The sequence below is a fragment of the Panicum virgatum genome, chromosome 7K (genome assembly GCF_016808335.1).
Source record: "Panicum virgatum strain AP13 chromosome 7K, P.virgatum_v5, whole genome shotgun sequence".
In the NCBI taxonomy this organism is placed as follows: Eukaryota; Viridiplantae; Streptophyta; class Magnoliopsida; order Poales; family Poaceae; genus Panicum; species Panicum virgatum.
In genome coordinates this window covers 34,038,764-34,108,090 of record NC_053142.1, presented here as the reverse complement: position 1 = coordinate 34,108,090, position 69,327 = coordinate 34,038,764, and the positions used below count along the sequence as shown (strand labels likewise).

At 48.0% G+C, this 69,327-nt stretch overlaps 6 protein-coding genes and 1 pseudogene across 21 annotated transcripts in view; 1 reads left to right on the top strand and 6 right to left on the bottom strand.

The window, feature by feature from the left end:
- Positions 1-2,632: 2,632 nt before the first annotated feature.
- Positions 2,633-5,180, bottom strand: LOC120641149 (deoxymugineic acid synthase 1-D-like). Its single transcript, XM_039917148.1, has 4 exons — positions 4,631-5,180; positions 4,184-4,427; positions 3,319-3,486; positions 2,633-3,148 (listed from the first exon to the last, which is right to left on the bottom strand). The coding sequence occupies exons 1-4, from the start codon at positions 4,975-4,977 to the stop codon at positions 2,921-2,923; spliced, it is 987 nt and encodes a 328-aa protein (XP_039773082.1). The 5' UTR covers positions 4,978-5,180; the 3' UTR covers positions 2,633-2,920.
- Positions 5,181-16,745: 11,565 nt separating this feature from the next.
- LOC120640158 lies at positions 16,746-21,125 on the bottom strand (annotated as a pseudogene).
- Positions 21,126-27,543: 6,418 nt separating this feature from the next.
- On the bottom strand, positions 27,544-33,564 carry LOC120641147 (deoxymugineic acid synthase 1-D-like). 9 transcript variants are annotated; one of them, XM_039917143.1, is made up of 6 exons: positions 33,330-33,564; positions 32,313-32,726; positions 31,490-31,733; positions 29,244-29,420; positions 28,533-28,834; positions 27,544-27,857 (listed from the first exon to the last, which is right to left on the bottom strand). In XM_039917143.1, exons 2-5 carry the CDS (start codon positions 32,654-32,656, stop codon positions 28,607-28,609), a joined length of 993 nt encoding a protein of 330 aa, XP_039773077.1. In that variant the 5' UTR covers positions 32,657-32,726; positions 33,330-33,564; the 3' UTR covers positions 27,544-27,857; positions 28,533-28,606. The 9 variants fall into 9 exon arrangements, with proteins under 9 accessions (XP_039773077.1, XP_039773075.1, XP_039773073.1 ...); XM_039917141.1 differs by having other exon boundaries at positions 32,313-32,753; positions 33,330-33,558; XM_039917139.1 differs by lacking the exon at positions 33,330-33,564 and having other exon boundaries at positions 27,544-27,860; positions 32,313-33,307.
- A 737-nt stretch (positions 33,565-34,301) lies between these two features.
- On the top strand, positions 34,302-36,687 carry LOC120641146 (glutamate decarboxylase-like). Its single transcript, XM_039917137.1, has 5 exons — positions 34,302-34,434; positions 34,543-34,747; positions 34,828-35,485; positions 35,586-35,638; positions 36,093-36,687. Exons 1-5 carry the CDS (start codon positions 34,346-34,348, stop codon positions 36,525-36,527), a joined length of 1,440 nt encoding a protein of 479 aa, XP_039773071.1. The 5' UTR covers positions 34,302-34,345; the 3' UTR covers positions 36,528-36,687.
- A 4,603-nt stretch (positions 36,688-41,290) lies between these two features.
- Positions 41,291-45,702, bottom strand: LOC120641145 (putative lipoxygenase 5). The gene is made up of 7 exons (XM_039917136.1): positions 45,040-45,702; positions 44,098-44,622; positions 43,579-43,902; positions 43,333-43,418; positions 42,834-43,246; positions 42,480-42,746; positions 41,291-42,349 (listed from the first exon to the last, which is right to left on the bottom strand). Exons 1-7 carry the CDS (start codon positions 45,431-45,433, stop codon positions 41,596-41,598), a joined length of 2,763 nt encoding a protein of 920 aa, XP_039773070.1. The 5' UTR covers positions 45,434-45,702; the 3' UTR covers positions 41,291-41,595.
- Positions 45,703-64,950: 19,248 nt separating this feature from the next.
- LOC120641144 lies at positions 64,951-67,882 on the bottom strand. 8 transcript variants are annotated; one of them, XR_005662155.1, is made up of 4 exons: positions 67,389-67,882; positions 66,740-66,806; positions 66,229-66,287; positions 65,592-65,901 (listed from the first exon to the last, which is right to left on the bottom strand). XR_005662155.1 is itself a non-coding variant. In XM_039917134.1 (3 exons), exons 1-3 carry the CDS (start codon positions 66,310-66,312, stop codon positions 65,033-65,035), a joined length of 459 nt encoding a protein of 152 aa, XP_039773068.1. In that variant the 5' UTR covers positions 66,313-67,882; the 3' UTR covers positions 64,951-65,032. The 8 variants fall into 8 exon arrangements, 1 of the variants encoding a protein (XP_039773068.1); XM_039917134.1 differs by adding an exon at positions 64,951-65,310 and having other exon boundaries at positions 65,805-65,901; positions 66,229-67,882; XR_005662153.1 differs by having other exon boundaries at positions 66,198-66,287; positions 66,740-67,882.
- Positions 67,883-68,491: 609 nt separating this feature from the next.
- LOC120641141 (pentatricopeptide repeat-containing protein At1g09900-like) overlaps positions 68,492-69,327 on the bottom strand; it is a 2,206-nt gene continuing 1,370 nt past the window's right edge. The window contains exon 1 of the mRNA XM_039917132.1: positions 68,492-69,327. This exon is cut by the window's right edge and continues 1,370 nt beyond it. Within this exon, the coding sequence (XP_039773066.1) occupies positions 68,823-69,327 (505 nt within the window). The 3' untranslated portion in view covers positions 68,492-68,822.

The following is a 69,327-nucleotide window of genomic DNA, read 5'->3' as shown; positions in this document are numbered from 1 at the left end:
GAATGTTATAATGTTATTGCATCTTGAACGGGCATGGGAATACTGTACCATCGTTTGATTACTGCTGCAGCAGGACCTGAAAACTATCGGCAGCCTATATGAGTTGTATGAGAAACTGAGTGCTTAATATCACTCATTTCTGCTACATGTTTGAATTTTCCAACCAGGATGCAGACCTATGTTTTCCACATTGCATTCAACTGGGTATTGTACAAGTATATGTGAGGAATTATGATGATATTATTTTCCAGTAAAGAAAAAAAATGTTTGATGAAGGAGGTTGTACGCCAAGATCAGATATATCAAGTTCGTGTGTCTTGCTTTCCAAGGATGTTATGTTTTTGGTTGTACACTTATACTGAATAGTTAAAGAAAAATTGTTACATGTTTCTGCAGTTTATTATGTTTCTTTTTTTCCCCCTCGGATGCGCAGGTTCTGGGGTTCATGCTTGATACCAGCCATTTTGATCAGATAGTATGCCATTGCCAAAATGGTACCAGTAAATAAAGTGAACCATTTGATCTGTACGATATCGTTGTGTACGAAGGACAATTTGTCGTCAAAGTTAGTTCATGCCCTTTTGTTCCAATGAAGATGGAACATTGGAACCCTTTTGCTTAGCTGATGGATGAATGTTCATCTGCGTGCAGAGAAATTCAGAAACTAGTATTAGGAGAACGAACCCCTGCCAGTAACTTTATTTGGCGGCCAATATGTACGAAGGTCCGCATCACCTCTTTCTCCGGTGTTGAGGCTGTACTGCTACGCCTCTGAAATGCAAGGCGCTGGCGAGGCTGAAGGCGAAGGAGAAGTTCCAGACGAGCCCCGGACGGTGGACGGAGGAGTGACGCGACGGCGACGAGCTGAGCTCCAGGCGGCTCCAGCTACTCCGTTCAGGTCCAGGCAACTTGCGCTGTGCTTTTCCAATCCTGGAACACTCGGAACGCAACGGTCCGATGGCTGGCCGGCCGGTGACGGAGGATTATGATCCCGGCGAGCGCCTCCGCCGGAGGTGGCGGAGCCAGACGTCCCGTCCTCGGCGTTGCAGGGGTCGTCACTTCCTAGCTTCTTTCACTTCAGTACGGTAACGACTAACGAGCGGGCTGAGCTGATTGGGCCGGCTAAGGCCCAAGTAACACTCCCAGTCACGTTCGTTAGATCGAATCTCGACCGCCCATCTTGAATTCAACGGCCCGGATGACCTCGACCCTGGACGGTAAACCAAATACCGTCCACCCTGGACGGTAAATGGAGTGCCGGCCATCCCCAACCAGGCCCCCGCGCCCCGCGCCACGGCTGCCGCGCTCGCCGGCGGCCAGGATGGCGTCAATGCCGATGCGGGCGTGCTGGGCGTCAAGGAAAGACGCACGCACCAGACATTGGAGGCGGAACCACGGTGGAGCGACGCCGAGTGTGCGAGCGCGGCCGGGGCGTGCGCGTGAACAGCCGTCCCGCGCCGCCGCCGCGCTCACACGGCGGCGGCTGATGGCGAGGGCCTCACCGGAGACAGCATTCACCGCGCCGTGACTCTTATCCCGAGACCCTCACACCACTACCGACCGTCTATACCAGGCGCCCTTTGCCGCGGCTGCGGATCTTCCGTCCGCCGCCCGCGCCACCGGCGGTGGTGCCTGCATAAGACTGCGAGAGAGTACGGCACCCCGGCCGCGGCGAGGGCTCTTCCGTCCTGCACATATTTGTACCTCGACCCCGGCGGTCCGCTGAGCCTCGTGCTCCGTGCTCCCGGGCATCGACGCCGGGCGACGGCGCATCTGATGGTACTCTGAATCGCTCTCCCTTGTTCATTCTGAACCTAATCATTCTGAACCTTCCACTTCTACTCCTGTGTCTGTTCCTGAGAACATCTCGGGTTCGTTACAGCTAGCTTCTGGAGCTTCTTGGCAGCTGATAGGGCGTCTAAAAATTTGGTGCTGCTGCCTGAGCTTAAACTTGGTGACCTCACATTGAAATACTGAATAACTGAAATGTCGCTAGCTATCTGTAGATCAGGGTAGGATTGCTAGCTCTAAATGTAGAATTAAAGCATTTGATGAAGCTCACATCAGAATGTTATTGCATCTTGAACGGGCATGGGAATACTGTACCATCGTTTGATTAATGATTATTGCTGCAGCATTACCAGAAAACTATCGGCAGCCTATATGAGTTGTATGAGAAACTGAGTGCTTAATATCACTCATTGCTGCAACATGTTTGAATTTTCCAACCAGGATGCAGACCTATGTTTTCCACATTGCATTCAACTAGTGATTGGTGGACGTTGGTACCTGATAAAAAATCTGCTGCTTTCTTTTCAGTTCCTGGCATTGCGGTAAGATGTGTTGTCGCCTATAGGTAACTGAAATTGAAGTATTATTATGTCTTTCAGAAATTGAAGTATTATGCCAATTGAACCTCTTCATTGACAAATAAAACACCCTGAATTCTAACAATCCGAAATCAATATTCTTTACACTGTTGATGAGGTACCTTAAGATTGAAATGCCCATGTAATAAATACCGAGCCTGGGAGCTTGGAGTAGGATGGCTCAATTTATCCGGCACTTACCAGGGACAAAGAGGAGCGCCATCCCTCTATTTGTTCCATGGCTTGATTGTATATAGCTTTCATCCATGTAAATTATTTTAGCCTTTTTTCAGTCCTTGCATATACATAAACTCTTTTTCCTCTTTATAAAAGTAACAGATCATACTGGGTTTTCTCCCCAGTATTCAGTCAAATAATGTAGCAATGACCATAGCATCACTCATAGAAGACCAGAAATGAAAATTATACAAATCCCATGTGCATATCCGAAATGCAGGTGTGCTAACGAGAAATTCAAGTTGAGTGTATGGTTTCCAGAAACTCCCTGTGCGTCTCCTCATGCTCGTGCTGCTTACAGACGGAGATGCCGGTTATGTTTCGAGGACATCGACCTCGGCCATATCCACGCTGGAGACGCCTTCGGGGCAGAGGATTCCCGTCACTCTGGCCACTTTGTGCTGTGGCATCTGACTAATCTTCAGCCGGTCCTCGTCACTGAGCTCCCAGTCGAAGATCTCGGTGTTCTCCTTGAGCCTCTCCTGCTTCCAGCTCTTCACCACCATGCTCGCGCCTTGCTCGTAGATCCACCTCAGCGAAATCTGGAGGCAGAATGCATGGGTGTGGGATATTTGGGATGTCAGTCACGCTGCTAACAGATAATAACAATGCTCCGATCCAGTAGTGTCAGTACAAATGGAACCTTTCATGGTGAGAAATTAAGCGGATCGCTAAACTGGATCAAGAAGCATTGGGAGAAAACAGCCGATACCTGAGCCACCGATTTCCCTCTAGCCTGCGCAATCTCATGTAGAACCTTAGACTGTAGTACTGTAGATCCAAACTGGCCTCCCAAGGGAGAATAAGCAGTCACATGGATACCCTTGTCTTTGCAGAACTCGATTAGTTTCTGCTGCTGCCAATATGGATTTAGTTCGACCTGCAGATTGTAATCTCATTCATCAATATCTTTGATACTGACATGTGAGATAGTGTGGACACTTGAGAGTCGAGAGCAGAGCCAGATACGAAATACTCCCTCTGTTCGGAAATGATCTACATATTTTGACTAAAGAAAGTCATTCGAAGTAAAGTTTGACTTATTAATCACTCTTAGAATATAATGTCAATTACGAATAACTCAATGTCATCTCAAAACCTCTTTGAATACATATGTATTGACATAAATTTTATAAACTAATTATACATATAATTTAACTAATTATTAGTCAAAGTTTATAAAATTTGACTTTCTCTAGTCAAAATATGTAGATCATTTCCGAACGGAGGGAGTAAGCAACTAGGATTTCATCAAATTGGCTGCTCTAGCATATTGTAGCATTTTTGTTTTTGTTTCTAGTACTCCCTCAGCTCTACTGCACTTTGTTTTAGAGCTGAGGTTAATAATCTGACCATCGTACCCTCTAGTGAGTTATTTGAGGGTAAGACTAAAAATAAGCGAAAGTTGTCTTTGTCTAGTTGTGCAACAGCAGCAGATATTTTAAGATAATAAATACTAGAAGAACAAGTGTTTTCTTTGAACTATGCATGTACTATAATATTTTTCGGTTGTCGTATCTACAATGAAAAAGGAACTGCTGCCATGTGTGACTATTCATCACTCGATCCACACGAACCTGATTCACTGCTGGGGGGATCTTTGCGGTCGCAAGCAGCTCCTTGAGCTTCTTGGTCGTGAAATTGCTGATGCCGATCATCTTAGCAAGGCCCAGCCGATGGCATTCCTCCATTGCCCGCCAGACGCCGGCCAGGTCCAGTGGCACGATGTCCTCCCTCTTCATAGGGAAGTGGGGCTTGCTAGGCTTTACAGCCATGGGCCAGTGAACCAGGTACAGATCAACGTACTCCATCTGAAGGTTCCTGCAGATGAAGAGATCAAAAAGAAGCTTGAACTCCATGAGCCTGACACTAAAGCAAAGCAACAGTGATTATTTTGGTGCAATTGGAATTGATACTCTCAGCTCAGCTGTCGCGGAATTCTAACTAAAATTCTACTGGAGTAATTCAATAATCGAAGCGTATTAAGGAACAAAGGAGCAGCGAACTTGTTGGCAGAAAGCTACCTCAGGCTCTCCCTGAGCGAGGGGAGCACGAGGTCCGGGTGGCACTGCGTGCACCACACCTTGGTCGTGACGAACACCTCCGCCCGGGACGCCACGACCCCGCGCCGCGCCGCCTCGGCCACGGCCTCGCCGACGGCGCGCTCGGAGCCGTAGACCGCGGCGGCGTCGAGGTGGCGGTAGCCGAGCCCCAGCGCGGCGAGGGCCGCGGCGCGGACGTCGTCCTCCACGGGCGGGTACGAGAACGTGCCGAGCCCCAGCGCCGGCACCGGGCGCCCGCCGCCGGGGCCCGCCGGGAACGCCGGGATCCTGGGGGAGCGAGCGGCGGCGCTCCCTGGTGGCGACGCCATGGGCGGCGGCGGCCGCGCGCTCCACTCTTCTCTCCGCTTGAGCTGTCGAACGATGGCAGGCAGGAGTTGACTGCTGACTGCTGAGCGAACGAGCCGCGCCGCGCCGCCCCCGGCTTCCTACGCAAATAAGAAGAGCCTCGTGAACCGCGAGAGACATATTTAATCTGGCACGCCCTGTCGTGATCAATGGCTGAGCGGTCTATCTGTCGACGCTCTGAACAGTCTGTCACGCTAGTGTGGAAGTTTCATAAAAATTCCCCCCGGCGAGCGCGGCGCGGGCGGCGCGGCCAGCCGCGGCGGGCGCGGTGCGGCCAGTTCCGGCGGCATGGGCGGCGCGGCCGGCCTCGGCGCGGCGCGGCCAGGCTCACGGTCACGGTAGCTCGTGCCCGAGGAGGGCGTAGAGCGGGCCGTCGACCTCGGCGGCATCTCCTGCTCGCCCGCGGTGGGGGGTGGTGGAGCGGCCGGCCGGGAGCGGAGCTTGCATCGGCGCAGCTCCCGCTCCCCCTCCATATGCGCCATCACCGGCAACGGAAACGAGAGAGAGGAGGGGTGGAGGGAGATAATCGTGACATGCAGATCCCACTCCACATCATCCCATAGTAGCAGTTACATATCTTAGATAGATAGCTATAATTTGGACCTGCCCTAAAGCAATTAGCAAGTTTAGTAATTTGGATGTGCATTTTGAAAGTTCAGATACCGGTATGACATCTCGTGCCAAATTCGAGGACCGGCGGTGCATTTTACTCTTCTTTCAATCTAGAATTAACGGAGACGAAGGAAACTTGATGGGAATGGGATGCGCAGCGCATCAATTGTCCAGCGAAGTAAACTTTGATCAAAAGTAACCATTTTTTCACATTGCTAACAAGCTTTTCCCAAAAACAAATATAATAAGGATCACATTGCTAACAAGACAGCCAAACTGTTGCGCTCCAAGTCTGCAAGCAGCGGAGTAGCCGAACCAAACAAGGCCACAGCAACACGGTGAGTCTAGGCCACTGGCTTCCTGCTGCAGTCCCTTGCCACGCTTCTACGAGCTTCCCATGGTGAACAGCGGGAGCGGGTTCTGGCGCGGTGGGGATCGGACCCCGGCTTTATTTGGCCGCTGCCCGTGCGCGCGCACCCGGCCGGGCGGTCCCGGATGGCGACCGCGCACACGCTGGACGTGCACGGGACCCTGGCGTGCGACGGCTGCCACGCCGACCAGCCCAGCATTAGATGCCGGGCGCCGGCGGGACGCCGGGCGCGTGCGTGCGGCATGGCCCGCATGGCGGCTGCCGCGACCCCGCCGCGTCCGTTAAGCTTGGACGCGCTGGTGGCAAAAACAACGGCGTGCCCTCCTCCGGCTCCGGCGTGTACCCACCCAGACACCCAGGGGCCAGGGCCATCAACGCCGCGGTCCTAAAGAAATGGCCTTGGCGAAATTCGGCAGATCTGGAAGGCGAAGGCAGGCCGCGGCAGCCGATGGATCAATAGCACGTGGTGGCCTCGAGTTGATCGTCAAGAAAGAACGGTTGCGTGCAGAACGATGTGATCTGGGCCGGGGTTAAGAAAATTGCATCGCCCCGATGAAACTGGCCTCTTTGCCGGCAGGAATCGATGGAAGTTGGAGCACTGACGGCATCTGAGCATCCCTCTTTCTTTTCAATTCTGTTTGATCCGCACTGGTCTTAAATCAAAATGTACAATAGCGTATGCGTATGGATTCAGACATAGGTAGGTTAGGAACATTTACTCTTGGCAAAAAAAAAGATCATTTACTGCAATACTGATTCTGTAGATATAAAAGCACATAAAAGAACATGTCGAACAGAGCAATGCATAGCTTGTTAGTTCGGAATAAGAATCCATCATGCACATAGAATTTTTCCCAACCTTTTCCAGCCATGCACTTCGAGAAAGCATCATGAAAATCTGAGTCATTAGAATAAAGCATTTTTATTGATTCCAAACCAAGAACTTTTGCATCAAGTTGAGTAACTAAGGCACATCTTCTTGACAAAGCATCTGCTACAATATTATCTTTGCCTCTCTTATGCTTTACAACATGTGGAAATGTTTCAATGAACTCAATCCATTTCGCATGCCGACGGTTTAATTTACCTTGACTTTTGAGATATTTTAAAGCTTCATGATCAGAGTGTATGACAAATTCTTTAGGAAATAAGTAATGCAGCCATGTTTCGAATCCTCAAACTAAGGCATAAAGCTCTTTGTCATAAATAGAGTAGTTCAGATGTGGTCCATTTAGTTTTTCAGAAAAGTAAGCAATGGGTTTACCTTCTTGAATTAGCACACCCCCAATGCCAATACCACTTGCATCACACTCAATCTCAAAAGTCTTATCAAAATCTGGTAACTGTAGGAGTGGTGCCTCACAAAGTTTTCTTTTTAGCTCCTGGAAGGCTTTGTCTTGTTCATCTCCCCACAAGAATGGAACATCCTTCTTTGTCAAGTTGTTTAGTGGTGCAGCAATTGTGCTAAAATCTTTGACAAACCTTCGATAGAAACCTGCAAACCCGTGGAAACTTCGAACTTGGCTCACATTTTTTGGTACAGGCCAGTCCTTTATTACTTTGATCTTCTCTTCATCAACCTGAATGCCCTCTGCAGTCACAACAAAACCAAGGAAAACAACACGATCTGTGCAAAAAGTGCACTTAGAAATATTGCCATATAACTTTTCAGCTCTCAAAACAGTAAGGACTTGGCGGATGTGATCAATATGTTCATCAAAAGATTTACTATAGATCAAGATATCATCAAAATATACAACTACAAATTTTCCAATGAATTCCCTCAAAACATGATTCATTAAACGCATAAAAGTTGAAGGAGCATTTGTCAAACCAAAGGGCATCACAAGCCATTCATACAAACCAAATTTTGTCTTAAAAGTTGTCTTCCATTCATCTCCAATTTTCATGCGAATTTGGTGATACCCACTGCATAAATCAATTTTGGAAAAAATAATGGAGCCACACAATTCATCTAACATATCATCAAGACGAGGAATAGGATGACAGTATCGAATAGTTATAGCATTAATAGCACGACAATCAACACACATGCACTAAGAACCATTATTTTAGGGACCAAAAGAACTGGAACAGCACACGGCGAAAGAGATTCTCGTACGTACCCTTTGTCCAAAAGCTCTTTTACCTGTCGTTGAATTTCTTTTGTCTCATCAGGATTAGTGCGGTAGGCTGGGCGATTTGGAAGAGAAGCGCCAGGTACCAAATCAATTTGGTGCTCAATGCCACGTATTGGAGGAAGACCAGCTGGCACCTCATCAGGAAACACATCCTCAAAGTCCTGCAATAAATCAAGAACAGCAGTAGGCAATGTCGAGGGTAAACTACAAAGTGTCATTGTGCAAAAGTACAAAGAAAGGGGCTGTGGTGTTTCTCGTTTCTCGCAAATCACCCATGGTCACTAATAAACACTCATTATTTTCTGGTACTCTTTTATTTGTTGTGGGCTGTATGGAGTGGGATGGTTTAGAATTCTCTCCCTTACTATTGTTGTGTGTCTCACTCATTTTTCTTTTCTCACTCTCCTCTCTTTTCATGCGAGCAACATCAGAAGCATGTATATCTTCAGGAGTTAATGGGACAAGGACCACCTTCTTCTCTTTGTGAATAAATGAGTACTTGTTTGAGCGACCAAAGTGCACAGAATCGACATCAAATTGCCATGGACGACCCAAAAGTAAGTGGCATGCTTGCATTGGAACAATGTCACAATCCACATCATCATGATAGTCTCCAATAGAGAATGATAACCTGACCATGGAGGATACCTTCACCGTTCCAGAATTATTCAACCATTGCATATGGTACGGATGTGGGTGTCGACGTGTTTGTAGACCAAGCTTTTCAACAAGCATGGCACTAACAATATTGTTACAGCTCCCACCATCAATTATGAACCGGCAAACCTGTCCTTTGACTTTGCACCATGATTGAAACAAGTTATGGCGCTGCCCTTGTTCAGCTGCAACGAATTGTGTTGAAAGAATGTGGCGTACCACCAAAGAATGATGTAGTGAACTAAAATTAGATGATAAATATTCAGGTTGCAGCGAGTGATAATTGAGTTCTGTGGCATTTGACTTATGATATGTCAATGGAAATAATGGCAGTTTAGGACCAGATTCTGGAGCACAAATGACTTCAGGGACTACTTGATATGGTGCAGCATCTAGAGTAGTGCCCTGTTGGCTACTAAAATTGTGACAGGGAGCAGCCAATAAGGTGGTAAAAGTACTCTTGGAAGGATCAGTAGCAGGTTCACTGAAACTATTTTCTTGTGGAGAAATATGAGTGTCCAAATCATCAAAATCAGCAAGCAGGTCATCAAAATCAGCACAAGTAATTTCCTCCGTCAAGCGAGAAATAATAGGATGCATCATGTACTGCTCACCAACGCAATGAATAGGCTTAAGTGCTAAACAATTTAAGCCTAACTCTCATTCCCCATCTTCCGCTTCATACTCAAAAGTTTCCAAATTATCTTCATGTAAAAATGTGTCATGGTAGCCATCCTCCTCCTCCTCACTTTGTGAGTCATAAGAACCATCTGCAAGGGTGAGAATAACACGCCGATTGGGACATTCAGCCTGCTTATGCCCATGGCCACCACACTTAAAACATTCAATTTTACTTGTCTTCTTCTTGGTTGGAGTAGTGGAGGAGCTTGATTGACTTGAGCCAACAGCTTTACCTTTGACCTCAGTTTGTTTTGTTGAAACTGAATGAGGAGTAAAAGGTGCACGAGTGGAAGGTGTGCGTGACCCTAAACCTTGCTGTTGTTGGTTGCGCCATGGAGTATTACTATTACTAGTGGAAAATGAGACACGACTCTTATCATAAGAATCAGTCAACTGTCGTTTAGCCCTTTTAGCAAAATGCACCAATTCCGTGAGATTGGTGTAGCTGGTCATGTCCACTTTGTTAGCAATTGGCTTATTTAATCCAACCAAGAAACGAGCCATGGTGAATTCTTCATCCTTAGTTATCCCTGTACGAAGGAGGCACATTTCAATTTCTTGAAAATACTCATCAATGCTTTGATCACCTTGCACAAGGCATTTCAGCTGCAAATGTAAGTCACGAGAATAATATGCAGGAACAAAACGACGTCTCATTTCCCTCTTCATGTCTTCCCAAGTGATATGATCATGTCCCACACGATGGAATTCTGCACATACTTGATTCCACCATGTGATGGCATAACCTTTGAATTCAATTGCTGTCAATTTTGCTTTCTTCTCAGCTGGGTATCCATATAAATCAAATATCTGATCCACCTTGGTCTCCCACTCATAATAAGCATCAGCATTTTCCTTACTGGTAAATGCATGTATGTTCACTTTAACTTTGCCCAAACCATCATCATTGTGGTGGCGGTCAGGAGCTCCACGACGCCGATCACGGTGGCCAACATTACCAGCAAATTGGTGGTTACCAAAAGCACCAAAATGACCAAAGGGAGCACCTCCACTATCATCATCATGACCACCACGGTTACCATAGTGCCCTGCTCGATGGTCATCTTGATAATCAAAATCAGCATCACCGTCAAAATCCGTAGCGCCAATAATAGGAACACGACGTGCACGACCAAAAAAACTATGGCCGCATATTAGGTACACCAAAATTGCCAAAACCAGCACCACGACCACCACCAGCACCACGTCCGCGGCCACCGCCTCCTACAGCGGCACGACGTGCAGCCTCAGCCTCCAAGGCAGCAGGATCATCGTCCTCTACATGTTCTCCATCATCATGTTGATCCTCCCTATTAGGTGCATGGCGTAGGTTATGTTGGAGTGCTTGTAGCTGTTGTGTCAATTGGTTCATTTGTTTACGCATATCCTGAAACTCTGCAGCAGAAATAGGACCACCTTGGTCGCCCATGTTAGTGTAGTAAAAGAAAAAAATGTTTATATGTGGAACACTTCCTCACCACTTACTGAACAAATTCTTTATCTCCCTAAAAAAGTGAAAACCGTGGCAGCAAGTAGTAATGGAAGAACGATTGTCCCAGAGACGACGGTGTACAGCTCACTGATGCTTTGAGTGTGGCTTGGTGGGGTGAATTTTAGTAGACTGCAAGCAGAATGTAGTGATGCAAAATCGAATAATAATCCAACAGAGCACAAGTCTAAGTTGCTGATTAAGAAGAGAAGAAAAAAATGGAGAGGAAAGTAGAAGGGAGAAGGAAAAGAAAAGAAGGAAACAACTTTTACTAACTGAAATGCAGCTCAATCGTCTTTCTCTTGCCAAAACTCATATGTATTTTTTTATTATTTTTTTACTGAGATGCTGCTGCTCTTTCTGTCAAGTGCTTTTTTTTCTCCTTTTGTTTAGTGCCACTTGGAAACATAGCACATAACTTCAAAAGCTAGAGTGGCATAGATCAACAAAATGAAACCTCATGCAGTTTTATATGTGCAGGGGAAAGAAATCAAGGGAGGGATGGGTGGGGATTTTTTTATATGTTTAGTGTGTTTAAAAGAGACTAAACTTCGGACTAAATGAAGAGAAGGAAGAAGAGAAAAAAAATTCGAGCAGAGGATGATCAAAAAGTGTGTACCAAGAAAAATCAGCAACTAAACAAGACTCACAGGATTCAAAACTCGAGAATGCAAACTACTGATCAGCTGCAAAGAAAAGGCTATAGGTATTTTTTTTGGAAGCTTTTTGTGGACTATGGGGGGAAAATCTATCTTACCAAAAAGAATGATCCTACTGAGTAAACGTAGGCTCTGATACCAGATGATGTGCACACGTGTACAGATTACACGAGAGCAACTTTTGTGGCCCGATCTTCTTGAAGGATCCTCACACTAACTTGATAAATATCGCTGCGTGACCTGACGATGAGGCTGCGCACTGCGAGATCTTGCACACGCGACGAACAACCGAGACAATCGCCCTTCCACGTACCGACGGTGCCAGACCACGCAATCACGCCGTATAGACGTGAAGGCACGAACTGGGTGAACCGCAGTTCGGCGTTCTACAACTCCCTCAGGAATCGAAAGAACAAGTTTGTAAGCCTCTCAAGACTCACGTTGGAAGAACTCAAAGAGTTTGTATTTCTGAATAAGCAGCCAAAAGATCCCCTTGTCATCTATTACATGGATATATATAGAACTAGTGGAGTTTTCAGTTTAGATAAAATAAATGGGAACACGCAGTGGGAAGTTGTAGCACTCATCCTATTAATAGCCTGGCCTAATGGAACTCTTTAGATGGTTGATATTCTTCTGCATGCTTGTACGTGTGTGGACAGCAACCTGGTTGCTGACTGCCTTCTTAACTCACAAATTTATTTGCTTTGTACATCCACGAAATGATATGCATGGTAGCTGAATGGTTCTCCTTCTCTCTTTATTCTCACTAGCACAGCACGTCCAAGCATCCAGATCCTGCAATTAAAATATAGCACACAATATAATATTTTTAGATACAAAATAGTATTTGATATTTAGGGATAGCTTTCACCTATCATTATTCTTCCAAGATTCACACGTCAGCCTGTTCCCAACAAACAGCAAGCTGATCACCACACTATTGGAGGATTAAAACCATCCTCGTCCCATGCCCTTACACATATGCCATCGTTCCTAAGAATATTCAAACAACAACTTGGAAGCATTGAGTGATCTGAAATATTGTCATTAATTAGAATAAGGTTAGCATTCACCTGAGAATGAATTTCCTTCTCTAATTGTTTAGCCCGCTTTCGTGTAACTGGACCGACAATATTAGTTGCGTCCTTATTCTTAATAATATTATTGTCGATGCTAGGGATGTCCTCATCAAATATGGATAGCATTGGAGTTCTGTTTGACATACTCAGCATAGGGCTTGTTTGAAGATATACTTAGGCATTATTGAACCCCTTTTTGAGGAGTCTTTAGACATACGTCCTTATAATGGTTCTTGTGTAATTCTACAAGGCATTGCTAATGGATGAATGATAGATCCTCTGCGCATTCTCTTAAGGCACTCTCCATATCACCATAGAATGTTGCGGCTGTTTCGAAACATGAAAGCTCATTCTGTCGGGTACCATGATCAGGGGCGCCCTGATCATGGACTAAGACGCCCACAAAAACGCAAAACACAGCCAAACACTCGGCCCAAGTCCTCTTCAGGTACGAAAGGCCCAAATATGTACTCGGCCCACGACCCAACACTACGGTGCGGCCCGTCCGAGGCCTCACCATCCGTAGTGCAAATCCGCCTCGCTGGAGGGTGCTCCGCCGAGGCCCCTCACAGCGAAGGCAATCTCCGCCTCGCTCGAGGGTGCTCCGCCAAGGCCCCTCGCAGCGAAGGCAATCTCCGCCTCGCTCGAGAACCCCTTTGCCAAGCCCTCCGCGGGGCCTCGGTGCGGGGCAAACTCCGCCTCGCTCGAGACCCCCCTTCAGCGGACTATGGTAGCGGCCCAACCACCCGACGGGACGGGGCACATTTATTCACCAACCACTCCATGGCATGGGGCGGGAGTCAGGTGGAGTCAGGCGGCGTCAGCCGGCGTTGCCACCACACCGCACAGCGGATGTGACCGATGTCCCGTCTGCTTGTTCCGGTCCCTGTGCCGCTATTCCCGACACGGTGCAGTCCTGTGGCACCCTGTGCGGATTTGCCTGACACCGCCTCACCACCTTGCCGCCTACCCTTTGTACTTTCCCCTCCGCAGGACCCTCGGCAAGCATGGGCAGTCACCCGCGAATGAGGTACAGCCCTTGACTGGGATGAAGCAGCCCTCGGACGGCACCCTCGACGCCCCATCTCGTCAACACGGAGCACTGCGCACCACCACAGCGACCACCACGCCGCCGACTGGAGCCACATGGCAAGGACACGCCCCCGGCATGGTCAGAGGGATTCACAAGGACGACGATCGCGCCCGGCGCCATGCCCTACAATGACCAGCTACAGGAACGACCGACTGTACTCCCCCGATTTGGGAAGAGAGGGACAACCCCACTGATATCTCATGCATGTAACCTCTCTCCTTGAGTCTATAAAAGGAGGGAGGAGCACATGTACCCGGGATGGATCGATACGAGCCGAGAACGCTCAGCTGCACACACGCACACTCGCCTCCCGATATTGGCATTCACCTCAATCAGTTCTAGCTCACCCAGGGACTTGGGAGCCTCTCCCCCTCTCCCGCACAAGCTTGTACCCCCTACTACAAGCACCTCGGTGCAAGATAATACAGTGCTCCCCTCTCTGCTGGACGTACGGCCTCATTGGCCGGAACCAGGATAAATCTGGTGTCATTGTGTTATCTCTTGCATCAACCATCTAGGGGCAGGAACACGCAGCATCATTACTAGTTGGTGCTAGACCGCAGGGTCCGGACACCGACACATTCCAAAGCTCATTGGTCATTTCAAATGCCCTGTTCTCGAAAAGATCGGATGCAAAATTTAAAGCATCTGCCACCATCAAACTTTTGGAATATACAAAATCATATATTTTTTTAGCTTGAGCTAACTTCTCCAACTAACAAAGCTGTGCACCTAAGTTTGACTTCACTGGCAGCTGACCAATTAAAATATGAATTCTACTATTTACACAAACAAGAAAGATACATTTACCTCTTATCACACACTTCATGGATTACATATGCTGGCAATCCAAAAAATATTAAAACCCATCAGTTTCAGAAAGCTGACGGAAATTCGTACTATCTGAAAGGATACCATCTACTGTGTTAGTAGCATGCAAGAAGCACACGATATGCCTCTGATTCTGAACATTTTTGGCATGTTGTATCATAGTACAAATTGGCTATGATACAGGTTTCACTATACAAAGTTGTTATATCCTAATAAAATTGTAATGCTAGCATCCAATATATTTCAAAGCAACTCAAGGATAAAAGAATATGAAAATGACAGAGCTAATGGACAAGCCTATTTTGTTGCAATCGGCTCATAGAGAAAACAATTTGACTATTGTGCAAAAAGAAATTAACATAAAGATGATTGGCAATTCAAAAACTTATCAAATTCCTTGTTACTCCTAGACTCAACATGCCCAAATTCCTGCAAAGAAAAACAAGAACTTTCAAGATTTAGACATATATAGCCAGGATTAGAAGACCGTTTGAAATGCAAAGAACAACAGAAGCTCCTCAAAGTGAATACGTGAATCAGGACCATATAATCAAAGTGGTATAAATTTATCTAATTCAGGATTAAGTGAATAAGTGATGTCATATATCAAAATATTTCTTTAGCAATCTCTTATGCCTAATTCTTGCCGCAAACTTGCAGTGTCTCCTTTCTAGCTTTCTTGGTTCTTGACAATCTCTTCATTTCCAATGCTCTGCAGTACACATGTGAAAATATCTGATCAATTCATGCGCATATTTCGATTTGCCAAGTGGAACAAGCATTGGGGTGTCTACGGCTCATGAGTTCCTTCGTGAACATTTCATCTGACACATGGAATGCACCATACCACTGATTTTATTGCGTCAAGATTTTGCAGGAACAATCTCTCCAACAAATTAGAATTAAAATGGCCAAGTATGTTGAATGGGACGGGAATAATTAAACTTACTGCAATTCACATCCATGATGCACCACGTGTATAGCAGTCCGGCGGCGTGCACGTACAGAAGCCTGCTTCCCCTTCCATGGTATTGGTAGCCGCCTTTCCACAGCACTTGTGTCCTAGGCAATCCTAGCCGATGACACCAGAGATACATGCCGGCAACAGCGTCACCCACGACTTGGGCCGGGGCACCAAATTGCAATACGAATTGCTAAATTACCTTATTAGCTTGTTGCTTGCAGTTAAGAAAATTGTATTGAAGTGTTCGGCTGCTTGCTGGATGGTGCATTGTGCTCTGCCGTGCGCCCCTGCTCTAGTCTACCGGCAAAGGCTGCAGCCCCCGTGGCTTCCTCCCTAGCCGAGTCGATGGCCCCGCGTCGCTGGTCGCATGATGTGCGTGGCCTCGACCTGCCGCCCTAGAGGTAGTCAAACCGAGGCTGGGGTCGCAGCTACCACGGCATCCACATCCTCCGCGGGCGTGCTATCCACCGCCGGCACGATCTTGTCGTCCTTCGAGAGATGGTGCCGCCGGCCTCCATGAGAAGATGTTGGCTGCAGCCGCTGTTTGCAAGACGAGAGATCAAATGAAAGCTGGTGGCAACCTGCTCCCAATTATGATGGATTGATATGATTGGTTGATTGCCAATTGTTGACTAAAATAGAGCCCAGGGAGAGCGGGTTAGCACAGGAAGAAAAGGAAACCAGCAAGGGAAGGATAGAAAGTCGGCACAGTTAAGCTATTAGGAAACATTATCATGGTATTCAATTCTTGCAAAAAAAAAATCCTACGTCCATGATCAACGCTGCGAGTATCTATGTAAAATAAAGGGAAGTAATAAACGTATGATGGGTGGGTATGGTAAAGATTTGGATGAAAAAAGTATTAGCTTTTGGGTGGAAACATTTTCCTTCAATCAAAAAATGAGACTCCATCCCTTTTCGTCAAACCTTTTGGCCGAACAAGTGGGGCCTCTATAAGAGATATGGTGAGCCTAATCTTGATGAGAAAAGATTTCAATTCTTTCAACTTTTATAGTATAGATAGATAGAAAATCCCGTGTATTTTTTTTGAGCGAACCATGGCGAGAAGGAGAGTATGAAATAGTGGCCAACTCCCTGTCCCGCTGTCCCTGAGGAGTCGAGGCATTTTTATTTCGGTTGCTAAAACGACAGTACACAGAAACTAACTGATGCCGCTCAAAAAAAAAAAGAAACTAACTGATGCGCCACAAGTACTGAAACGAGGTCACGGAAATAGAGAAACGAAACGGTAGCGGCGTGGCGCTGGACTCATACGACCACGCATGGAAGTTGAAAGCTACGAGCTCCCCATGGCGAAGTTGAAGTTGCCGCAGTTGATGCGCATTCGCCGGAGCAGCCCGCTGATCCCGACCGTCCCCTTCTCCAAGTCGAACAGCACCAGGTTATCCTCCATCGGGTGGGTTCCGACGATGACCGCCGGCGAGTTGGCCACCGTCGCCCCGACCCCCATGTTTTGGAACGCGAAGCACAGCGTCCGCTCGTCCACCTGCACCAGCGAGCTGGCGCCGGGCAGCGTCCAGTTGCGGCCGCCGTCGAGCATCAGGTCGACGTTCGCCACGCCGGGGCCGAGCCGGGTGGACCCGAACGCCGACGCCTCGTAGCACAGGTCGTAGGGCGGCATGGGCTTCCGGCGCGGGATGCCGCTGGTGGCCGCGTCGAACGCGTTGATCAGCGGGCTGAAGATGTCGGAGCGCAGCGTGGTGAGCCGCGTCACGGTGCTGAGCACGACGCCGCCCGTGCCCTGGCGGCGGTCGAGGTCGAAGGCGCCCGCCGGCACGGGCACCCGCGCCTGGTTGACGGCGATGCCGTGGACGCGGATGTAGTAGGCGCCGTTGTTCTTAGGGTTCACGAGCAGCGGGAGCGCGTTCTGGCGGAGGCCCTCGGCGAGCTCCACGGGTGGGCTGGCCTGGAGCTCGAACGGGCTGCCGCCGAAGATGGCCGCGTCGAGGAGGCACAGCGCGAACTACCTCGCCACCTTGAGCCTGGACGCGACCTGGGACGGCAGCGACAGCGGCTGCCTCGACAGCCCCGCGACGCCGGCGGCGCCCGCGGGGAGCGACGCCAGGAGCCCGTTGGGCGCGCAGGCCGCGTACGCCGGGAAGCACACCGGGAACGGCGGGTTCCGGCCGTCCGTGGCGTTGGCGGACAGGGGCGTCCTGGTGAGGTCGCCGCTGCCGCGCTGCCCGCGGTGACGGAACCGCCAAACTAAAATTCTAAATGAAGCGTAATAGCCGTCATTTAAACACATCGGGCATATTAGTTTAATGATTTAATTTGACGGTTCTTTCTCAGCCCATGTTCCGATCGAAACATCACCGATAGTCTCACGCGAAGATGAGCGCAGATGATACAAATACTACACATATTTGAAAATACAACACTATACATAAGACTCTACCTTAAGTTTTACAAACCAAATTTGAATACATACATAGTTTATAAACTTTACAATACCGAAATTAAGGTTCGAAAAGAGGAAAGGGTCTACAACTACCAAAAGAGAACCCCGAGGAGATCACTAACTATGCGTCTGGCTCCACAACCTCCCATCCACTGCGTCCCGGCGGATGAACTTAACGTAGCAGGGACAGAAGTCAACGTCCGGGTGTCCTAAAATAATTATGGCAATAAACCCTGAGTATACTAATACTCAGCAAGGCTTACCCGACCAGGGGTATACATAGCCCCTATCTAGACATGCACGGCTTTCTGACCAGCGGGTTGTTTTGCAGAAAAGCATCTATAGTTGAATCCTTACTTTCAATATTTTAACCACATGTTCTATATAGAAAGACTCTCATCTAATGTTGGTCTATCTAAAACAATCATGTTGGAGCATTACAATAATGATTCAAAAATAGTTCCATCATTTATCACTAATATTTCTAATTTATTTCTACGAGGCGACAAAGAGACCAAGGCCCTCATAACCGCGAGACACGGCGAATCGATCCGATTTAACCTTGCAAGGTAGACCTACCAAACACAGCACGTATTAGCCCCGTCGGACCACACGCACCAACATTTCCCCTCCCCGCCTCGAACTACAAGACCGCCCCACCATCATATGGTCAGCCGAGCTCAACGTGATACCACCAAAAGTAAAACACGTGCATCCCCGTTTCTCCGCGACTACTCGACCACCCCAGGAGGTGAGTTGAAGTCATGTACTTTCGAAGCAAGGCAGTACACGGTTTTACCGGTTTCGACTAACTCCTACTCCCGTCATGCGGCTAGTACAATTCAATCCCCGGTCAGCACTGCCGACAACAGACGGTCCTTAATCGACACAGACGGGGCTAAGACACACAGGAACCCTGTCCTGCTGCCATACCTATACATTGTCATCATCTCCCCGTCCGGTCTCACATTATCCATTTATCTCAAATCATACTCAAATATTCATGTACTGAAATAGCCATATATCATATATCTCGCGAGTAACCGGAAATTACTCGACTTCTAATCATCTTATATCTTGCGAGTGGCAGGAGAGCACTCGTCTTCTACCGGAAACCATTAAGCATAGCACTTCTATCGTCATATACATACTAGTATAAGTCAAGGAGACTTAGGGATTATGCAACTAGGGTTTGAAACAATTCCTAAACCTAATGCACAAATAATAGAGACATATAAAGGTGTCATAATTTGAAATAATCGGATGTGCACCGGGGCTTGCCTTCGGGCTGTTGCTCAGAGCTAGGGTTAGGCGGGCCTTGGGCCGGGTTCTCACGCCTCTCCTCCTGGGCTTGCTCCGGCTGCTCCTGCGGTGCCGCAATCACCTCAAACACGATGTCCTCAACGGCGGATGCTACACGAATGCATATGAAATAATTGAGTGCAGCTCAATGATGTAACTACTACACTTCAAATTGAAATGCCCTGTGGACTGTCCACACCCAAGTGGCGGACCGTCCGCGGTTCAACTCTGCAGACCCACCAGAACCAACTACCTCTATGGACAAATTTCAAATCTATACGGCGGACTGTCCGCTCTCAAACAGCGGACCGTCCGCAGTTTAACTCCGCAAAACCACAAGAGGCAACGACGTCTCTGGACAAATTTTAAACTCAACTGCGGACCGTCCGGCCCTCCTTGGCGGACCGTCCACAGTTCACTCTGTCAATCCACCAAAGACGATAAGGTCTCTGGACAAATTTTTAGACTCTACTACGGACTGTCCGCTCTCCAATAGCGGACCGTCCGCAGTTCAACTCTGCGAACCCCACCAGAGACAACTTCGTCTCTGGACAAACTTCGAACTCCATGTCGGATTGTCCGCTCTCCAATAGCGGACCGTCCGCAGTACAATTCTGCGAAACCACCAGAGACAACATCATCTCTGGACAACTTCTAACCTGACCTGCGGACTGTCCGGCCCTCCTAGGCGGACCGTCCGCGATTCATATCTCTTGACACCGCGCGCCGCCACCAGTGAGGCCGGCGCGGTGCCGCGGCACGCCTTTCCTGCCGACGGTGGCCTGACCGACGGCGAGGCTAGTACTACACCATCGACTAGAAGAGGCACACACGGGCATGGGTGACGCACGCGAAGAAATCAAGCCTAACCTAGTCGGTGACGTGCGGCCCGTGGCGGTCAAAACGACATCGTCGTGAATGTGCGTGGAAACAAAAAGAACGTGGAGGAACGAGGGGAGCACGAGCATGGGTGGCTCACTTACAGTCGATTTGAGCTCTTGGACGAAAGAACGGTGCCCGGACGATGGAGTTCCACGGTGAGGTCGAGTTTGAGCGAAACTCGAACTGACGGCCGGGGAATCCAAGATTCCCGGCGAGGTGGGGGTTGTGGTGGTGGTTGGAAGGGTTGAGGAGGGAGCTAGGTAGTTGGTTGAGCTTTGGGTGTGGTGGATTTGAAATCCATGGAGGGGAGCTCACGAAATCGGCCGGCGAACGGGAGTGCTCACGCGCCGTCCATGGCGTCGGGACAGAGGGAGAGAGAGAACGAGGGCTTGGGCGTGGGGTGGGTGGAGGGCGGTGTGCAACTTCAATGCGGCGTACGGGGAGGTCCGGGAGAGCTCGACGGTCGGCACGTGGCGGCGACCGACGATACTCGCTCACGGAGCAGGTGAAACAGAGCCGTCGCGGACCGTCCGCCGTCCCAAGCGGACTTTCCGCGAGGCAGGGTGTTACAGCCGCTGGGCGGGTTGTACGAGTACGCGGTGCAGGCGCAGCAGGGGTCGGGGGACCCCGGCTGGCTGGGTGGTTCCGGTTTGCGACGGTGCACACGCTGGACTCGCAGGGGACGGTGCGGTGGCCGGGTTGGCACGGGACCAGACCAGCGGGCCGGCGAGGTCGAGGACCAGCGGCGCGCCGCCCTTGACGGGGATGGTGTAGAGCGAGGTGGCGCCGTCCTTGGAGATCGGGGTCACTATCGGCTTGGACGGCGGGCGGCCATCGCCGCCGGCGAATGTCCCCGGAGGCGAGAGCAGGAGCAGCGAGAGGACGAGCAGCGGGAGCACGGGCGAGCTGCTGCCGTGCGGCGACATGACAGTGTAGTAGTGGAACACTTGGGCCCCGTTTAGTTCCCAAAAATTTTCACCCAAAAATTTTCACCTCCCATTTGAACACATGTATGAAGCACTAAATGTAATTAAATAACAAAATTAATTACACAGTTTGGATGTACACGACGAGACGAATCTTTTGAGCCTAATTAGTGCATGATTAGCCATAAGTACTACAGTAACCCACATGTGTTAATGATGTGGTCAAAGGCCTCAAAAGATTCATCTCGTGGTTTTCAAGTGAGTTCTGAAATTAGTTTTTTAATTAGTGTCCGAAAAGCCCTCTCGACATCTAGTCAAAGTGCTGACGTGACATTCAAAAAATTTTGGGAGAAGAACTAAACGCGCCCTCGGTGAAGTGAATGGCTGAATCGACCGACGCGCCGGTGCCCCCTTTTATAGCACAGCGGCGGTGACTAGTAGCCTCGTGGACTGGACACTGGAGTTGACCATGTTCAATGCGTGCGCACGCCATGGCGCCTGCCTGCCGGCTGCCAGGATCCCGTGTTCGTGAAGCTTCGAGGGCGCTGTCGCGAAGCAACGGCGGCGTGCCCACCAGGGGGCCGGGCCGTCGATCGTGAAGCTCCGGCGACGCGTGGGCGAGGCCGGTGGCCTCGAAAAAATGGGCGTCGCGCCTCGCGAAAGAAACCGAGGTCTAGTCTGCGGTTTTTTATGGGCGAGGCCGGTGGCCTCGAAGAAATGGGCGTCGCGCCTCGCGAAAGAAACCGAGGTCTCGTCTGCGGTGACCATAAGGGTGTGTTTAGTTTGTGAAAAAGTTTGGATTTTAATACTGTAGCATATTCTGTTATTACTTGACAAATAATATTTAATTATAAATTAATTAGACTTAAAAAATTCATCACGTGCTAATTAATTAGACTGTGTAATTAGTTATTTTTCAGCTGCATTTAATGTTTCATGTATGTGTCCAAAAATTTAATATGGATACTGTAGAAAATTTGTTGAGAAACAGAACCTAAACTCCGAGGCCCCCGAGGGTCCTAAAGAAATGGCACCGGCAGATCTTGCAGCACACCGCGGCAAAGCACGTGGTGGCCTGGAACCAAGAAAGGTTGCATGAAAAACGATGAGATATATGGGGCGGGGTTAGAAAATTTTGCATCGCCGACGCCGAGGCAGTGGGCGCCGCTAGCGGAACCGCAATGATCGATGGAAGCTGGAGTACCGACGGCCACCACCTGGTGGCAGTGCCTGCGTGGCGGGCCTATGATATCAGCGAAACAGCGTGCATGGTTACTGTTTTCAGTCGTCGCACCCAGAGATTGTTGCAAGTACCAAGTTTCCTGCATTGTGATCAAGCCATTAAACAGGGAGCAATTACACACTTTCAAGGGTTCTTTGGGGCATGTACAACAGGTTGTTAATTGCCGTAGACATACAATGAAATTTTGCAAAATCCACCCTCGCAAGCTGCAGTTAGAGCGGGGTCGTCGATTAGTTCATCTACGACCTGTTCTCGTGCTCCAAGGCATATCAACGAGGCCGCCGCTCGTTGTACGACCCGATGCACGGAGACGGCGACGCCAAAGGATTTGCTGCATGCAGTGGGGGGGGGGGTTCCTTTGGTGCCCAAGGTTCATGCCTTCCCCACGGGACGGCCCAGAGTCCGAACATCGGCGGCGCACAGAACAAAGAAGGGCGATGATGGTAAGTGGCTATGGTGGAAGAGAGCTCGGAGTGGTTCAAATGGACTCGTGGCTTGCTAGTGGGGGTGTGGCTTCAAGGAATTGATGGGACTCGGCTTGAGGACGACGAATTTCGATGAGGGATGAAGCTCAGGCAAAAGGGGAGGAATGGCGCAAGGAGGAAGATGAACAGTGGTGGTGCGATCGGCTGTGGCTGGGATCGATCCAAACGGGCTCGTGGGTGGCTGGGGACGTTTTAGTTTCAAGTAATTGGGCGGCGTCGCCCTGTCAACGTCCAATTTGGCCGGAGAAGAGGCTCCGCGGATGAAGAAGAGGATGAACAGTACAAGCTAGTAAGCAATGGATGCTTAGTAATACTTGTGTGTTCATAATTTTGTAAAATCTATAATAAAATAAATATAGGTCCAAATGATCTCAAATTTATTTTGTTGGATCTGTCTTGTGATGCTTTACATTTAAAAAATATGAATACCCATGCTGCTGTTCTGTGTTTTTATCTATAGATTTATTTGTACTAGAGTGTTTAAATGCATATTAATGTATATTAAACCAACAAAATATGAAACAAATTTTGTTAGACTCCTTTTTAGATTTACATTTCAAAACTGTAACCTTTACTCTTACGAAGTGTTTATTTTCTGCTTTTTTAAATGTTTTTCATTTACTACTTGAAAATTGAGAAATGTCTAGTAAATTACAGAAAAATAATAAAATGGCAAAACCCACTTTTTTATCTTTTTTATTTGTGTAGAATATGAGAAAAATAAGTTTGCTATGTTTTCTGTTAGTTTATATGCCTTTTATGATTTAATGTGTTATAGGTGGCTTAAAATTTACTACAAAGAGCCATGCAAATTAATGTTTATATACATTTTATGATTTACTCTATTATATATATAAGATACATGCGAATTATTTGAATGTAATGTGCATTCTCTCATCTATGCAACAAAATGACTACAAAGATCAATTATGCACTAGATCACCATGAGTTTGTATATTAAAAATAAATTAATCACTCTGTAGATAGCCAAACAGACAGCAACCAAACAGAAAGCTCATTGTATAAGCTGTCTATTTAGTTGTCTGTTTGTGATAAAAAAAACAGCAGCTATTTGCACTGTTGTACTTGCCCTTAATTTGGGAGGCTCCAGCTCCAACTCCCTCGGAAACTACGGGTGGAGCCCTACCAAATGCTCCAGGAGGTGGAGCGGCTCCGCCTCAAAGCTGTGAGAGCCACGGGAACGGCTTTGTCTGTGAGGTGGAGTAGGCGGAGCAAGAAAATAAGCCCCGCCTACTCCTGCTCCGGCTCCACCATTCCTGCAAGAAGCCGGAGTCCTCCCAAAGGTGCTCTCAGTGTTTTTATATGAAACAGGAGGGATAATATCCTACTACTTATATATTAACTTGTCGATCAACCTGTGCTCCTGCACGGGCTAATTAGAGTTAATATAAAAATAAGGCTTATAGCTAATATTATAACTATTTATCTCATAGTCTCTTTCATCTATTAAATATTCTACCACATACTCTAAAATATATATTTATCTCTATTTAATTGCAGTAGATTTATTTTGCATCACACATCTATGTATGTTTGATACATATTTAATTGAATTATTTATTTATGAACTGGTATTATTATCTCTTCCGTCATACATGAATACATGGTGACACATATCACGAGTAGTATTTTTTATATAAATAATAACATAAATAATATATTAATAATGATAGAAATAGTAATTTAAAATTTTATATTGGTGCACTTTTGTATTTTATTATAATATATAATTTATATTTGGATTTAGGGGTTACTTTAACTTTTAATAATGATATAATTGGATTATATACAAATTTAGAGGGTTATTTGTATTATTTTTATAATGGCAGGAGTGGATAATATATTAGAAAATATAACAGATCTAATTTCCATTATAATTAGGGTTCTCGAATTGATGCCATCAGAAGCAGTAGTGGCACAATGATTGTTCAGCGGGTTGGTGTGGGTCTGCTCGACGCCGTCGAGCTCCTTTTATAGTATATCAGCGCGCCGGCGACTGGGCGCGGCGATCGGAGTGGATGAAGTTAATTAACCTGGTTAACCGCGCACGCGCCTGGCCAACTTGAGCTCGAAGTTTGAAGCCAGCTTGTGGATCGCATTGATCAAGGCCATGTGATTTCTTCATTTGGTATGTTCCCAAGCTTCTAGCAAGTAGCAATGGCGGTTCCTATAAAAAAAAAGTAGCAATGGCGGTGTACGAGCGCGGCATGATCGACGCGCGTGCCCGCCTAGGGCGAGGTGGCTACCCATGGCGAAGCATGTGGCGTCCTCAAGTCGGGGGGAGAGAGGTTGTATGGAGAACGATGTGATCTGGGGTTACAAAATTGCACCGGCGAGGCCGATGGCGTGCGCAGTGTACCCAAGCCGGCGGCAGCGGGCACAGTCGGGTCGTCCTTCGAGTTGATCGATGGAAGCTGGAGCGCCGAGCCACCGACGCTCCGATGGGAGTACGGGATGCGTAGCGAGCAGCGAAAGCCAGCTCAGAATTCTGCGGTGTACAATCCATCTCACTTTTTTATTTGAGGTAATACAACAGCGCTCTCAAACTTTCCTGTGTCACTTAGATTCATGAACTCGCAAAATCAAAATATAACACTCTAAACTTGTTAAGTTGTGTTACTTAGATTTATACCCCTTAAAAATACGCCTAATGACATGAATATGTAAAAAAAACCTCCAAATTTGTCATTCTCTCCGGTCCCGACAGCCTCCTAGCACCGGCGGGCCACCCGCCTCCACCTGCGCGCCGTCAGGCCCGGTGGCTGGCCGCCTCCATGCGCCTCCGGTCACGGCGGCAGGGTAGGGCTCCGGCCCCGGCCTCGCTCAGCCACCCAGCGGCAGCCCCATAGCAGGGCAGACGATGGGGCGACGGCGCTCCCGGTGGACTCCTGCTGTGACAGTCCCGGTGGATTGCCGCGGCAGCGCGCGTGGCGCCGCGGGACCGATCCTGCACGTTGCCGCGCGAACCCCGCCTTTTCCCGAATGCGCACCGCTGCGCGAGCCCCTCCACACACCTCGCGTGTCACGGCCCGTGGGCCGACTGGCTCGCGCGGGTTAGTACAGACTGGAAATAAAAAGGGAGTTGAACCAACTTAAATAGTCGATCCTTGAGAAGCTAGTAACTCCGATTCGAACTTTTTGCGCGAAGCGAGGACGAAAGCGCAAGAGAGTTATTTAGCAGGTGTGGTTTACTCAACGTGTAGAGTAGATCTTAGTCGTTATCCCGAGTCGGATCGTTACAAGGGTATTCGAGCCATACTCTCGCGGTTTCACGCCACGTACGGGCAGAAGTACGCGTACATGAGCACTTTGTGCGCGTGGGAATACAGATGCCACCAGCATGTAGACGGACACACATGGGCTGCTGGCAGTGAACTCACGGACGTGGCACATGAGATTGTTAGCACTAGATGTATGAGACGTGACCAAAAGAGGAGATCCTGCTCTTTTGTCTTGTATGGGTAAGGTGGTTCGACGAGGACGTCGAATCCTAACGGGGGAGATTGTCACGGCCTGTGGGCCGACTGGTTCGCGCGGGTTACTGTAGCGCGAGCTAGCACGGTACCTCCTTTAATCCCAGACTGAAACGGAAAAGGAGTTGAACCAGCTTAAAGTTGAACCAGCTTAAATAGCCTAACTCCGATTCAAACTTTTTGCGCGAAGCGAGGACGAAAGCGTAAAAAAATTATTTAGCAGGTGTGGCTTACGATTCAAACTTTTTGCGCGAAGCGAGGACGAAAGCGTAAAAAAATTATTTAGCAGGTGTGGCTTACTCAACGTGTAGTAAATCTTAGCCGTTATCCCGAGCCCCGGGTCGTTACATCGCGCTTGTCGTGCTCCCGCGCGCTTGTGGCTCGCACATGCCGCTCGCCGAGTGCTGCCGCCGGGGAGGAGCAGTTGCGGTGCGAGGAGGCCATCCTCTCTGCGCTCCGCTCGCCGCAAGTCCTCCCCTGCGGCTCTGCCTCCGCTTCCGCGCCGTCGCCGACGCCGGGGCCATCCGCTGCGCTCCCCGACATTTGCTGGTTACCGCGGGGGCCTCGGCGCCGCTACGTGGGAGGTGCGCGCGTAGAAGGTGAGGTTGTCTGGCACGGGAGCCCGCGAGGTCGGCGCTCCAGCATTCATGGCGCGCAAGGAGGAGCAAGGTCCCGCTGCCGCCGTTTGAGACCGGAGAGAGAGAGAGGAAGATGACAAATTTGGAGGGCTTTTTTTTATATATTTATGCCATTAGACGTTCTATCAAAGGACCTAAGTTGCACAACTTAATAAGTTAAGAGTGCCAGATTTCGATTTTGTGAGCTCATGAACCTAAATGACAACTCGGGACAAGTTCAAGAGCCGCTGGTGTATTTAATTTTTTTTAATTTGATCATTTATTTTATTAAAAAATTTGTGTAAAATATCATTTCTTTTGTTGTAGCTTGCTTTACCAATACAACTTCTTCAAGAATGACTTAAATCTGATTATATTTGCACAATTTTTTGGATAAGACAAGTGATCAAATTCGGTGTTAAAAAGTCAAATAACTTATAATTTTAAACAGAGGGAGTACATTGCAAGTCATTCACCCGGTTGGGGTGTGTGTGTGGGGGGGGGGGGGGGGGAGTTCCATGTTTCTGATGGGGTTCATCAAGAACACAGGATTCATAAATGAAGGATACAGAAAAGGCGCAACGAAATGGAGAGAAAATATCTCTTCATCACTTCTTTTCAACTTTGTTAGCTCAATCTGCGCTCAGGTTCATAAATCAAAATGTACAAACGAGTCTCCTGTATGTTCAGTTTTGCTCCAGACTCTTGAGTCTTGAACACCAAAAATGCTGCCATTCAAATTGGTGCAGCCAGCTCTTTACGCCTTTGACCACCATAACAAGTTCTGCTGTGGAAGATTGCTCTGCCACCCTTATACTGTTATACGGTCAGTAACCCGTGGGCACCAAACCACGCCAATAGCTCCTTGCGCCTTTTCACCGTGAACTAGATACCTGCTATAGATGTGTTCGGTCAAAAAAATAAAGTAAATAAAAATAGTACAGAAGAAAGGCAACACATTTTCATGAGGCTCAGAAAACTCATGTGTTAAAGGTGAAAACAGTGAAACAAAGTGTGCATTTTCCATAACGATTTTGGCAAACAATAGACTCCTAAAAATCCAAATTATCAGTTATTAGTTTTGAGAAGATTTAGAGTCACTTTTTTTTCTATCGTATGTTGTAGGCCTTTGAAATGTTCAGCTCATTGAGTGTTATGTTTGGTTCTAACGTCTAACTACACCATAATTGCTAGGGAAAATACTGTATGGTGTGGGCCACGAAATTCAATCGAAAATATACAATGAGCTGAACATTTCAAAATCCAAGGGCAACAGCAACCTCCCTAGTTAGAACCAAACAAAACAAGTGCTCACTGGAAAAGAGCAATCTGATGAGATCAAGTCAACAAAAGAAAAGGCTACACCATCAAGCAGTCTTAGATTTAATGATAACCTATAAAACATATTCAATATATATGTGCTAGGAAAATGTTTTAGCATTTTAATCTTATCACAAGTTAAGGCAGAACAGAGTCAGGTAACCTGCAAGAAGAGAAAGGTCATGGGAACAAAGGATTAGCCTACACCAACTTGCTTGGGACTACATGTGAAACAAAAGAAGCCTCACCTGCTTCTGACATATCAAACCCTCTGCACACTATATTCTTCGCCCGCGGCAAATAGAAGGTCACAGGCTCACTGCTACATTTCAAGAACATCAACATCTGAGATGTCCACACTGGAGATGCCTTCAGGGCATAGGAGATTCTGCACTGTGATCAACTTGCGCTGTGGTATCTGATCAATCTTCAACCGGTCTTCATCACTCAATTCCCAATCGAAGATTTCAATGTTCTCCTTAAGCCTCTCTCTTTTCAAGCTTTTCACCACCATGCTTGCGCCTTGCTCGTAGATCCATCTCAGTGAAATCTGGAGGGAACTGGAAATCAGTTGAGCTGCTAAAATCACATGATGTTAGCAGAACTGCAAGCATGCGACAGGTTGCCCGTATTTAATTCAGATTTCTGTCACATTCCGTTCAGAGCACATATCAGATTGTGCTGTTGTGAGATATGTTCCGACCATATATCAGAAGTCTTCTATGCTTGACCAAATACATATTTTTCTTGAGCTTGAGCATGTTAGGTGCTCTGCCAAACTGCACAAAAACTTTTTAGCCAAGAACTACTATGCAATCCTCGTACATCAACAGTACTACAACTAATTCGTACGTGGGAGGCTGGGCTCTTTCGAAGATCTAAAGTTTGGATGGGAAATCAAATAATCAATTGAATTGCAATAGTATGATTAAGATGCATCGAGAGAATACAGTCCATACCTGAGCCACTGACTTCCCTCTAGCCTTTCCAATCTCTTCCAGAACGTCAGATTGTCGTACTGGATTCATTTTAGGTATTCTTTGGCCTCCCAGGGGAGAATAAGCAACCACCTGAATACTCTTATCTTTGCAGAACTCAATTAGTTTTTTCTGCTGCCAAGTCGGATTTAATTCAACCTGCAGAGATTATCATGTACATGACTCGGCTGATGTAACACTGAGATGATATGGTAGACTTGAGGCCGTAATAGATAAAACCTTATAGAACAAGCATTCATCAACTTGGCTCAAAGTTCAGTATAGTGAGTTCGGAACTGGAGAAGTCAGGGAATTCATCCCCTTTATCTATATATAAATTCATCCACTTGGCTGGCATGGTCTTGTGGAGTACCTTGACTTACGGGATAGCATTGCTGCCCTTGAGCTCAATACCACTGTCGACACTCACCATTGGAAATTTGAAGCTTCAGGTATCTACTCTACAAGATCAGCCTATAAAAATTTTTGTACTGGCTCCAGCACCTTCGAACCTTGGAAGCGGCTTTGGAAAGCTTGGGCACCTAGCGAATGCAAGACTTTTGTTTGGTTGGCAATTCGAAATCGCTGCTGGACAGCAGACAGGTTGCAGAAAAAGGGCCTCCCTCATCCGGAGCGCTGTCCTCTTTGTGACCAAAATGATGAGAATATTCAACACATTCTTACATCTTGTGTATTTGCACGTCAATTCTGGTTTGGTGTCCTGCAGTCCTTGAATCTAACCCACCTGACACCCAGCAGCAGCAGTGTCTCCTTTGCTGATTGGTGGAGAAGATCTTGGAAGAAAGTACAGAAACAACATAGGAAGGGGTTCAACTCCCTTTGTATTCTCGGAGCTTGGATCCTATGGAAACATAGGAATGCTTGTGTTTTTGATGGGCTGTCTCCAAATCTGCAGCAGGCTCTCCAGGCTTTCAGGGATGAATCACTCCTATGGAGGTTCTCTGGGGCCAAGGGTCTTGCTGCCTTGTACCCAGGAAGGATAGTAGAACAAGTGTAGGCTGATAAGTGAGTTGTGGTCAGGTCCTAGTGTCACCCTTTTATGTAATAGCTCTTTGATGTTTCTGCAGCCCTCTCTCTGGTCCAAGGAGATGAGCTGGACTCTGTAATTTGGACCAACCCCCCTTTTTCTCTTAATACAAAGATACGCAGCTCTCCTGCGTGTTCGAGAAAAAAAATCTATATATAAATGTCTGATGTTTCCAGGGGTTGTAGAAAATAGAATTGTTGAAAGTTAAATTGCCCTTAAAAATTAGGGTGTTCCTGTGGAAAGTTTATAAGGATGGGATTCAATCAGCTGACCCATTGTTGAAGATCTGACCGGTGTAAGATGTGTGGCTTGGCTGAAACAACGATCAAATAATGTTAAAACACCCCTTGGCAATGTTTGTGTGGAGTACTTGGAGACATTTCTTCCAATGGCAAGTTGGCAACATGTCCCTGTTAGCTTAGAGATATGCCAAATGCTACTGGATCAAGTTCAAAATAAATAGCTAAAATAGAACCTTATCTGATACTTGAATGTGTACCTCAGACCTTATGTTAGCTAGGAATGATTTAGTCTTTCAAAATATTGTAGTCTATTCCACAGAGACTGTGATCTTCCAAATGGTGTCCTTTATGCAGCAATGGAAGCAGTTAAACAAGAAGGATGATCAGCGATAAGTGGACAACGTGCCAGAAGACTTGAAGGGTCGGCTTGTGAGGCTACGTCAACAGACATCTGCAGCTCTACCAATTAATCTCAGATAACTGACGTGCTTAAAAATAGTCGAGAGTTATAATAGGAGATTATACAAAAACATCATATTCTGTTTCTGTTGTCATAGTTTGGAGGGATTCTAGAGTGAATTTTTTTTTCCACCTTCGTCAGGGAAGTAGAAACTCATTATCTGATGGCATCATGATGGGGTTTATTAGCCTCCTCTGTCCAAGGACCAAATAAGCTCTAGGTCAGGAGTTGGCTGATTTTTTGCTCACTTTTTGTATAGCTCGTAAACCGCAGTGGATGACCTTTGCTTCCTATAAAGCTGGGCCAAAATCCCTTGGTCTCAAAGAAAGTAACAGTTTGAATTTTCTATTACATGAAATAGATCGGTAGTCATAAAAGAAAAGAATACAAAAGTCTTGGGAAAAAAAGGCTGGTAGATAACAGCAGAAAGTTTGGAAGGTTATTGCCATCAGTGGTTATTCAGTTGATTAACACAAACCTGATTTACTGCTGGGGATATTTTTGCAATGGCAAGCAGCTCCTGCAGCTTCTTTGTTGTGAAATTGCTGACACCAATCATTTTAGCAATGCCAAGCCGATGGCATTCCTCCATAGCCTTCCATACACCACTCAGGTCCATCGGCACAATGTCCTCCCTTTTCATTGGGAAGTGGGGCTTGCTAGGCTTTACAGCCATGGGCCAATGAATCAGGTACAAATCAACATATTCCATTTGAAGGTTCCTGCAGATGGAGAGGTAAGTATCTTGCCTACCACCATAGGAAATTATTTCAATAGTTAGGGTAATGCCAGCTACTGCAGAATTGGCTAAATACGATAACCTACCTACTGCCAACTCAAATACAACTTGTAAAGGTATAATTTCTGTACTAGTTTATGTTGTGAGATTTATGCACTAACATTTTAATTTGCATATTAGCTTTTGGTTTGGACTTTGGACTGTAAGTACATATTATTTTGATTTCAAACAGGATGTAACTGTTCAATCTATTTAAAAAAATACAGAATAACCTTAAATCCAGTAACTTGATTGGATCTAAATCAGGGTTGAATTCAACTTCTAGCTGTGAACTGTTTCCAGATTCTAAATTCAAAAATATTTAGAGCTATGGTTTTAATGGTTAGCTGCAAGCCTGAAACACAGCTAACAATGCACCGCATATAAATTCGCAACGCTAATATCTCTTATTATAACCTAAGTGAGGAATTGGTTGAAAGAACCGAGTATTTGGGTATTTGACTGCAAAGCTTACTATTAGATTCCAAATAAGTGGGAAGCATAATCAAGCTCAAAAACTTACTGCAAGCTCTCCTTGAGGGACGGGAGCACGAGCTCGGGGTGGCACTGCGTGCACCACACCTTGCTTGTCACAAACAGCTCCTCCCTAGATGCCACAATCCCACGCTGCACCGCCTCAGCCATGGCTTTGCCAACAACCCGCTCAGAGGCATAGAGTGCCGCAGTGTCGATATGGCGGTAGCCTAGCTCCAGCGCAGTGAGAACAGCAGCCCTAACTTCTTCCTCCATGAATGGGTGTGATGCCGTGCCAAGCCCCACTGCCGGCATTGGTTGCCCAATAGGGCCCACCAAGAACTCTGGAATCTTGGAGTAGCGGGTGCAGCTCCTTCCTGCCGGTGATGCCATGCCCCGCTGTTTGCGTGGTCCTCTGTGCTTGTGTGGTGAGGCAGGGGTGGTATAGATAGCATGCGCAGGACTGAAATTCAGGATATGCATATGGATCCTACATAAAACTGCCTTGTTCAAACCAAATTTATACATAAATAGAACAGAACCAAAGCGAAAAACGACGAGGAACCGATGATAATATCCAAATGGTGAATGATTTACCGATCATCAATGATAGCCCACAATTACTATGTACTAGTCATGATATGCATGTCAAACTATGCAAATTTAGCGAAATGACCATAACTTTGCAATAACTACGAAAACCAGAAATAGAATGAATTTTCACCCTTCAAATGTGTGACATTTTTATGTTGCATTACTAAGGAATGTAAATACCCCCTACCAAGCCAAGTGTGAATAAACAATGGTTGGAGACTTGGAATCTTTCGACACGAATAGGATGACGAGGCAATTCCTATGGGGCAGGTCGTGTGCTTCAGTACTACCGTATTCTATAAGAGATAAGAAGAACTAAAAAAAATAGGAGCGATGTTCAGCGCACATATTGGTATTAAATCGAACTCGCCTCGATTGTGCGTCTAGCGCAGCTGCAATTATGCATCGGACTATAAAGGCAGAACTTATCAGTTGGTGCCTTGGTGGGTCATTGGAATTGTGGAATGTGTACCTGCTCAGTCCTCCCCTCGACCCGCGGTGCTGCTTGGTGCTGCTGCCGCAGCTGCTTGGTGGTGCCGCACTGCCACGATCCTGCCGCCGCTGCTTTCCGGTGCCCCGTGCCCGCCTTCCCACTCCCCGCCGCGCGCAGGTGTCTCGCCGGCCGCCACTGTTACTCGCTTGCTAGGGTTGCCCTTGCTCACGGCTCACCTGGTGCGTTGGCAATGCTCGTTCGGAACTTCAGATTAGAGAGGGGAGAGAGACGGAGAGAAGCTGAAAGCGATTTGCTGGCCCAGTACCCGGTAAGGCCCATCCATCACTCTGTTGTATCCAGCTGTGCTTTCAGTCTGTCAGCCTCAGCCCAGCCCATCCATCACTTTTATTGCAGGCTGTAGAACTTTTTTTTTTGCTACTAATCTCAGGCTGTAGAATTACTGCATATAGTCAGTTAGTATACTTATATGAGTGAACGGTATCTCCCTATATATCTATCTGTTGACACGGTTTTCATGAGTATACTTACTAGTTACTTGGAATAATTTTTCATGTTTTTGTAATTAGTTCGTCATGTAGTGGTGATCATGATCCTGGTATAACCTCTGCTGGCACACAAGCATGCATCAGATAACTCGACCATCATAGATGACTGGCGACCATGGTATGCCGGTTGGTGGCGAAGTTGCTGGGCTAGGAGCACGGTTCACCATCAGTGGCAGAGGGCATTTTTGTTGACAGGTACAAAATTTCTACACCGTGCCTGGTCGAATGGAGCGCGACGAAGCAGATCGATCGGGGGCGAGCCGAGACCCACCAGCTCCCGAGTCCAGCGCCGAAAACCCTGCGCCCCTGCCGGGCATTCGAGCGGACGGCGTGCGCCCCCCGCAAGAACCATGGCGCCCCGCCCACGTCGCGCCGATGCCCCCCACCCCAATCCACGCCCCCTTTATAAAACCCGCTCCTCTCACGGGCTCCGCTCTGTCCTCTAATACGCTCCCACCCCTCGTCCCGGATTAATCTCGGTAGGGAGAAATGGCGCTGTCCACGGCGAAGACGAGCCACGGCGAGTCCCTGCACTGCTCCACCTTCGCGTCGCGCTACGTGCGCACCGCGCTCCCGAGGTAAAACAACGCGGCGGCGGCGGCGCCGCCGCTTAGTTTACGGCCGGTGTCGCCGCCGCCGTCCCCTGGTTTTCTGCTGATCGGCCGGCCGGCGGCGCGTGCGCGCAGGTTCAAGATCCCGGAGCAGTCGATCCCGAAGGAGGCGGCGTACCAAATCATCAACGACGAGCTGATGCTGGACGGGAACCCGCGGCTGAACCTGGCGTCCTTCGTCACCACGTGGATGGAGCCCGAGTGCGACAAGCTCATCCAGGAATCCATCAACAAGAACTACGTCGACATGGACGAGTACCCCGTCACCACCGAGCTCCAGGTATGGATCGATCTCTTTGGCCTGCTGCTGGGGTCCGGGTGGACACATCTCTGATTGGCTTGGCGCGGGGATCGGAACAGAACCGGTGCGTCAACATGATCGCGCACCTCTTCAACGCCCCGATCGGCGACGACGAGACAGCCGTCGGGGTGGGCACCGTCGGCTCCTCGGAGGCCATCATGCTGGCCGGGCTGGCGTTCAAGAGGAAGTGGCAGAACAAGATGAAGGAGGCCGGCAAGCCCAACATCGTCACCGGAGCGAACGTGCAGGTGTGCTGGGAGAAGTTCGCCAGGTACTTCGAGGTGGAGCTCAAGGAGGTGAAGCTCCGGGAAGGGTACTACGTGATGGACCCCGAGAAGGCCGCGGAGATGGTCGACGAGAACACCATCTGCGTCGCCGCCATCCTCGGCTCCACGCTCAACGGCGAGTTCGAGGACGTCAAGATGCTCAACGACCTGCTCACGGCCAAGAACGCCGAGACAGGGTGGGACACGCCCATCCACGTGGACGCGGCCAGCGGCGGCTTCATCGCGCCCTTCATCTACCCGGAGCTGGAGTGGGACTTCCGGCTGCCGCTGGTGAAGAGCATCAACGTCAGCGGCCACAAGTACGGCCTCGTCTACGCCGGCGTCGGATGGGTCATCTGGAGGAGCAAGGAGGACCTCCCCGACGAGCTCATCTTCCACATCAACTACCTCGGCGCCGACCAGCCCACCTTCACGCTCAACTTCTCCAAAGGTCGGTTCCCTCTCTGTTCTGTTGATCATTCTGCTCGATCAGTTTCAGACTTTCAGTGAGCATGCAACACTCGGTTCATCCGTCTCTTCTCTTTGGACAGGTTCCAGCCAGATTATTGCCCAGTATTACCAGCTCATCCGTCTCGGATTCGAGGTACGTAATTGTTGCAATTTAGTACATCCGACCACGCGACCAACATGCCCCGAGGCTTGTGTTGTTGCCTGTGTTCCCAAGCAACAGCAACACGCAGAAACGTGTGTTGTTTGTATCTGCAAGCAAAACACACACACAATCCATGCATTTTCAGTTTCAGTTGGCTGTTGAGTCGGTTGGCACACTGTCCGGTCCGGCATTCTTCATGCCATCGAATGTTCTTCTTCAATTCATCACCAGCGGCCACTTGATGTCATTGGAAAAAAAAAACAGAGAGGCAATAATCGTAGCTTACGCAAACATACAGATTAAAAAGTTCCATTAGTATGTTTGCCGCGATCCATGCCTTGCAAAATCAGGACACTCTCTACATATGGACCAGTAGTAAGTTTTTATGATCTGCAGAATAACTGATGATCTGCTTTATTTTGGTCTCGCCAATGGCGTGTCGCAGGGTTACAAGGACGTGATGCAGAACTGCCGCGACAACGCGGCGGTGCTCCGGGAGGGCATCCAGAGCATGGGCTACTTCGACGTGGTGTCCAAGGACTCGGGCGTGCCGCTGGTGGCCTTCTCCCTCCGGGACGCCTCCCGGTACACGGTGTTCGAGGTGGCCGAGAGCCTCCGCCGCTTCGGCTGGATCGTGCCGGCCTACACCATGCCCGCCGACGCCGAGCACGTCGCCGTGATGCGCGTCGTCATCCGCGAGGACTTCAGCCGCGGCCTCGCCGAGCGGCTCATCGCCGACCTCGGCAAGACCATGGCCGACATGGACGCGCACGCCGGCGGCAAGCCGCACAAGAAGTCGGCGCACGAGATCGAGAAGGAGGTCACCACCTTCTGGCGGAGGCTCGTCGCCAACAAGAAGAAGAGCAGCATGGTCTGCTGATGCGCCGCCGGCAACAATAACGGACGTTGGTCTTGACCCCGGGCTGCTCTTCCTTGATCTTCTCCTCCAATTTTTCTCCTTTTTTTTTGTAAGTGCGTTTGAAATTGTAACAACCCATGTAATAATTACGCTTAATTAGTCGATTTAATTTGACGGTTCTGTCACAGCTGATATCAGAGGTTAAATGCACCAGGGAGGGTACTAGCATGATTATTTTTGGTATTTTCAAAACTAAAAATGAGTTTAAGCAACATACGCTTCTTTGCGCTTAAGGAATTAGGGTAGATTAGCTCGTAAGCCCTATATAGTGTAAGATGTATCAGGTGGTTCTATATGATATTAATTAACTTCCAGCACATTTTATTTATGTCAAAACTTACTTTCTTGCACAACTTTTATTTAATATTGTAACGACGCACCTACGCTAAGGTAAGCAAGGTAAGCATTCTTGATAGTCCCTTATAATAGCCCACGTGTTTCATACGTGCGCGGGTCCCGTATGATGAGTATATGAGGAGGTGATAAGGCTTCATTCAAATGAGCCTGTCGTTATCTGCCGCCTGATATGAAGCGCGGACTTCCCGCCGTGTGATTGCAATCACGGCCATCTCGTAAGACAATATTACGATATGTAAATCTGTCATGCGATTGGCCATGACCGTGTACCTTAGGATACGTTTACTCTTGGGTGTCCCGTAAGGCGATTTTGTACGAGAAGTGAATACATTGCCTCGGTAACGTATGCAGCGCTGTCAATGCAGCGTTGAACGCATGGGCGTCATCTCTATAGTGGATGGTGATGTATGTGCGAATATTTGGAACTGCATATGTGTTACCCATGTGGCGTAGGACACATGTGGGCCGTTCGTGTGTGCTGGCACGAAGGGTCCAGTCGTGGATATATATATATATATATATAGTGATTTTGCTGCAGGTACACTAACAAATGATTGTGTGAGTTAGGACGAGTACAAAACAACTAGATGTATAATAGGGAGAGTATGTATGTATGCCACCGAATATTCACGTATATTGCCATATAATTATGTTGGCAAATTTTGGTGAGGACGTATAGGTCGTGCATGCATGCATTATATCGTGCATACTATTATGTTTTGAGTGTTTGTTAGCATTCCCGTAGAAATTTCTTCGTATCATGCACATCTCACTTTCGATAATTTCAGACCTTATGTGGTTAGGGAAGCAGAAAAATAAATGCGTGTGTTTGAATAAAACCTATCTACTGGTTCAAACAATAGACGAGCGAAGTGAGTCTAGTAGTATGGTCGGTGTTTCTCGTTTCTAAGGTTAGAATCTTTTGACCGATTTTGTTCTCCTTGATAGTTAAAGTAGGAATGTTAACGTTAAATGAAATCATCGGCTGGTTTTCTTTGTATACCTTTCATCTCGTAATCAGCCAATCTTATCCTATTCGTGACTCAATCACCCTTCCAGTCAATCCAAATATTGATGTTTTCTACTATGGATTAATGTTCAGTTCAAAATCATATATCCTCATCTCTAGGTCATTCATTCAAATGCCCGATCATAATCCATTCTAGCCATCTTTGATGACTAAAGATATTTTGCTGTTCTTCTGCATTGACATTCATTATTTTAAATCATTTTGATTCCTACCCTTCAAATGGATCCGCTTGCATTCCTGCTCAATCAATGTGAATAAATTAAAATTTGATCACCTGCATTATAATCATTTTGCATGAATAGGATTGCAATATTATTGCATGGCATAATCACCCAATACCATGGTGTGGAGTTTGACATAGTGGAACCCGGGTGACAGGCTAACTAACGTTATGTGTCCCGTATGTCTACGGAGAACTCTTGATGTTTGAAATATGGAAAACCTCTCTTTGAAATTTGTGCTATTTGGGTTGATTTCTATGATTTTTCTTACGTAGTGGTGACTATCACTCGAACTATAGTGCCGCAACGGGACCTAGGGCCTCGTGTGGACTGCAGCCATATGACTGTGTCACTGGGTGCACGCTGGTTCTTAAGTACGTGTGGATATGAACTGCTACGACTATCTTTTCATGCAACCCTTAAAAATAGTTTCTCTCTACTCCGTCCGTTTTAAGGGGTAGGCCCTAGACAAATAACGACGCGAACGGGTTGTTTAGGTTTGAGTTTTTGGAGTATTAGTACACTAACTGGTATGGCATCATCTGCATCTTGCATCATGCAGTTCAATTAATAAACAATATTGAGCAAGAACGTTCTTGGAAAAAACTTGCCTTGATGCCCTTTCTTTTCCGTTTCCCTGAGCTCCTGGAAATTGACCTTGTATAACCATGATTCCTGTTTCCAACCCAAGTCAGAAAATCCTTGAGTTCTTCTTCCCAATGTTTCCTTGACCCCGTTTGGATGTTTAGCACAGAGTTTGAGTAAGTGTACAAGAATTCCCGACCAACTCTCGTTAGTCATAACAATTCTTAGAAGTCCATTCTTGACCCTTTTCCATTCCTTTAAATCTCGGGACGAGATTTCTTTAAGATGATAGAATTGTAACAACCCATGTAATAATTATGCTTAATTAATCGATTTAATTTGGCGGTTCTGCCAAAGAAATGAATTCGAGCTTTGATTTGGTTCGGTTGGATTTGTGCGCGCCAGCCGCCAATTCACGAGTGAACTTGTTAATCCAAAAGGATGTAGGCATATGGACACATGTCGAGTTGAAGTGCAATCAATAATGGACAAGGATTTGTAATCTAAAAAAATTGGACAAGGATTTAGTACCAGCAAACCAAAAAGGACTTAGTGCAATAATGGGCCGTGGGCCCTACAGAGCCCAATGGATTTCACGATCGCGCTCGCGAGCCGCGAATCGACAAGGGCAAACGTGTAAATTTCAAGACCGCTAGGGTTTGCAGCCCCGCCGCCGGCAGCTCTATATATAAGCAACACCTGACAGCCATTGCCAGCGTTCCCCGCCCGGCCGCCGCCGCCATTATTCTTCTTCTCCGCCTGCTTCGATTTCCGATCGATTTTCGTTGCCTGGTTCTCCCTCTGTTTCTTTTCTGTTCTGCGACGTTTTCTTTGGTGATTTGGTTCCGCGTTGGACGATGATGATTTGCTCTCATATACCATCAAACTCTGAACAATCATACGCCATGTTGATTGCACAAAGCTTTCTTGAGTCTGATGCGCAACCTTTTCCCCTTTTCTCACCCTTCGAGTCTTCGATCTGGATTCTATAGTTTGCTGCACTTTGCATTTCTGAGTTAGTTATTCTTTTGAAGCAAAATTTCTGAGTTAGTTTCGAGGCAATAAATTAGAGTCTCTGATGCGCTTCTTTCAGTAGCGTTTTCAGCGCTGTACGTTGCCGAGACTGATCGGGCTAAGATTCTGGCACTAGCCATCCCCTTGTATGGCCTGTGCATTCAACTTGTCCGTACAGTTCTTCGATCTTTAGATTTGCCCTTTTTATTCGAAAAAACTCTTATCCATTTTGTCATCTCTTTTATGTTATTGTCGTCTATTACTGCTCGATTTTCTGCAGAACATTTGCCTAAATGATGACTGAACGAAAATCTAAATGATTCTTAGTGAATTACCAAGGAGGCAATAAATTAGAGTCTCTGATGCGCTTCTACCAGTAGCGTCTTCAGCGCTGTACGTTGCCGAGACCGATCGGGCTAAGATTCTGGCACTCTCCATCCCTTATGGCCGGTGCATTCAACTTGCCCATACAGTTTACAGAGATTGCTCTTTTCAGTTCAGACTTGTTTAAAGATCTACTGCCAATAAGCAGACCTATTCTTAATAGATGAGCCTAAGAATTTTCGGGTGAGAACTGAGAACAAAAGAAACTGTTTGAGCGAACCAGTAGTCTTGTTGGTTGGATGGCAATTTTTTGCGAAATCAAAATCAAGACGTACGAATAAAATTTGGCTACCAATTGATGTCCAAGAATTGACACTTCAATATTTGTGACCAAAACAATGGCAATTTGCCGGAAACTTCTTGAACCTTTAATCCTTCGTTAGGGAAAAACAGTCATGTGCGGGAATTTTAACTACTTGGCCAACAAACTTAAATTTTGACCATGGGTTCATATGACGCGATCAATTTTGTCAGAGGGCAGTACCATTTGACGATTGCACAACATGACCAAGATACACCAAACTAAACAGTTCTGTATAATGTTGAAACTAGATAACTGTTCTTGACAGAACTCTATGTTGACTATATTCAATCGATTGTTTTATTTACACCGACTCAACAATGTCAATTCCTCCCACCGCATGTCGAAATTAAGTTCCTCTTATTTGTTCCCTAAACCAATGCGGAGAATTGTATCAAAAATTCATCTCATGTGCTCCTGCTTTGAGCTTGTGCCATATCACGTGCCAAGCTAATATTGACTAGCGTAGTGAGAACTGAGAACTCAAGGGACTGGTTTTAGCTCTTACCAAATCATGTGCTAAGTGAATTTTGACCGTCTACTTAAGTGACGCTTTCAATCTGCTCAGACAATGGGGCTGTTCGGCTGATCTAGTAAATAGTGTTCAGCTGGCAGAATGAATAGTATCCGGCTGGCAGAATGAATAGTATTATGTGAGAGGAGACAAGCCGAGACAAGCCGAAATTGGACAAGCCTAACAGCCCCAACACTTAACTTTTGACGATCTGCTGATATGACGCCATCAATCTGGTCAGAGCAAAGGATGTGCAGCACCATTCGAAGACATTACCACAAGAGCAAGATGCAGCACACTGAACACTGAACAGTTGTATTATTGGTTTAAAGACATTTGATGATACCAATAAGTTTTCTTGAGAGAACTCTATATTATAGGACTATATTCAATTGATTGTGTTATTTACACCCCACTCCCTCTACAATATCAATTCCTCCCACCCCATGTCAAAATCAAGTTCCTCCTATTCGGATTCCGAAACCCAAATTAACGGGGGAGAATTATGGCTAAAATCATCTGCTTCTTCCGCCTAGATTTCTCCTCGCCAGGGGAAAAAAATCCACTTCCGAATCATCTCTGTTATTATTATCCGCCCATGGCTGCCGCTGTCCGTACGGAGACTAAATGGTGACGCTGTTGGGGACGCCGCGGCAGGTGATCCCTGGCCCGGACGTGGGCGCCATGAGCTCGTACGGCAGCACGCCGGCACCACAGCGGTTGCGGCGGCCGGTGTCGGCGTTGCGGCGCTCGATCTCCTCCTCGGCGCGCCTCACCTCCTCCGCGAACTCGCGCGCCGCCGCCAGCGCCGCCGGGTCCGCCGTCCACGCCCCGTCGGGGCGCTCCCCGAGGTACTCCTCGTCGGCCGAGTGCGTGGACAGCGTGTCGATGACGGTCATGAACGTGGTGGCCTGCGTCAGGCTGGGCAGCGCCGAGAGGAAGAAGCGGTGCGGGTCCGCCACCAGGTGCGCGTACTCCGGGTCGCCCTCGGCGGGCACCAGCCGCCGCATCAGCGGCGGGCGGTTGGGGATGTACCCGCCCAGCGGGTACTGCCCGAAGTTGAGCGCCGCGTGCTGCGCCGACGCCAGCCACACCAGCGTCGCCAGCAGCGACGCCAGGTCCGCCGGCGACGCCAGGCGCGGCCACCACGGCGCGTCGCGCTTGTCCGCGTGCCCCGCCCGCACCGCCTCGCCGTACCACGCCTGCAGCTCGGCGTCGCCGCGCACCGACTCGTCGGACGGGTAGTACATGGCGACGTAGGCGCCGCACCACCGCGTGATGGCCGACCAGAGCAGCAGCCCGTCGGCGGCGTACGGGTAGTCCTCGATCAGCAGCCGGAGGCCGTGCGGCTGGGTCGGGTCCTCCACGGCCATGCCTCTGTGCAACAAGAAGAAACAAATGAACTAACTGAGAAATTTGCTCATTTTTTATGAACAAACATTTTCAGAAGCATTTTTTTTCAGGCGATGGATGTCTTGGACGGCATTGCAATGCACGGGGCAGCTACCTTCTGATGAGGTCGGCGGGGAGGCCCTCCTGGTCGAGGCGCCAGAGCTCCCGGTAGGCGAAGGCGCTCATCTCCATGCAGTAGCGGCCGGGGGTGAAGCCGGACTCGATGACGCCGTCGCCGTTGATGAGGATCTGCCGCGCCAGCGCGTTGATCTTGAGCGTGTACCGCATGTGCGGCTTGAGCAGCTTGAAGATGGGGTGCATCGCGCTCAGCTGCCGGTGCGCCGCGATGATGAACGGCTCCACGCACGCGTGCGTCCGCAGCCTGCACGGAAGTGCAGTTTGAGTTCCTCTGCATCACCTGCCAATGGAAAGAAATGCAGAGACGCCTCTAGCCAGGACTGACACGTACCAGTGGTTGATGAGCTGGTGGACGCCGGCGTCGTTGGAGCAGACGTGCGCCTTGGCGAGCTGCCAGAGCCAGTTGCTGGTGGCGTCGGCGGGCGGCGTGAACACGCGCTTTGCGCGCTTGCAGCCGTCGGTCATGGGCGGCAGGCTGAGCTCGATGGCGATGGGCTTGAGCGTGCCCGCGGCCGTCAGGAAGAAGAGCGTGCGCGTGCCGTAGGCCTTGCGCCCGTCCTGCGCGTTGATCCGGTCCAGGAACGGCAGGAAGATGTCGTGGTAGTCCAGCATGTACAGCCGGCTGTCCTCCACCGCCTGCCGCACCGACATGCCGTCCAGCTGCCCGGCGATGTGCTCCTCCGTGATGGCCGACTCCGGCGGGCCGTACACGGCCGGGTCCAGCTTGCTCACCGGCGGGAACGCCTGCGGAGGGGGGGACGCGATCGACAGGTGAGCAACGGCCGCGCACGCTGGCGGCGTGTCCGGGCGTCGTGACGGCGACGGGTTACCTGGAGACGCTCGATGTTGACGGGGTTGATGCCGGCCAGCGCCTGCCTCGCGAACTCGTCGTCGCGCAGCCACGCGAACTTGTCCTCTGCCACACGGAAGGAGATCGAGGGGAAAAGAAGAGGGAAAAAAAAAAGCAAGGACAGCTCCTGTCAGTACAGCAATGCCGTCGTGCTCCGAATCTTATCGTATCGGATCTCCATGGATCGTCGAGGATTGCATGGACATGGACATGGCTGCTGCCTTACTCTTGATGATGTCGGGGGTGTCGTAGCGGAGGAGGCCCTCGCTGTTCTCCTGGATCTTGCGCACGAAGGGGATCTTCTGGAACAGCTGGTCCTGCAGCGCCTGCTTCAGCCGGAGGCCCTCCTTGAAGAGGTTGTCGACGTCGTGGAAGCCGGCGAAGTCGCGGATGTCCGGCGACACGGAGCTCACCAGCAGCGGCATGAAATTGTGGAGCAGCGCTTTGAGCGCGCCCTCCGACAGCATCTCGTCCTTGCCCTCCTCGAACTCCTCGTCCCGCGACACGTAGATGGGCTCCGGGTACTCCACCCTGCTCTCCGCGCCATCGTCTGCACGGGCCGCCAGGGAAACGGGTCAGCGTCCCCGGGATCGGGTGGTTCGGATACGAAAGCTACGCGCGACGGAGACGGCGACGGCGGCCTCCCGCCATGCCAGGCCGGCCACTCCAGCTGTCGCGGAATTTATTGGCTGGCGGTGGCGACCGAGGAAGAAGGCCGCCGGTGAGAGGGAAAGCGGGGGCTTGCCTGTGACGGTCTTGGGCCGGCCCGTCCGCATCCGGCGCGGGTACGGCAGCCGGTCGCCGCCGAGGACGGGGCGCGCGAACTCGGCGCCCTTGTCGGGGTTGCCGAGGTCGTTGTACACGTCGTACTCCCACACCCGGTCGGTGAGCCTGCGCTCGCCGCCCGCGGCGGCGGAGGCGCCCTCGCCCCTGAGGTCGCTGAGCTCCTGCCGCCGGAGCTCCCGGAGCCCCGGCGGCGTCTCGTCCGGCAGGTACGGCCTGTTGGTGAAGAACACGCGCGGGGCGCGGTCGGGCTGGACCCACGAGTTGCAGGTGAAGTGCGCCGGACCGGAGGGGAAGCCCTCGACCACGATGCTCTCGATGAAGAACTCCCGCCGGTGCCGGTTGAGCACGGTCACCGCGCCGGGCTCGCCGAAGGAGGCGTCGACGGCGAAGTCCGCCGTGTACACCACCCGCTCCGCCTTGACGTCCTTCTTCTCGAACCACCCCACCAGCGCCGACGGCTTGCTCTTCTTGGGGCCCCCATTTCCTGCCACCACCAATTCAGCCATTCAGTCAGCTACTGTAGCTCCATGCCTCGCTTTGCAGCAAAATCATCGATGCGCTCGTGCGATGCGGACGCGCGAGACGGTAAAGAATCAAATCGAGCGGGACAGCTCCACGTGCTCGTCCATTTGGAAATGATGACTCGGGAGGCGCATGGCCCCAGAGGTCAAGGCGCACCAGCTGGAATATTCTTGCCGCGGGTTCGGTTCCATGAAGCTGCCAATGGAAATTCTGAAGGAGAGGAGCGAAAAGGGAACCGAATTGTGCTGGGACAATTCAAAGATGCAACGCAACGCGCCATGGAATTCCAAGGCGCCGCGAAGGAGGAAGAAGGAAGCATCGCGCGGCGGCGGGGGTGGTGGTGGTGGAAGAATCTCGGAAGGCTATTTTTTTTTCTTACCTGGGTCGATCTCCGTGCTGACGAGCTCGAGGAGGACGCTCCAGCCGACCCTGTCGGCGTAGGCGTCCAGCTGCTCGGCGAACCGGCGCTTGGCGTCCTCCTTGCGTCGCCGCCGCACGGTGACCACGGCCCGCGCCGCGACGGTCCGCGGGTGCGGCGGCTCCTCTGGCGGGGCCGCAGCCGCCCCGGCCCTCTCCGCCGGCGCCGGCGTCACGACGGCCCGCTCGGCCAGCGCCCCCACCGGCGCCGCCGACCGCAGCGGCCCCCTCCCCCTCCTCCTCCCCTCCCGCCCGACCGCGGCGAAGCAGGGCCCGCCTCCCCGCTCCCGGCCCGCCGCGCCCGCCGGGCCCGGCAAGAAGGACCTCCCCAGCATCTCCATCGCCGGCGGCGCCATGTGCTGCGGGGCTGGAACTCGATCGACCGATCGATCGATTGATCGGAGCAGTTAAGGTTGGCGCACGGGAAGAGAAAAGGAAAGAAATCGCTCCCGGTCAAGACAGCTCGCGTCAGCTGCGGCGAGCGAGGGTCGGAGGAGTTGTTCCGGCGTGTTTTCCTTTTGGACCAGTAGTCTGTGCGCGCGAGCTACCTTTCCGGCAGTGGGCGGAGGAGCGCCATATATAGGCGGCGCGGCGGAGGTCAGGTGGGGGCCCGGCCAGGGAGTAAGTGAGGACCGGGGGTGGGCCCGGGGGGCGGGAAGCAACAACCGGCGAGCTCGTGTCTCAGGCAGCTCCGCTCGGCGGACGCGCAGCGCGGCGCAGGCGAGGAGGGGGGTTCCTGCCTGCGCGCGCCGGCCACACGTGTTGCATGCGCCCGATGCGCCGCGGGGAGGCGGGCGGACGCTGCGGGGCCGAGGCTTCGGCGCAAGAGCTGAGCTGAGGTGCGCGAGCGAGAGCGACGGAGCGAGCGTTCGTCGCGGGGCGTGTCTGTGGCTGGCGATCCGGACAACGGTGCCGTGCCCCGGCGTGGCCTCGTCGATCAACAAAGCCGAGCGGGCCGCCGGAGGGTTGGTTGGTTGCACGGCAGCACAGACGGGACGGTAAAAAAACGCCGGGGAGGATCGGAGAAGGACAAAAAAAGAAGAAGAGGAGAATCATCGCGGTTTTTTGGCTGTCAGATCTTTTTGATACTGATGGCTGGCAGAATTGCTACTCTCTCCCCATGGCATAGCGTGCATCTGGACATGTAGGTGGAGCCAGAACCATATTTGCGATGAATTAGCCGCGGTAAAATTTAGTAAATTCTAACTTGGGAATTTGAAGGAAAGGGGGACAGAGTTCAAGATACATGCGTATGTGGTCGACCACCAAAAGTGACATGCGAACGAGCCGCAGCTCGAGTGGCACGCTCGCCAGGTGCGCGAGCGCGCCCATCCGCGTTCGATTCCCATCGGGAGCAACATGAGTGTCGCACTGGGACGAGCAAGTGATGTGCCTGTGAGTGTGTGTGCATGAGTTTGCTCGATAGGTGCGTCTCGAGACCGCTCGGGCAGCCTAGTCTGCGTTAAGTCCGATTAGCGTGGGCAGCCTAGTCTGCGTTAAGTCCGATTAGCGTGAGCACCTAACCTCTTACATGACTCCTTAGTGCTCTTGAGTGCTTCCAAAAAAAGTGACATGTGTTGAGTGCTCGTAAAGTATGCTTCTCCTGACTCCTGTAATGGAGAGCTTTATGTGGCAACAGTTAACGCCCTCTGCTAAAGACTATATTTGGCAAGGCGCAACACAAGTCCATTTTTGAACAAAACCAAGTTGCCGCATGATGTGCTCTACCTGATCTATGACAAATATCATCTTGAATTCTTGATGATGTCCAGAACGGTAGTGCTGATAGGTAAAAGTCATCTTGGTATCAAGTTGAACTCACTTCCACCTGAAAATGCGAGCATCTGAATGCCACAAATGGTTCCTTCTTTTAAAAGCTGTATAGGTTGCTACCATAAATAGTTCAACCATGGCTTTCCAAATTATAAAGTGTGGAGCGTTTTTTTTAAAGCACTCAGGAGCACTGGGGAGTCATTTAAGATTTTGGACACCCACGCTGACCGGACTCAACGCAGACGAGGCTGCTCGAGTAGTCTCGAAACACGCCATACTGAGGCACACACCCACACACGCCTCAACATCCGGTGGAAAAATCCCGCGTCGAGCGGCGGCCTCCACGGCTGGAGTGCGCGCCAACCGAGCTACGCTATATATACTTATATATATGCGAGTCTAGCAGAGGGTGCCGCAAAAAGATCTACAGTACTGCTAAAATTGATTGGTAACTGTTTTCCGGAATGGACCAGGAGTCTTGCGGATCTGAAAATTTTGATATTTTCTTCTCTCAGGCACCACAAATAGGGTTTCTCCAGTGTAGTAGGCATAGAAAGAGTTCCTACCAAAATAAAAAAAGTTCTTGCCATGTAGGTTGCATCGGGTCTTGTCCTGTACCACTTGATGCTGAGCCTCAGCAAGTCCCCGCAAATGTGACTAAGGTCCTGTTTGGTTGCGTGTTGTAAAAATTTTGAAAAGACATATTTCTACATTTGAAGTACTAAATATAGACTAATCACAAAAGGGTTTACAGAACTAGTCTGTAAATCGCGAGACGAATCTAATGAGCCTAATTAATCCGTCATTAGATGTTGTTTACTGTAGCATTACTGTAGCAATTTAGCGTCTGATTGCAGCCTAATTAGGTTCATTAGATTTGTCTCGCCATTTACAGACAGCAGTCGCAATGCGTTTTTTTATTTCGTCTAGATTTAAGTCTCCATGCAGGTGCCGAAAAAAATTTGGAATTTTGAATTATGGAACTGAACACGGGCTAACACAATAGAACATGCTACCATCAAGGCACCTACCAGGTTGTACTAATTTTTTTAGGTTAAAAACGAGTACATGTACACTGGCGCTTGATTTGATATCTGCTACTCCCTCAAATCCAAAGTATGGGTCGTACTACTAAAAAAATATTAACCTGACTTTTAAAAAAAGACCTCTAAGGCCAGCACGATTTCGAACAGGCTCGTTTAATATCTGCGATTAATCGAGACAGTCATTTTTTTATTAACCAAGTCAGTTACAAAAAATCAAATCGCAAAATCGATTAACAGAGGCGGACAAGCTATAAGGCCCGCCTAGGATACTAGTCCATCTTGGAGCCCAGACAGTCCATCTCGACCCGGTATCACCCACTGAATCTATATACGGTGACTTAGGGTTTCAGCTCTCTCACTTCTCTCCCTCGCCCTCAGATCTAGATCTGAACTGCGCCCTCCCTCCCCTCCTCTCCCCCTCCCTAAGCACGCCGGCCGGACCTCCCTTTCCTCGAGCACGCCAGCCCCTCCCTCTCCCCGGAGCGGGTCCGCGGCGGCGCACAACATCGGCGGCGGAGGCGGGATGCAGATGTTGGTGACGGGATGCCGAGGCGGCCGGCGGGCGTCGGCCGGTGGGGCGCGGCCGCGGGCGGCGGGCGCGGTTGCGGACTGCGAGCGGCGGGACTCAGCCTCGAGCATGGCTGCGAGCGGCGGGACACGACCACGGTCGGCGGCCGGATAGGTGGTGGGCAGCCGAGTGGCGGCAGGCGGACGCCGAGGCCGGATCGGGCTCGGTAGGTTTTTTTATTTTTTTATTAACCAAGGCGGTCAGCAAAACCGTCTCGGTTAAGGTCACTATTAACTGTGACTTTAGCTCCGAGGTGGTTGCAAACACCCGCTCCGTTAATGTTTTTTTTCTCGCCTCGATAAAGATTTATATAAGTGATATATTGCACAAATTTCTGAATAAGACGAGTGGTCAAATTTGACGTCAAAAAAGTCAAACGATCTATAATTTGGAACGGATGGAGTACAATACCACCCAGAAGGCGTCGGGGGGCCAAAGTTACACGGTATTAGAAGTTGGGGTGTCTGTTGTGCCTGGTTTCGTAGTTGGGGGTTAAAGTTAGACTTTGCGAAGAATTGAGGGTCAAAATGGACTTTTTCCTTCTATTTAAGCACTCAAATATGAACACCATGTATGTCTGGAAGATTCATAACTCTCATGAACAATCACACAACCACAGATTACAGGAGCATCACTACTTATACAAGCAGATGGTACCTTCTTCATTATTTAACTAGTTTATTGAATCTTAGTTAATATTTTTTTTTTCTAATTCTTAAAATGATACTCCTACTATCAATGTTGGCATCCCTTTAAACTTCACAGCCCATACCTTAGGTTTCATGAACGGTTGCAGTTGTATATGGACAAATTAATCAAGGTTAGTCATAAAAGTCTAGCTGCAACCACTGAATATGTGTGGGCCTGAGAAACAACAATTGCAAGTTGCAAGTGTCAGATGGATGGCTTCTAGTTTAATTGTCCGAGTGGTTGCGCATGTCAGCTGACATGGCAAGTCCAAATATTTGTTTGGTCCGTTCGACAAGTGACGACGCGTAGTAGGAGACATTGTATATACAAATTTACTCCGCACATTTGAAATTATTGGTACCATTTACATAAATGTTTTGGGTTTCTCCTCTAGCGAAATGGTAGAATTCCGACCAAATTTCTTAGAAAAAAGAGCAGCCAGTACCAGAATTGGTGGCCAAAGTGGTACCATATAGATCTAGAAAAGTTAAAATACAAACATTTTATTTTCTTTAGTGACAATGCATGCAAATGATGATGTGCATGATAAATAGTACAAAGGAACGGAGATTTTCAACGGGTATGATTTACTATGCTGTATCCAGCGTCCGATTCTTTTACCACAAGAGTTAAATTTTGCCATTCCAAGAAAATTCACCTGAATTCAGGTGTATTGTACAGGTGAAATTTTGCCATTGTACAGGTGAAATTCTTTTTTCCAAGAAATTCAGGTGAAATTTTGCCATCTCAAGGGAGAAATTCTTATTCAAATTTCAAGGTGTATTGTAATAATACTCATATCGAGTATCCTTTCCACGCCTTGTTGTTGTACTGCTATATACGGTCTTTTGACTTTTCATTTCAAGAAATTTGAATAGCAGGTGAGGCCGGTTCAATGGTTGTAACACCCTAGTATGTAACCCGTTTAGTTAATTTTGTTTAGACTCGTGTAAGGTTTAGTTAACCTCCGCATGTGCAGTTACCATGTTTAGGCAACGTTGACTTTGCGCTTGTATTGCTGCACTTTTGTTGCATCGTCCATGCATTTATACATATGCATTATTGCACCTCATTTAGGTACGCTAGATATATGTGTGGACGTAACGTGTGGACGTGAAGCACATGGTGTTGGAGCCGAACCACAAGACGACGTTCGGTGGACATCTCCAGGAAATGGAAGGAACCGCTGAAGCAACCGAAGACCCGGCCCAATAGTCGGAAGGGCCTAAGGCCTTGATAGCTTTAACACTAGCTTAGTGTTACCCTCAGGCAAGCCCCAGTGCATGTCCTATTATTTCAAATTATGACACCTATATATGTCTCTATTACTTGTGCATTAGGTTTAGAAATTGTTTGGAACCCTAGTTGCATGATCTCTAGGTTTCCTTGAGTTATACTAGTATGTATAGGACGATAGAAATGCTATGCTTAAATGGTTCTCGGTAGAAGTCGAGTGAATTCTTGTCACTCGCGAGATATAGGATGCTTAGAAGTCGAGTAATTTCCGATTACTCGCGAGATTTGAGATATATTTATGTTCCAATACATGAGTTGTTGAAATTGATATGGAATGAATGAAAATTGGAGACCGGACGGGGAATGATGATGATGTATAGGTATGGCAGCAGGACAGGGTTCCTGGGTGTCTTAGCCCCTTCTATGTCGGTTAAGGACCGTACCATTGTTGGCCCTGCTGATCATGTTTGAATTGTACTAACCGCATACCGGGAGTAGGAGGTAGTCGAAACTGGTAAACTGAGTACTGCCTCGTTTCAAAAGTACAGAACTTCTACCCACCCCTTAGGGCGAGTCGAGTGGCCGCGGAGAATTTGGATGCATGAGTTTACTTTTGGTGGTCTCTCGTAGGGCTCGGCTAACTATATGCAGGTGGGGCGGTTCTGTAGTTCGAGGCGGGGAGGGGAATGGTTGGCATGTATAGTCCGACAGGACGAATGCGTGCCGTGTTGGTTAGGTCCACCTTGCAAGGTTAAATCGGATCGATTCGCCGCCAGTCGCTCTTGGATATGGGCACCTTGATCTTCGAGTCACATCGTAGTTTTATGTTGGATTGATAATGATATTTATGATTATGAGTACATTGAATTATTATTTATTTCTCCATAATGATTGTTATAGATAGTATATGCAAATGTTAGAGTATGGTTAAATTTATATAGAATCTGGGGCTAAAATATTGAAAATAAGGATTTACTTTAGTCGCCTTTTTCTGCAAAATAACCACCAGCCAAATGTGAAAGTGCATCTCGGCCCCTAGTGTGTTTTGGTGGATTGATTGACACCACGATTAAAGGACTATCTTATTGAGTATATGAGCAGAAATTAATTATCATAATTGTAATCTATGTGATGAAATGAATCAAGATTCAAGACACGTGCTCATATGACAAGATGAATGACATGTTCTAGTATGAGAATATTAACAAGCAACAGCTACCATGGAAATTGGGATATGTATCAACGATAAAGAATTTATTCGTATATCCAAATGAAGCTTGTTGATGTAAGTGGAATTCAAAATGGCAAGCCAAGGTATTGTGAATGAGACAAAGGTGTATGCTTAGGCATAGTCTCACAATTGGAGAAACTTGTCATAAGGAATGTATGAGATAGTTGATGATCAAGCAAGCATGAAAGAAATGATGTTCATTGTAATGGCAAAATCAATGTGAGTTCAAGAGGGCTCTTGAGGATAAATGGATGGGATCGAAAGGCGTGTTTCTAGAGGCTATGTAAGCAAAGGCTTGGAATGAGCAAAGAAACCGATAATGATCAAGTCCAAGAATTCTAAGAGACATGGAGAATTTCATATTGACAAGTGTCATTCATTAGAGAAGAAAATTTTCTTGTGAATCAAAATGGATTTCATTGTAAGTTAAATGTGATACAAGCCTACATGAAGCTATATGTGATGCAAGGATGAAGAGTTGGAATTCGGGAATTGGTTTTTAGGTACTAAGCTTGGAGAAGGGCAATTGTGGTTGTGCCGAGGAACCAATGCTAGGGTAACGAAACGTTCTTTGGGTTCAACTTGAAGAATCTTGGTCATGTGTGGTGTTCATGTTGGCAAGTATCAATCTTTCTAGAATCTTATTGTGAAGACGGTGACTTGAAATAGAAGTGGATTTCATTCAAGGATAAATATTCAAGGTCACTAGCTCAAAGAAGATGTGCTCAAAGTAAACAAGCCAAGTTGGATGCATACCTCAGATTGTGATTGATCAACACACAGCATAGGATGAAAAAAGGGAAGCTCAAGAAGTTGAAATGTAATTTATCTTTGATCTTGAGTTTAAGTATGCCGTACTATCAAGAGGGATGCATCACAATGGTCTTTGGTTTAGTCTCAGTGCTCAAGTAACCCATGTGAGTTGAGAGAGACACAAAAGCCTCACGTACACATTTTAACATTGCTGTCAGGGCAAATCCGGAAGGAATCCGGAACTTCCGGATTTGGAATCCGGAAGTTCCGGATTTGGCACACGTGGCACTAATGGCTAGTTGGTTTGAAACCCGGAGGTTCCGGGTTGTAGAATCCGGAAGTTCCGGGTTCTAACTGTCACATAACGGCTAGTTTTGTTGGGACAGGCTATTTATACCCCTTAGCCCCCTCCTTGGTGGGCTGCTATTCCAGGCTTTATTCTGTTCATTGCTGGTCGTCCCAAGAAGCTTGGTAGCCATAGTTGAGCTCTCCCCAACCTCTCCGTGTGAGATTATGTGATTAGTGTATATCCTTGAGTTGGGTTGAGAGAGTGAATGCTTGAGAGCACTAGAGAGCACAGCAAACCTTGAGCACTTGAGATTAGTCGTGATTTGTGTGATTCGCATTTGTTACTCTTGGAGGTGAAGCCTCCTAGATGGCTAGGCGTCGCCGGCTATCTCCCAAGGATTGTGGTGAGCAGCGGCAAGTTTGTTGCAACACCGATCTTGTGTCACGAGGGCGCATGGTCATATAGTGGAAGGAGGAAATAGCTTGACCTTGGGGTCGATATAAGCTTCCTCAACGGAGACTAGGATTCACACGTGGGTGCACGGGGTGAATCTGAACTTCGGTAAAACAAATCCTTGTGTTCATTGCATTTACATTTATTTTGTGGATTTGAGGAGCTCTCCATTAGACACTTGTGTCTTGGAGATATTGTTGTTTCGTATGTGCAGGATCTGCGTGAACCTGCTCAAGGAACTTCTCTGAGCAGACTTTACAATTGGGGTTTGAATTTACATTCATTTATTAGCACTACTCTTATTGTGTTCACTCTGTTCTGAGTGAACTCGGAAGTTCCGGATTGACAAACCCGGAAATTCCGAGTTCACCTACTGTCTAGCCCAAATCCGGAAGTTCCGGATTTGAAACCCGGAAGTTCTGGGTTTGGCCGACAGTGAATTTAATCCGCTGCATTTCAGTGAAAATTTGTAGGTACGCCTATTCACCCCCTCTCTAGGCGACATCACGGTCCTTTCAAAATGCCTTGCATGTCTAGATATGTAGGCTAAGTTATACCCAGTGATCGAGTAAGTCTTGCTGAGTATTAGTTGTTCAGAGTTTATTGTGTATCCTATTTCAGGTATAGGAGCTAACTAGGTTTCACATCAGTGGGCTCGATGTGGCGCCTTGTCCTCACGTCTCGGTAGTCCTCGGCTTATTTAATTTGCTTTATTTTTTCTCTAGTAAAAATGCTCTGTAAGTTCAATTCTCTTCCGCCGAATCTTTTCTTTTGTAAATTTTACGTTTAAAACTGTTTTGTAAAAGTCTTAACATTGTTTATTATGTGCACTTCAATTTAAAAAGTTGTGTTGTAAATACCTTAATATTATTTACTATTTTGTAAGATTTTATCATGCTGGTACCTTCTGCGCTCGCCTTGGTGCGGACTTCTGGTATGTTTCGATCAGTCTGTGGGTTGGAAACAGTCTGTCCAGTTACGCTTAATTAAGCTAATGCGTCAGATGATGGTGGTTACACTTAATTAAGCGTTTTAACTCGGTGGATCTGTCATAATTGTCGTGCCATTTCCATATGTGTCTTAAACGAAATGATAGAATTCATGCCGCCCTTCTTGGGGTGGGGACGACGCCCCGTATGTACCGGAACTAGTAGTCAAACAAAGTTGTGCCCTTAAGCTTAGTATTGACCTTGAAAAGTCGAGATAAATTAAAGGCGACTCTCTCTTTTTCCCTCTCCTGACAAGCGTGAGCAGAAAGATGGCTTCTCGTCAGGAATTGACACATGTGTATTGGTTTCCAACTCTGCACTTGCGTCGCATATCCTGATAACCGCCCAAGCAAAAGAAGTAGTAAGAGCCTATACGTACGGCTGCTCAACAACACGCCGTCGACGTATCATGCACGGTGGACTGACAAATCATTGTGTCCAATCTAACCAGAGCGCGGATGCGGCAAAGGCTTGCACAGCGCACCAGCTGATTGGCAAGCTAGCTAGCTCACACTATACCGGCAGCTTCCAAATCACACGCAAAAACTCTGGCAGCCAGTGGAAAGGGCCTAGACGCCCAAAGGGGAAATAGCCAGGTACACATCCTGCCGGCCAGGAGGACGGAGCACACCCGTGCCGTCGCATCCAGGTTGCATCAACTAGTCAGTCACCTTGTTTGGCTCGCAGCTCGCAAGCTACTGCAGCTAGACCGAACCGCAGACGATGAGTCATTGCCGGCCGGATCTGCGTGTGGGGCGGCGACGCCACGCCGGATCTCGGGATAGCTGGGGAGTGTGGGGACCAGTGTTAAATTTTTCGGTCGAATTTCGCCGAAATTCGGTGTTTTTTTTCGTTTTCGCTAGTTACCGGGAAGAGAAATTTCGGTATTTTTCGCCATTTTTCGTTTTCAAATTTAAAAATTCAAAAATATTTATAAAAAATTCGAAAAAAATATGATAAAAAACTAGGTGTTCTTCTGAGCAAATAGGACTAGAACACACTCAAATCTAAAATCATTTGCTAGGCTAAAATTACATTTTAGTTGAAAAACAAGGTTATTTGTAGTCTAATGAGGTAGAATTTATAGTTTTTTAGTATCCGATGCAGCTTGGCATTTCTCCAGACCCCTCCTCGCTCTATACAAATTACATTTTAGGAATTCTCTATACAAATTGAATCAAACAAAAAATTCAAACACTGTCACATGAATTGATAACCAATTCAAATCATGTTTGTCCTGGATTTAAAATAACTTTCAATTGGATCAACTAATATCCCTAAAAATTTATAGGAATATCCGCCATAACAAGAATAATAAAAGTCCAGTTGTGGCCTAAGAGAGAAAATGAAAGTTGTCACATGAAATGACAAGACTTTTAATTGGTAGTTTTTGAAATAATTAAATAACTTTCAAACCATTGCTCAAATGAAAAAGTTCCTGAAACAAAAGTTGTAGATCTCGAAAAACTGAACAAAGTTGGTATTCAAAAGTTTTTCATTTGACCTCGGGAACAGTACGAAAATCACAACGGACATCATTTTCCGGTCGAAATCACCGAAATTTCGGTCGAAATCACCGAAATTTCGGTCGGAATTCACCGAAATTTCGTTTTTTGAATTTGAATTCTCTTTCCGTTCGGAATTAGCGAAATTCGGCGAAATTTCGGCCGAAATTTCGTTTCCGGCAAACGGCGGGATTTGAAAAAAAAACGAAAAGGTAAACCCTGGTGGGGACCGCGGCCGAGCCCGTCGATCGGTCGAGATGTCGCTGTCCGCGGCGATCTCTCCTCCGATCCGGCGGTGGGCACGGTGCCGCCGGTACGCAACAGGATGGGTCACCGCCGGCGGCCGAGCCCGTCGATCGGTCGAGATGTCGCTGTCCGCGGCGATCTCTCCTCCGATCCGGCGGTGGGCACGGTGCCGCCGGTACGCAACAGGATGGGTCGCCGCCGGCCCGGCGGTGGCGTGGCCTGCTTCTAGACAATCGTCGTTCTTCACTTCTTCTTTTCCTCCTGATCTGAAGATCAAATCGTCAAATGTTAGCTTTTCCTTCAACTTATGGTTCTTGTGTACAGATAATACAATTCTTTTTTATTTCTGATAGGCTGAAACGCGTATACATCTGTCGTCGTTATCCGAAGACGATGGCGTAGCAGCAAGAACGGCCGGCCGGCCAGCTTTATCGGCGACCCTCCGCCGGGAGATCGCCGCCGTTTGCTTGCCCCCATACCCGTGGCATCATTGATCAATGATCGGGCCGGCTGGCGGAGAGTGGCAAGGTTGGTGCCCACGGAAGAAGGCGCGGCCACGACGCACGCACGGCGCGGCGGCCATCGCTCGACGAGATGGAGGCGGTGGGACCATGCAAGAGACAAGAGATTTTTAAGAGTGTACTACTCACAGCCATAATTAATTGCCAAATATTTATTATATCCCAGTTTTCAAAAAATATATATTTATTATAGAGTTTAAAGAGGTGCCAAAGCCATCATCAATCAAGTAACGCGGGTATGGTTTTCACTTTTCAGCAAAGCTTTTTTTTTTTACCTCACCAAGGTCTCTCTTTTTTTTAGCGCACTACACCAAGATCTCTATCAGACTATCGCAGTACACGGCGTCGCTGGCGACGGCACGCGTCGTAGGAATACGCACGCACACGCACGTGTCCGTCTGTCTGTGTGCTCGCTGCCGCCGCATGAGAAAAACAACGATCCCAGCGAGTAAGCGCGTTGAGTCCCTATTCTCTCGCGCGCGCGCGCGCCTCTCGCCGATCGGCGATCGCGTCGGGGGGAGTCAAGGCGACGGCGACGCCGCGGATAGCACACGGCCGTCAAAGCCGTGTACCGGTCTACCGGACCGCGGGGTACGGTCCGGGCTGGGGTTAATTGGGGTCCCATCACAGGCCGCCGCCACGCTGTTCGCCTCAGGGTGTGTTTAATTCATTTTGCAAAAATGTGTAAAGATGTAAATAGGGCATTTGAAGTACTAAATGAAGTCTATTTGCAAAACTTTTTGTATAGATGGTTTGTAAATCGCGAGACGAATCTAATGATGCTAATTAATCCATATTTAATCAATAATTAAAGGATGGTTACTGTATCATCACTGTTGCAAATCATGGATTAAGTAGGCTCATTAGATTCGTCTCGCGATTTACAGCACAACCATGCAAAAAAGTTTTGTAAATAGACTTTATTTAGTACTTCAAATTAGCAAGATTTCTTTTCACTTTAATGCGTTTACGACTTTTTTGCGTTTACATGTAAAGAACTAAACAGGACCTCAGGATCGAGGAAAAGAAAGTCTAAAAAAAAAAGAAGAGGTCGAGAGAGAAATTAAAGAAAGCCCGGGATCAGCTGGGGCATGTGGGAGACCTATTATGAGCATGACAGAATCTACGCGTACAGGATCCAACCGCTAGCTGAAATGGACACCCCTTTTGCCAAAGCTATGTATCGTCTCAAAGCTGAGGACTACCTCCGTCCTAAAATGTTTCTAAAATATAAGGTACTTTAGTTTGTTTTAAGTTAAATTGTTCTAAGTTTGATCAAGTTTATAGCAAAAGTTTACGAAAAAGAACGATAATATTTTGAATGTTAAATAAGAACAATTAGATCCATCATAAAATGTATTTTCATAATTTAATTATTTGATATTTAGATGTTAATATTCTTCACCATAACTTTGATCAAACTTAGACTACTTTAACTTAAGATAAAGCAAAATACCTTATATTTCAGGATGGATAGAGTACTTTGTTTGTGCTGTCTCAGAAGGAAAAACTTTATTTCTGCTGGACTACTGGTCCAGGTCCCCCCCCCCCCCCCCCCCCCCCCCCCCCTAATCTGCTTGATCTTTGTTGCCCAGAAAAGTGGACGGCAGCATTATTCTTCTTGAGCGACCTAGATGCGCATGCACTTTATCCTTTTTTTTACAAGGCATGCCAGTTCTCCGAAAAAGAGAACTTATAGTATTATTTTGTGATTATTTTTCTTAGTGCCGTGCTGCAGATTCGACATGTTTTACGCGTGATATTGGGAGTACATCCAAGAATAATATATGATGCTTAGACAATATTACCAAAGTATTCTGTTTTAAAATACAAATCTCGCTTAATTAATAGATCTAATAATGTCACTGTTATCGTGCCACTGGTTTTCTAGTGGCGCCCAGAATTCTAAAATGCCTTTGTCACTTATTAAGCTCTCAAATGTGTAAATATCTAAACAGTTAATGTTTTGTCTTTCACATTCAGATTAAGTTTTCTAGTTCAATTTTTAGAGATGAACTGAGGGATAACTTAAACTTTATGTCTTGTGGTGCCTTCTTTTTAGACCGTAATAAAGCTTTTTTTTTAGGTGTCGAGCATTGTATTTTTAGAAAAAATAGATGAGCACAAGTTAAAAATTGTATACCACTTTTTTGTAAAAAAATTAAAAAGAAAACGACTCTTTATTCATAAGAAGAATGCTACTATTAGCCCCCGGAGACACAGGATGACAGTAGTTTGGAATCCCATCTTTTGCTGGGCGAATCATACAGCTAGGGATCCGATCAAACACCACAACAGGACCTGACCTAGCTACCTAATTCTATATTCTCCTCGCTGATCACGGATTAATCCGCGCGATTATATCCTAGAATTCTACAAAGCGTTCCATGCGGGGGGTCACATTAATTGTCCGGCATTATATATCTATCCATCTGTAACACTCCGCATCAATAATTTAGCAGGCCTGCGTGCTGGTGTGTGCCACTCTAATCATGCTGCGGCTCCAGGTTTTGGTTGGCATGCATGTTATCCACATCCAATGTATAAAGAAATGTAGCAGGCCGCGTGAGTCGTGACCGTACAAAACTAAACTGTGTCATGTTTCCTTTGAGATTTACCAGGTTTTGGCCAGTTGGCATGCATGTTTATTTTTTCCCATGATTTTTTTATGCAATTATGCTTATAACCCCGGTCCGCGCATGTGTCTCGCTCTCCCTGCCGTGCATGGTCCACGGATGCCCACACACATGCGCGAGGGAAACTGGGTCGATGCATGCATGCCTGCCTGCTCCACGTACGGAACGACCCTCAGAGACTACAGGATCGAGAGCGGACCTGTCGTGGTCGCGTATGTCGCTTGCACACATATGTAAATATCTAAACATGTTTCGCTTTCGCTGACCAGCCCGGGAGTCCGAGACGGCCGCGTTCTTCCTCCCTGCCTGCAGGTTCGAGCGGGAGTCCCAGCAGGTTCGAGCCCCGATCGAGATCGAGCCTCCCACCCCGCGCACGCGCGTGTACGACGACGCCTGGCACGCCTATGCTAGCCTGTCGCGATCGCTCCTTCGATGCGTGCTCGAGCCAAACTCCCGTGGCTTTTTTTTTGAAGAAAAAACTAGGACTCCTAGCCTAGTGGTCCGCCGCGATTAAGAAAAACCACCTGATCGCCGTGACCGGAGGGACGACGGGACGGGAGGTTTGGACGGACGGAGGACGGAGGACGGAGCGCGCGCGGTCGTCGTTTTGAATTCCCGATCGGGTCGGCCGAAAGGCGGCGAACGTGGGGGGCGGGCGGCGAGCAGGCAGGCAGGCGCGCGCGATTTGAAAATCCGATTGGGTCGCGAGCTGGGGGCGCGCTGGATCTCTCGGATCAGGTGCGCGGTGCGCTGCCGCCGCAATGGCGGGCGCGCGGCTCGCGGGGGGAGGAGGAAGGGAATCTGCAGGTGTCGCGAGTCGCGACGCGGGGTCTCCGCTCCGGGCGCCAAGCCGCCAAGACAGTATTTTATTTATTTATTTATTTTTTGGCGAAGAGGAGGCGGGCTAGTAGTATCATTGGGAAGAAGAAGAGATCTCTGGCTTCTCGTTCTCGACCGTACGGTTTTTCCAGCATCTGTGAGCCCGGCTTGGCTTCTAGAACTCCGTACCCCGGAGCGTCCGTCCATCACCGGATCACCCGGACTCGAGTGGTTCCACTCTGTAACGTCTCCTGAGTGGATATCCTCGCTGTCATGATCTACCTACTCCTACTTTCGCCTGCTGGTGCATCCATGCTTGTTCATCAGACCAGGAGGCAAGTAGTAGTATGGCTCTGCCTCCGTTGCTACTATGGCGCGGTTTGCGTTTTGTACAGTACGGGAAAAGAGAACTTGTACTTGTACTTGTACTTGCGTGACAACTGATTTTTGGTAGTACATTACCGGTTGAAAAAGTGATCGGATGTTCTAGTCTGAGAAGGAGGGGATGAATTAGGCACTCTAAAAACCTTAACCTATGGCTACAACTAGTTTGCACAAAAACTTAAACTAAAACAAACTATCTAGATGTGCAACTATAGTTCTTCTAGTGTGAAATCCTCATCCAAAAAGAGTTTTGCAACCTATAGCCAAACCTAGCAAGATATTACACTAAAAAAGTAAAAGCACACAAGTCGCAATATAAAAAATCTATATGGCTGTGTTTAGTTCCCCTGAAATCTACTGTAGCAGTGCGAAAAAACACTGTAATACACTGTAGTACGGCTCATCAGACCAGGAGGCAAGTAGTAGTAGTATGGCTCTGCCTCCGTTGCTTCTATGGCTGTGTTTCCCCTGAAATCTACTGTAGCAGTGCGAAAAAACACTGTAACACACTGTAGCACGTTTCGTTTGTTTGTGGTAGATATTGTCCTACCATGACCTAACTATACTCAAAAAATTCGTCTCGCAATGTACATCAAAACTATGCAATTAGTTTTTTATTTACCTACATTTAGTACTCCATGCGTGTGTCATTTGCTACATTTAATGTTTCGATGTGATGGATTCATTTGCTACATTTAATATTTCGATGTGATGGAGATGTGATGGAGATGTGATGGAGATGTGATATTTTTGTGGGGTTTTTGTGGGAACTGAACACAGCCTATGGCGCGGTTTGCGTTTTGTACAGTATGGAAAAAAGAGAACTTGTACTTGCGTGACAACTGATTTTTGGTAGTACATTACCTGTTGAAAGTGATCGGATGGTCTAGTTTAAGAGGAGGAGGGGGTGAATTAGGCACTCTAAAAACCTTAACCTATGGCTCCAACTAGTTTGCACAAAAACTTAAACTAAAACAAATTATTTAGATGTGCAACTATAGTTCTTCTAGTGTGAAATCCTCATCCCAAAAAAAGTTTTGCAACCTATAGCCAAACCTAGCAAGATACTATACTAAGAAAGTAAAAACACACAAGTTGCAATATAAAAAAGCGAAAGCATAAAGAGGAGGGATGAGAAGAAGCAAACTCTCGACACGAAAATTTATCCCGTGGTTCGGATTGCCACAAAGACGCCCCTGCATCCACATTGTTGAAGCACTCACGAAGAGTATTGCTTCCCGGCAATCAAGCCTCTTCCGTGAACACAATCACGGTCACCTTAATCCCGCTTTCCACTAAAGGAGCTTGCCCATGAAGGAGGGGTCTCCGTCCCCCGCACAATGTTGTCGACGCCGCTCTACACCAAGCCGGAAGGTCGTTGACTTGCCGGCGAGCCACCAATTGCTCCAAGGGGCCGGCGCACTGTAATACAAGTGTGGTTCACTCTAAAACCAGCCACAAGGCACAACACTTTGCTCTCACACTCTCTAAAGAGCTAATCCTAGCACTAACACTTACAAAGCTTGTGCTAAGCCTAAGGATTTGATCTATTTACTCTTGGATGGCTTGGAGGTGTTCTTGGATGTGTATGAGGCTTCTAGGAACTCCAGCAAGCTTCAAATGGCCGGGGTGAGGCATATATATATAGCCCTCCAACTTGAACTAGCCGTTTAGAGCCGTTGGGCACTTTTCTGCGTAGGCATCGGAACTTTCGGTGCTAGGGCATCGGTTCTTCCGGTCACTCTGTGCTCTGAAGTAGCCGTTGGCTTCTCTAATACAGTTGTAGCAAATTCCAGGGACAATCGGTTAAACCGATGCTAGGGCGTCGGTTAAACCGGTGACACTTGATCTTCTTGTAGCCGTTGCACTTGATCCTTCTCTGCTGACGCCATTGCACCGATGCATTGCTCCGGTGGCCATCGGTTCTTCCGGTACTGAAGGTTTGGCTGCTGCGCACTTGACATCGTCTCTGGACAATAGTAAGTTGAATGCACCTATGCCTCTAAGTGACCCATCGGTTAAATCGGTGCTACTGAGTTTTCCTTGTTTGGCTCAGTGTGCACGTCCAATTGCACCGATGCATAGGGCGCCGGTGTATCCGGCAACCATCGGATGCACCGATGGTAGAGACATTGGTTTACTATACTTTGGTACCTTTGCGGCGGATTGGACTTGATGGTGGATTGGATATGACGTCTTGACAATGGATTGAACAGTGCGTCTTGATGATGAATTAGACGTGTTGAATTATATCTATGGAACTTAAAAACTCCTACAAGTGTGATCTCACAAACTCATCAGTTCCATTGATTATGTTGTCACTCAATCACCAAAATCACAAATAATGATCTAATTGGGGACATGTTCCTTACACCTACTGCTATCGGCCGTGTACTCTTGACTCTGTAGCGCCTGTCGCCTGAGGAGCTGAGCTGTACCTCCACGCCTGCTCTATCAACGGACTAGAAGCATAGGGACTCTGTAGGCTGTAGCGCTGTCTTCCCGTCTCCGACCCCGAATTGGCTCTGGGTGCAAATGGTCAACCGACCGAGTGACAGTTCGTCAGTTTCATGGGGTCGGAGCCCGGGGCCCAATTTCCATGCAGATCTTGGCGTACCTTCTCAGCATTGTTGTTCATATTATTTAAAACAAATCTAATAGCTAATCTATATAACAGCTGGCTATATATGAACTGTGGCACTAGTACATGATTCATCTTTACTATATCCATGTTCATGTTGAGCTGGCTGAGAGCAGGCTGTAAGCCGCCTCTTTTCTCAATCCCCTTCAATTATTAATCAATCTAGATCATCTCACTGCACTTCTTGCATCGGAAGCTGGTCACATGGACACACTTTGACCAGCCCTGTTTGATTACTGTTCTAAGAATTCTAGAACACACTTTGACCGCGATTAGAGATGTCAAATAAAGTTAGTTCACAGAACCAACTTAGAACCCCGTACTAGGAACCCTGAAAAATCTAATGAAGCCTTTGACCGTGTGATTAGAAGATATTTACTATAGCATCACTGTAGTCAATTATCGATTAATTGTTGTCATTAGATTCGTCGCGAAAAGTTACACTAATTCCTGAAAAGGTGTTGCAAATAAACTTCATTTAGTCCTCCATGCATGCGAGATTTTTTTTGTTTTTGAGAACGTGTGTTCTAGTTCCTAATCCAAACAAGGCCAGTACGCCCGTGCAGTGGGCAGTACATGCTAAGCTCCTAGTAGAAAGTAGAAACATTTTAGCGTCTCATCAGGGAGTAGCGCGTATGAAGTTAACCGGATCTGAATCTCATGGATACCAGTGTTCGATCGGCCGTTGCGGTGGCACGCCGCGCGACGCGGGAGAAACGCTGTCGCCTTCGTTGGCAAGCCGCGCGCGCGCGCGGCTGCGTGGCGGCGTGGCACGAACAGCGCCTCACGCGTGGTTCCGCGACCAATCAATACGATCGGCGCCGCCGCCGCGAGCGCCTGCCTCCTCCGCCCCGGGGCGCCGCGTTGACGAACGAGCAAGGCATTGAAAGGCCCCCGACGGAGGGTTGCCGGTGAGCGACGGCGACCGCCCGGCCGTTCCTGGTGCGCAGGGGCGGCGAGCGGCGTGCTGGTCGAAAGCTAGCCAGCCAGCCAGCCGCGGGATGGATGGACGGATCGCCCGCGGTTCGGTGGCGGTTGGTTGAGGACCCGATTGACGATGGATTGATGATTGATTGCCATGTGGCTGGAGGGTGTCCAGGTCAAGGGTTACGCCGCCGTGCCTGCACTGGCGCTCGGGTCGGTCGTGAGGAGTTAGTACAGCGGATAGTCGAGCGGAGCTCGATGATTCTAGAGTCTGGACGGTGAGTTTGGACCAGCCATTAGCCATGGTAAAACGACCAGGGCGCAGTAGGAGTGGCTTCTTTTAGACTCGGCATTCACGCGACAGGCAACACCAGAATTATTGATGCAGAGGTCACCGTAGCACTGCACATCTCCACCACAGATGGGTCAAGGGAAACAAATACAACCTGGACCGCAACCACAAAAGACAGTGATTTGACCGAGAGAGAGAGAGAGAGAGAGAGAGAGAGAGAGAGAGAGAGAGAGAGAGAGAGAGAGAGAGAGAGAGAGTAGGCAAATGATTTGGGGATCGAGAGATTGAGGACGGACAGCGTCGTCGCCTGGCCACACCACACCACCCCACCGAGGCAGTTGGCGGCGGCAGATAAAATCCGGTTGACTAAAACCGGCGGGGACCCCGACCGACGGCGACGGAACGTACGCACGCACGGCCGCGAGTAGTCATCTTTACTATGCACACATGGAGCCCGCGCGGCATGAATGCCACTATACGCTACTCCTCGGCGGAACGGAAGCACGCGCGCGCGACGCGGCCGCCTCGGCGAACGCACGCTTCGTGCGGCCGCGGCTGGCTCCAGCAGCGCGCCTCGCCCCTCGCGCGCCGGCGCGGGCCACCGCCGGCGATCGGGTGGCGGTGGTGTGACGTACGGGACGCGACCGCCCGGTGCCTGATGATTTGCGCCGAGGCGGGGCGGCTTGGCACTGCCAACGCACGTATCAAATCGATCGTATCCCCCGCGACGACGCCGTCGAGCCTACCGCGCGCGCGCGGGGCCGATCGAAGCGCATGGCTATTTAGTTGTCTTTATATGTCAAATACACACAGCAACTATCTAAACTGTTGTACATGTTCTAAGACGATGCTAAATTTTAATCACCAACACATCGGATGTCTAAATAATTTAGTCTCTATTTTTAAACTTCGATTATATTTTTTCTGTATCCAAACATCTGATGTCACACGGATTAAAATTAGTCCTTAAATCCAAACATAAGAAGACGGCAAAAGGTTCGATTCGAATCAGCATCCCCGTCCTCCGATTGGGCCGGTCCCGCGGCCTGCATCCAGAGTTTCAGAGGCCCTCCCGGATCCAGCTTCAGGTCCGAGTTCTCGTGCTGGTCCGCGGTCAGCGAGCAGGGAGATAAAAAGCAGCCAGCGACAAAGCCCAAAGTGCTCTTGAACTCTCGAGTTTGAACAAGTGGCCTAAGAACGAGAAGCAGCCACGCATATCGCATAACACCTGTTTTTTCTAAAAAAAAGAGTGGAATAGTAGATACGAGTACATCATCGGTGACCAAACCAGTAAAGCAAAAACGAGTCGGGGTGTGTTTAGATCCACGAAAAGGTGGACGAAAAAGTCACATCAGACACTATACATATTGTAGCACTTTTCGTTTATTTGTGGTAAATATTATCCTACCATGACCTAACTATGCTCAAAAGATTCATCTCGCAACGTACATCAAAACTATGCAATTACTTTTTTTATTTACCTACATCTAGTACTCCATGCATGGGTCATTTGCTATATTTAATGTTTCGATGTGATTTTGATGTGATGGAAAGTTTGGAAAGTTGGGGGGAGTTTGGGGTATCTAAACACACCCTCAGGAGAGAAAGATCAGACGAGTACGCGTACTGTGCCGTTCACAGCGTGCTGGTGGTTAGGCAACTTTACCTACAATTGGAGACACCGACAGGAAGGGCATGTGGAGTAGTCTTTAGACACCTGGGATGATTTACCTGGAGTTACTACTTGGAGCGGCGAGCAGTTTTGAGTAGAAAGAGAACCCAAGCAACCAGTGCTCAGGCCCCGGAAGCTGGCTACGAACTCTGTACTCTGCAAAAACAAGCATAGGTTCAGAATTTTGTGGTGTTTGGCCTACCACTGGTATTAAACTTGTGCAACTAATACACACGACAGAACGTCACCATCGAATCAAGATTCAAGGCCCATGGGTTAGGAAACTACCATGCCATCGATGTGGGCCAACAAAGAACGCTGAATCAATATGAGGGCAGAAATTTTCCAACACATAATTACACAAAGTAACTTCACTGAATCGACCAAAAGTTGACGACGACACACACAACAAATTCGGCCAAAGGAAGATGATCATCCATATGAGGACCCACCAAGAGATAAGTAAAAGGTGATCATCCATACCCCAGATTCGGTCTTTCCAAGGCATCCAGGCTGAAGAGCTTTCTGCTGCCGTGCAGACTCTGGACAATTCATGGATTGCACCATGGCATAAGGAGAATTTCTAAACGATACTGCATGCTAACCTAGCCTAACAAAGACAAACTAAAGCTCTTCACAAGTGGACAAAGCAAACCAGTCTTGGGTGTAAGATCTAAACATGGTAAAATGGTAATCAGTTAATCGCCCATGAATGTTGGAGTAATTTGGTATCATGGATGTAAGCACAATAAAATATATGAACTCATGCAATGGTTGTAATAGACAAATGTGAAGACTATCAGATAATGCAATATCGATAATATTTATATTACTATGGTTCAAAGCATATTAGCTGTCTTATATCGTAACTCCTATCTGCATCAACAGGGAAAGGGGGGGGGGGTGGGGGCATGTACATGTAAATATGCAGCACCTAGCATTGTTTCACTTAAGACTTGAGAGCCAAGAGTTTAATCTGATCGAAGAGGGTTACCTTGAAATAGCAGTATAGTACAAAATGGGGTCCAGGACACCTTACAAGATAGCCCTAAAAAGGACACCTTACAAGATAAAAATTGTCATCCATCAGTAGTAGGTATGCAACACGGATACGGATATGCGTATCGGTATCGGAAGGATACGGATACGCGGATACGGCAATTTCTCAGAAAACACGATACGCGGATACGTTTTACTATTTTTTAACAAATAAATAATAATGCAAATTAAAATTGTGAAAGTCTAAAATTTGAGTAATCACTAATTATTAGTTTAGTACATACAATCATACATTATACATCATCAGATCACCTTGTAGGTTTCTTGTTTTTCACAGGAGATCCAAGTCTAACCAAGTAACCATAATAATGGATTAATGCGCAGTTACCAAAATTTCAATCTAAAATAGGAAGCCAGAAACAGGTGAGCCCTAATGTCTGTTGTGGTTGTGGCCGGTGGCCACAGATCCTATGCTAGGACTAGCACTTGCGCCAGCACTACCCAAATTTGGAGAGGCCATCTATTGGATGCAAGCAATCAAGCATATGGGAAACACTAATCATGAAGGAGATGTAGGGAACACACAAAATCAAGCAACGAGAACTGCAGAAGTAGAGTAGATCAAGTATGAAAAGGAGATGTACTCATGGGAGGTCGCCGGTAGCTTGCTTTGCTGCTGAATCGTCCTCGTCCCTGCACCTCGCCCTTGCATCGTGGGAGCTAGCCGCAGCCGTGGCGGACTGGCGGGAGCTCCGTGGACCGTGCTCCCCAGCGCGGTGCTCCCGGTGCGACGGTCTGGAGGAGGAGGAGAAGTCGATTGATGGCATGGAGGGGGCGGGGGCTCGTCTCCGGAGGCCGGCGAGCGGTGGCGCACCCCTTGCACGGCGCGCGTTTGCGCAGCAAGCGTCGCGAGGGGGGCGGGGGCTCGTCGCCAGAGGCCGGCGAGTAGTGGTGGCGCATCTCCTGCGCGGGAGGCGGCGCGAGGGGGTGGGGGCTCGTCGCCGGCGGGGATCTCATCGGCCTCGCCTCCACATGCTGTGGAGCGGTGGAGTGGAGGACCTCCTCACCACCGTTGCTCGGGCCTGGAGGAGCTCTTGCGAGCGGGCGTGCTGAGGCGGCTGTGTAGGGTCCTAGGGTTACGGGAGAGAGGCAGCAGGCGTGGGAGTTGGGGAGTCAGCTGTTGATGGGCTGGGCCGTATCGGAATCACGTATCAAACAAGCCCAACGTATCGGTAAAGAGTATCCGAATTAATATTGATTTATTTTTTTACGGATACTCCGAGGATACGTATCCATCGCGTATCCAATATGTATCCGTATCGGATACGCGATACGGCACCAAACTGACGTGTCGGTGTTACATATAGTAACTTGAGCTCCAATTGTATAATTATTATTCAAATGTTATTTCTGTTACGCTAAAGAAAGCAAATCATAATTAGGAATTGACTTCACATTGAGGCCAGACTTTTTCTAGTCTAAAACAAAGGAACACTTATTATACTGCCCACAGAGGCCTAATATACATTTTTGGTTTTATATAACCACTAAAAAATTGACCTCTTGTTTCTAGAGAAAGTATTCCAGTAACTCCTAGAATACTATATAGGTGCAGGCCTACAATATTCCTGCTCCTTAAACCTTATTGCACATTCATCTTAGCTTAAATCCTAGAGCAAGGATCTCCATCAAACATAAACTAAGAATACTGACTTAAAATAGAGCACAAGGTTGTGTTAGCTAGATGTGCATCAAGTAATCATCAGATCATGTTTACAATCCAATGTGCTCAATTCTGTAAGTATGCATAAAAATGTGCAACTACAATCAGCCAAACAGGCATGATATTGGACAGCATCGTTACAGAAACAACTTAAACAGATGGAGAACTAAGCTCTACACTGAAGGGCAGCATCGTTACAGAAACAACTTAAACACTGAACTAAGCTCTACACTACAACATGTCTCAAGCAAAGAGAACTTACAATCAAAATTGAAGCAATGTGCAAGTGCTAACCTACTCCACCACTATATGTAATGTAGTTAAAAGTGCACATATCCCTCGAATTAATCAATACTCAAGAAGAATGAATATTTTGACCTAACAACAAAGCTTCATTCCTGATCAAGCTGTTAGAAAGAACATCTCTTGAGCACAATTTGCTTAGCAATTCTCTTGCCTCCTTCAAATAGCCCTCATAAGCCAAACCTTCGATGAGTATAATGTATGTCAATTCATCAGGCATACAACCACAGGAGACCATATCAGCAAACATGTCGATAGCATAATCTGTTTTCCCATTTCTGCAAAGCCCTAACAGTACTGTGTTGTAGAGTACAGTGTGGGGTGATATACCTGCATCTTGCAGTTTATGAACTGCCTCAACCACCTCTTCAATTTTATCCTCTTTATTCAGATACTCAGTTAACAAGTGATACATCTTATCTGAATTGAATCCTTTGCTCGCCATTTCATTTATCAACTCAAGGGCTTGTTCCAGCTTGCCAGCCTTGGCAAGTCCACCTATCATTGTACTGTAAGTGATTGAGTTAGGATTGCAGCCTTTCTCAGGCATTTGCTTA

Excerpts from the sequence above, each read along its gene's own strand:
- LOC120641147 (XM_039917139.1), bottom strand. The coding sequence starts at position 32,791 with ATGTATAAATTTGGTTTGAACAAGGCAGTTTTATGTAGGATCCATATG. Across the intron at positions 31,734-32,312 it reads TCCCTCAAGGAGAGCTTGCA|GAACCTTCAAATGGAATATG; the intron begins GTAAGTTTTTGA and ends CTCCATCTGCAG. Across the intron at positions 29,421-31,489 it reads TATCCCCAGCAGTAAATCAG|GTTGAATTAAATCCGACTTG; the intron begins GTTTGTGTTAAT and ends TAATCTCTGCAG.
- LOC120641144 (XM_039917134.1), bottom strand. The coding sequence starts at position 66,312 with ATGGTGCAATCCATGAATTGTCCAGAGTCTGCACGGCAGCAGAAAGCT. Across the intron at positions 65,902-66,228 it reads TTGGAAAGACCGAATCTGGG|AGTACAGAGTTCGTAGCCAG; the intron begins GTATGGATGATC and ends TTGTTTTTGCAG. Across the intron at positions 65,311-65,804 it reads GCTCCAAGTAGTAACTCCAG|AAAAAACAGGTGTTATGCGA; the intron begins GTAAATCATCCC and ends TCTTTTTTTTAG.
- LOC120641145 (XM_039917136.1), bottom strand. The coding sequence starts at position 45,433 with ATGGCGCCGCCGGCGATGGAGATGCTGGGGAGGTCCTTCTTGCCGGGC. Across the intron at positions 42,747-42,833 it reads CACCAGCTCATCAACCACTG|GCTGCGGACGCACGCGTGCG; the intron begins GTACGTGTCAGT and ends ACTTCCGTGCAG. Across the intron at positions 42,350-42,479 it reads CCCGCCGACCTCATCAGAAG|AGGCATGGCCGTGGAGGACC; the intron begins GTAGCTGCCCCG and ends CTTGTTGCACAG.
- LOC120641149 (XM_039917148.1), bottom strand. The coding sequence starts at position 4,977 with ATGGCGTCGCCACCAGGGAGCGCCGCCGCTCGCTCCCCCAGGATCCCG. Across the intron at positions 4,428-4,630 it reads TCGCTCAGGGAGAGCCTGAG|GAACCTTCAGATGGAGTACG; the intron begins GTAGCTTTCTGC and ends CTTCATCTGCAG. Across the intron at positions 3,149-3,318 it reads GAGGGAAATCGGTGGCTCAG|ATTTCGCTGAGGTGGATCTA; the intron begins GTATCGGCTGTT and ends TTCTGCCTCCAG.
- LOC120641146 (XM_039917137.1), top strand. The coding sequence starts at position 34,346 with ATGGCGCTGTCCACGGCGAAGACGAGCCACGGCGAGTCCCTGCACTGC. Across the intron at positions 34,748-34,827 it reads CCGTCACCACCGAGCTCCAG|AACCGGTGCGTCAACATGAT; the intron begins GTATGGATCGAT and ends GGATCGGAACAG. Across the intron at positions 35,639-36,092 it reads TCATCCGTCTCGGATTCGAG|GGTTACAAGGACGTGATGCA; the intron begins GTACGTAATTGT and ends GGCGTGTCGCAG.